Source organism: Capra hircus, chromosome 16 (assembly GCF_001704415.2).
Source record: "Capra hircus breed San Clemente chromosome 16, ASM170441v1, whole genome shotgun sequence".
Lineage (NCBI taxonomy): Eukaryota > Metazoa > Chordata > Mammalia > Artiodactyla > Bovidae > Capra > Capra hircus.
Window position 1 is genome coordinate 76364551 of NC_030823.1, and position 72089 is coordinate 76436639.

Genomic DNA, 72089 nt, shown 5'->3' on the forward strand with positions numbered 1-72089 from the left:
TGACTAAGGCACAGCTGATGGCATGATTCCAGGAGACCCTTGAAAATATTTTTTGAATCCTGAATAATTTATTTCAAAATAAATTTATATTCCCTGGAGTTTAATAACATCCTAAAAGTCATAAGATCTTACCAACTGCAGTGCATTTAAGGTACAAAACATACAAGAACGAGAGGTAACGTGTACATTGCGAGGGGAAAGAATTTGAGGGTGGGCAATGATAAATTATTTTCTGACAGGTGGAAAAGCAATAATTAAGGGAAAATATGAATAAAATACTGACCACTAAGTGTTTGCTGGTGTAGGAAAACAAACTTTTACATTGTAGCAGACATTTAAAAAGCTGTTAGCTAATTTAAATCCCTGTTTGAGAGTAGCACATCCGGTTTGTTTTTAAGGTTTCCTGTCTTTCAATGGTACGTGAAGACTCTTATTAAAAACATTCACTCTCCTTAGTCATTCTTTCCAGTGACAAAGATGATTTGGTCTATTGCCAATGAGTAAATCCAAACTCGGAGAAGGCAATGGCACCCCACTCCAGGACTCTTGCTGGGAAAACCCCATGGATGGAGGAGCGAATCCCAGGGACGGCAGAGCCTGGTGGGCTGCTGCCTGTGGGGCTGCACAGAGTCGGACACGACTGAAGCAACTTAGCAGCAGCAGCAGCGGCAAACCCAACTTCATACCACTCCTTTATTTCTTTATATTTATAGCCTTTGCCATTTCCAATAAAAAGTTACCAAGCCAGACTGAGAAACTCCATCTGAGGCTGAACCCATCTCCAGGGCAGGGGCTGTCCCTGGTCCTGGCTCACCTGATAACTCGGGAGAAATGCAGGTTCTCAGACCCTGCTGACGAACCAGAAACCAGACATAAAGCACAGCAATTTTTATTTCAACAAGCCTTTCAACTCATTTGATGCAATGAAATTCTGAGAAACTTTGACCTAAGACGTCTGTGGTAATCAAAATATTTCTTCAGTCACTAAACAGCAAGCAACAGTGACATGGTATATAAGTAAAAGAAATGGCCATTTCTTTTAAATTGCAACATATTTGCTCTAAAAGTGTTTTGTTACTTATCAGAATTCCCTTGTGTTGATAATTATCTCATATCCACACACCCCACAGCTTGTTTGCAAGTTATTTATCACCAGGGAGCACCTTCATTGTCATTAAAAACATTCACACACAGAAATAAACATTGTCACTGAGCTCTTAGATTCCTTTTTAAAAAAAATTTTTTTTGAGATTCCAAGATTTTGGGTGCTGCAGAAACACTCACATTACAGAGCTATTCTTCACTCGACACATACCAGTTCTGTATGCAGAGCTTCTACGGCAGTATCGTGAAGAGCCAACCTAACTCATTTTGCAGCGAGATGGGAGAAGAAATGAAACATGTTTAGACAAGTGGTTCTCTGCCAGGGACCATGTCTACAGATGCCCATGTGGCGGGGAGGGAGCTACCCCATCTGGTGAATAGAGGCCAAGGATGCTGACAAAAACCCTGCAATGCATAGGAAATCTCCCACACCCATAATTATCTGGTTCAAAGTATCAATAGCACTTCTGTTGAGAAGTTTTGGCCTAAGGAAAAATAAAGTCATATTTCATCACACTAAATTAGTGACAGTCACTATAATTTTGAATTGTGGTGCTTGAGAAGACTCTTAAGAGTCCCTTGGACTGCAAGGAGATCAAACCAGTGACTTCTAAAAGAAATCAACCCTGGATACTCATTGGAAGGACTGATGCTGAAGCTGAAGCTCTAATACTTTGGCCACTTGATGCAAAGAGCTGACTCATCAGCAAAGACCCTAATGCTGGGAAATATTGAAAGCAGAAGAGGGCAGCAGAGGATGCGATGGCTGGATGGCATCATCGACTCAATGGACATGAGTTTGAGTGAACTCTGGGAGACAGTGAAGGACAGGGAAGCCTGGCGTGCTACAGTCCATGGGGTAGCAAAGGGTTGGACACGATTTAGCGACTGAACAACCACTGTAATTTCCATGTTACCCGCTTGGGAAGCCAGAGTCTTTCACCACAGCCGGACAACCCTGGAACCCTTTCTTATCCTCAAAATCTCCAATTCCACACCAACCCTCAGGCCCTGAGGAGAGCTTTCCTTCTCAGCAGAGAAAGTACAGCTAATTATTACAGACCAGCATTGAATCCCCTTTTAGGAGCTCACATTTTTTTGCACTGGCATTTTGAATTCCTGGCATGTTGCCTTGTGTGAATGTTCAGCTCTGTTAGTCAACTTCTTCTTTCCAAAAACATGTTATTCACTTGAAAGAAGACTTCATCTTGAAAAAAAAAAAACCCACCATTTACTTCACTATCTATAAGTTTATTGCTCTTAACAAGGTTCTTTTTACATTTCATCTTTTTCTCAATTTTCCTTTTGATTGAACTCTATCAGTCAGGTTGAGAAAATATTAAAGCATAGCCCAGTTACTAAAAAAAACATATTTTCCATTAGCAAACATCTTTCAATGGTCCTTTCAGCAATTCCTGCAACAGTTCTGAAAATGTTTTCCAAAGGCATGTGATGTCTATTTCCTTTGTTAGCCAAAGGATGTTTCTAGGCTTCTTGGCTAAAGATCCCATTCAAAATTTAGTAGAATTGTGCGACACGAAATTTAACCGTGGACAGATGTTACTATGTGTATATAATTTATCTGCAAGTACAAAGCACGGACTAGGAGCACGGTCTTTCTGTGTAATCTGATTAGAATTTTCATGGGGCTACATCCTTGGACACTGTCTCTTGAAAGCAGGCAGGTGACTCACAGCTGCACCCCACCATTCCCGAGGATGGTAGGAGAGGCAATTCGAGGTAAAGCCTAATTAACTCTGTGATGTTTGATCCTGGATATCTTTAAGAAAAGCACAGTTCCCACCCACCTGCAAACTCTGATGTCAGCCATGAACTTCCTCATAGCATTAAGAAAGGAAATTCTAAACCCCATTGCTACAGAATGGTACACAGAATGGTACGCAGGAAAGGTAACCGTGCACCCCCTTGTGTGTGCTGATTCCTCTCACTCTTTTCCTTAGATCCACATTCTGTTACACCTCCCTGCTCTCTATTATATAAATTACCAGGCTTCCTGGGTGTCACTAGAGGTAAAGAACCTGCCTGCCAATGCACGTTAGATGTGGGAGATGCGGGGTTCGATCTCTGGGTCAGGAAGATACCCTGGAGGAGGAAAATGGCATTCCGTTCCTATACTCCAGTATTCTTGCTTGAAAAATCCCATGGACAGTGGAGTCTGGCAGACTGCCATCCATAGGGTCACGCAGAGTCAGACACGACTGAAGCAACTTACCACACAGGCTTGTAAATTATGGCAGTAATAGAGACAACTCAGATCTTTATGCTGTTTCACTGAATTTGGAGTCCCTGAAACACATATCAAGATTTAACATGAAATCAATCCCCAAACTGCTGTTTAAAAGTAAAAAATTTTATTTCACTTAGATATGTCAACAGAGTTTGGAGACTGAAATTTATGCCCTGAATAAGCAGCCAGAGTTTATTATAGAAACTGATAACCTCCTGAATTTTACTATTTCATCAATACGCCCACGTTTAATGGAGGAGGTAGCTGTCTTCTAAATATTTTCATCAAAATGTACTTTAAACTGAAAAGTTAAGCAGCTTCTATCTATTTGTAAGACTTGCATGTTTAACCTTAAGACAGTGGGTCAGGCTTTTTGAAGGTCAGGTCTTCTACTTGTTTAATTTATAAAAATACTAATTTGCAGTAACATCGATAAACACATTTCCATGTGACATTTTCAGACATTAATCTGAGTAACTATTTCTTTTCTGAGTTGTCTGATATCCTAGACAAATGAGAAAGCCAGTTTAGGAGTATAATTAAAAATGTAAAAGCTTTGTTTCTCAAACATATTTTGGGGTGTGCATAATATTTTTTTAAACAAGAAGTCTACTATGTTTTCAAGAGAAAACACTATTTTCTCTAGAATACCACCTACTGCCTTGAATAATGGGATCTCGCTGTTTATCTGCAGTAGATCCCTTTCCCTCTCCCTCTTCTGCCAGTTCTTGTGAGAATACTCAGAAGTGGAAGGTAGGGATTTTTCTTATTCTTTTTTTAGGAGCATAAGGTTAGTGATGGAAAAGAACTTCTGTATTCCCAGCATCCTTGGAACAACTTACCTTCTTTTCTTCTGGGAGATCCTTTTTGTTCTGATCACAACTATGGGACTACGAGTAACACGCAATTGGGATACACAAAAGTCAAAAAGGGTATTGTACTTATACACAAAATGAATATTCATTCATATGCGTAATTTGTACATGGTTTACATACTTTATACAATGATTAAAGGACATTTTATTCTGTGATTGACACCCCCAGGCAACTTCAATATATATTATCGCCTACTGAATGATAGTGATATTTTATTGCAGATATATTTTCACGATGGTATGTCTTCTCAAACATTTTTAAACCAGTCTTTGGAAAAATATTTTTCTTTTTCAAAAAATATGCAGAACTACAGTTAAACCAATGGCGCTTATATATGAGCAGAATGACTTTCTGGGCTTCATTTTCTTGGTTTCAATCTGAGAGATGTGTTACAAAATTGCTATGATTTCTACCAACTCTATGGCTCTATTAATTCCAATGAAAATATAAAAAAGTCAGATCATGAACTGAAACACCCAGGATCACAGTGACTGTTGCATAACCTAGACAGAAGCCTATATCTCACCATTTTATCAGTGATCCTGTTACTATTATAATTTATTCTTCAGGTCATACCATCTACAAGTCAGATTGCCTGACATCCATACGTGCTTATGTGTTCTTGAAAACCATTCCGGGGGAGGGATTCTTTCTGAAAATCTACGGCCACAGCATATTCAAAAATGAACAAGGTCAAGTGAGGACGCCTCTGAGATGCAGTGTCTTCTTTTTTTTTTTTAAAGTCTGTTCTTTGTTGCCCGGGAGGCCCCAGCATGGAGCAGTGGTCAGAGGCCAAGCAACTAGTGTCTTTAAAAAGGGTAAAAAGGGTAAAAACTGTGAGGAAGGAAAATAATACATGGAATTGTCAAAGACAGGGAGGGATCTAAGGGAATGGGGAACGGGAAGCAGAGACGGACAGGGACCTAGCAAGCAATCCCGACCCGGCGGAGCGTCTACACCGCTGAGTCAGGAGTGTGCCGTCAAGTCCTTCCCAGACTCTGCGCCAAGTGACTGCCTCTTTAAACTGCCTCATCCAACAGCCGATTCAGTTGCCACCACAGAAATAGAAATTACAGCTTTCAACCCTTCATTTTATCCCTCTTACCTATAATCCTCTAGTTCCAGTCTGTCTGACCACTTGACAACGTTGTTGGATTTTTTTCTTTTTTAAATTAGCACGGCTTTGGGGGACCGCTTAAACATGCTTTACTCACAGACAACAGTAGATATCCCTCGAAACTCTTGATGAGGAAAAAAAAAATCCTGCTGAGAACATAAAATGGCACAGAGAACACACAGAACGGATTCTCATAATTGAGACTGTCGTGTGTCTTATTAAAAGCCATCAATTTACCTGGAGGTCTTTCTTTAAAACCTGTTAAGATTCTTCACAGATTTTACATAAAGATTTTTTTTTCTTTGTAACGCTCACTGATCTCTTTTCACATGTGTGTTGTTTGCTGGGTCCTTCAAAGGGCCTCAAGCTTTACTTTCATATTTAAAAAGAGTCACGATGAAGGCCAGTCTTTGAATACAGTGCCTTCAGAGGGACCAAGATGCTTATTATAACTGCCCTGATGAGACTGTCATAGCCTCTTGTGACTCCCAGGCTCCTCTAATGTGTATTTAGGTGTCCTGCTGGATGGCTTGCCTAAGTGATGTGGCTCAGATTTGATGAAAGGATAGCAAATAACATCAATTATAAAGGACATATGTTAATGAGAAGAAGAAAAGAGAGAGGGAGTCTAGGGTTGGGGGAAGAAGAAATTATCCACAGTAGAAAGAACAAAGCATTTCAACCGAACAAAAAGAAATGCCGTACCTGAATCTTGTCCTAATTTTAGGGCATGACTGTGTTCTTTAGAGGCATATGTCTTTGGAGACGTAACGTATTTCTTCAACCTTTGTGGGACTGTCATTGAAGGCGTAGATCAAACTGCCTTCAGTTTCCTTTATGGACTTGTTGGTAATTTTGCCATGATCCCTGTACAGAACAAAGATACTATGTAAAGCTCAGGTCATGGAAAGCCAAATAGCTAAAATTGATTTTTATCTTTTTACAGAAATGTTCTCCAATCTGGCAATCCATAGAGATCTGCCAACTTTTCATATCCTAATTTTTCCCATTCTTAGGGTTACCAATTTGACCCAGAAAACATTGCATGCCACTCCTCCCCCATAAAATAACAAGCAGAGACCCCTGAAAAGATAAAACAGATAGTTTTGCCAACCTCCACTAAGCTAATTAATTATAAGGATTAGTTTTCCTTTAGATGTATTTCCCATGTGTAAAAAAGATTTAAAAATATTAAAAACTATTAGCTCAGTTGATAAATAAGTCTAGATTTCATCCCCAAGCCCATTAAATATATCTGCTTTATTTTTATCACCTAATTTCTCTAAAGAGACTAATTTATCTATCTAAATAATACTGAGCTATATCTCTATCATTCTTCTAGTCTACGATAATGGTTGAATTTTCAAAAATGGAAATATTGAATGTGATTAAGCAGTGTGGTTTCTTCCTTTCAATTAAACTAAATGAAGACAAACCAATGTGCTTCCCCCTTCCCCTTTTGAGGATGGAACCAGAGAACCCTGGTATCTTGTTTTTAAAAAATACTGTAGAAGACAGTGTTGCGGGTTTATGAGTTTGTTGGTCTTCTTCAGTTAGACAATGCATTCCCTCTTTGATAATGTATCTCTGTTACTTTTATTTTAAAAGACTATCCATGTTCTCTGTCCCTGTAACAATGTGTTTCCTTCCCACACTTCTCTTCTGTGCTCCTAGGCACCTGGGGTGAGGCTCTCGAGACAGTTGAGGGGCTCAGGCGAAGGATGAAGCAACAAGAAGGGGTGATGGACACCCCCGAGTCTCCCCCTGCCACCACGGGGGGCCTCCCCAGCAGAGGCTGTGGGTGTGGCACTGGGGGGAGGCGCTTAGCACAGCTCCTGTTTTCAGCCAGGGAGCCGGAAGGGGCCGGGCTGGGACCACTCTGATTCATGGGGCTCACTCAGCTGCTCTGTGCACATCCACTTACAGGAGGCAAACCACTAACAAGTGGAGAAACAGTTCATTTAACGAGATATGTCCGATATGCTTTAAGAAATTCAAAATCAGTGTCGGCTTTAACATCACAGAAGGTTGAAACTGTCTGAAAAGACCACACACACACCCATCGGCTGCTCTGAGGTATGGTGATGGCCGAGAGTTTTGAATTTATTTTACTAAATGTACAAGGAACTTCCTGTCTCTGTCCATGACACCAAACTGTTCTTCATGTGAAATTTAAAGTTTTTAGACAGGACTGGAATTTAATGTGTCCCCTGCCCCTAAGCACACACAGAGTCTGCACTTTGGAGCCCACGTGGCATTTGTAGGTTTACCCTCAAACAATTTTCTATGATTGGCAGAATTCCTCCTATAATAAACTGGGAAACTGGGGCTCAGAGACTCACTAAAATTACAGAGTGACTGAATATGCATAAAACGTTATGTGCCCAAAGGTGTGGAGAAAAGGGAAACTTCCTACACTGCTGGGGATGTACGTGGGTGCAGCCACCCTGGAGAACAGTATGGAGGTTCCTTGAAAAGCTAAAAATAGAGCTGCCATGTAATCCAACAATCCTGTTCCTAGGCATCTACCTGTAGAAAGATACATGTACCCCTATCTTCACTGAAGCACTGTTCACAATAGCCAAGACATGGAAACAGTGTAAATGTCTAAGGACAGATGAACGGGTACGAAGATATGATACACGTATACAATGGAATAGTACTCAGCCACAAAAAAGAATGAAATCGTGCCATTTGGGGGAGCATGGATGGCCCTAGAGATTTTCATGCAAAGTGAATTAGTCAGAAAGAAAAACTCAAATACCATATGCTATCATTCGTATGTGCAATCGGAAATATATCACAGATGGACCTGTCTATGAAGCAGACAGAGACTCACAGGCCCAGAGAATAGGTCTGTGGTTGCCAAGGAGGGAGGTTTAGGGGAGGGTGGAGTGGAAGGTTGGGATTAGAAGGTGTAAACTGTTATATATATAGGGTGGGTAAACAACAAGGTCCTACCATACAGCCCTGGGAACTATATTCAGTATCTTATGATAAACCATAATGGGGAACAATGTAATGAAAGGGTGTATATATGTGTATAACTGGGTCACTTTGCTGTAGAGTGGAAATTAACACAACCTTTTAAATCAACTATACTTCAATTAAAAAAAAATTAAGTTATGCTCCCAAACTCCCAAACAAGCACTCCATCCACCTTATTCCCTTTTCATGGCAAATAAGTGGGTGCTGGGGGCAGTTAGATCATTGTTAATGCCACAAAGAAAACCTCGATGTTATGAACTCATGTTATAAATTTCCTGTATTTTGATTTGATTGGAGAGGGAAGCTAGAAAGTATCCTGACTTGACTTTTTAAAAATTTACAATAAAGGGTTTGTGTGAAGCATGCCAATGGTCATAGAACTTTTCGAACACTCTCATTTTCCTCTCCGTCACCCCTTATTACACTACGCAGTTAATTTTTAGTTGCCTTTCCTCTCCACTATTCCTATTAATTAAAGAAGTATAAGAATACCAAGAACTTGAAAGGAGTGATAGAGGACAATAGGTGTTCTCGTTTTTTTTTTAAAAATTATTGCGAAATATTAAAATTAAGACTGACAACTGCTATTAATTACATTTTAAGCTATTAATGGTCTGACACTTTCCAGTATATTTTAAGCCCATCCCAAGTATTCCGCAAGGATTGAACCCATTTATGAAGAACAGAAAACTATTGAATGGGTCGGGCTGGGGATGAAAATAGACTTAATTTGGGAGAGAAATGTTTACTAAAGGTTTCAGTGGAGCACTTGGTCAAAGCCCATGATATTTAAGGAAAACAAAATTCTACCAACTGGTTCATTTAAATCTTCTTATAGAGTTCTCTCCTGTCTAAAGGTGGTCCCGTGGTCAGTTTCCATATATGACTGCATGTGTTTGCATGGTGTATGAAAAGAAAGAAACACACAGATGCACCAATGCTGACCCTCTAAGAAGGCAGGTGGGGAAGCCCTCTCCCTTACTTTCAAGGATTGTGATGAACGTTGAACTTTCTCTCTTTCTCTCTCCCTCTTTCTTGCCTTCTATAGGGACTTACAACAGATTTAGAGTATCACTTGAAGATATGTTCTAAATCAATTCCCTAATTCATGTTGTGATTTCTCTTTTTTTCCCCCTCTCACATTTCTCTTTTCAGCTCTGAAAGAATTCAGGGAGAAAGAAAAGCGTGAGCTTCCACAGCAGTTGAGGATGCTCTTTCTTTGTTTGCTGGCCCTAGCCTCTGCACCTACACATGGCGGGCGCAGGGCGCGGCCAGGCAGACGGCACTCACTGTGAGATGCCGAGGGACTGTGGGAGCCAGGGGCTCACAGGCTACAACTTGCATGCTTGGCAAGGCTCAGATGCCATGGTTTGAATCTCTAATAAACCACTTGCTGCCTCTCCAGTAATGATACCCTGGGGCTGCTGGGAGGGGATTCTTTTTATAGAAAACATACTCATAAGGATTTAATATTATCTCTCTGAACCCTTTGATTTAATAGAGTATTTTTTTTTCTTATTTTTTTAAACTTTCCCCTTTATTCTGTAGACCCTGTGAACTGAACCAGGGTTAATTCTTGATGGAGCAGTAGGAGGAAATCAACGTCTCTCTACTGAGCTCAAGATTCTTTTTCCTTTTGCACCATGTGCTTAAAAAGAAAAAAAATAAAGTATCTTGCCACTGAATGTCTTTTTACAGACTGAAAAGACTTTTTAGGTTAAACAACATTTGTTAGGTTTTTGATGCAATCAAATGCAATTTCAATCTTCTTGAAAGATCCAGCCCTGCCTCTCGAAAATTGCACATATGTGTCAGCTTTCCATTTTTCTCACTAGTGTTTTACACATGAAGTCTATTTTCACTGAGAAAATGGAATCTTTGTGTCTTTGTCTCCGCACTCCCTGCTCTCAGGCATGTTCTGGCAGCGGCTTTGACTGTCTAAGCTCGGGGGGAGGGGCCTGGCCGTCATTTGTCAGCTTCCCTTTGCATCTGTAATTTCTGGCCACTCAGCAGTATTAGGGAGTCTCAGAAAGGGGGCGAGGAGCATGGGGGGAGAGTTTGTCTCTGATGAAAGCCAAATTCTGCCCAAGTGCCTGAATGAACGACCAAAGAGAGAGAGGAGAGTCTGAAGAACTTTTATTGTGCTTTAATGCGAAAGGTTTTTTTTGGAAATGGCTAATTTACAAAATTGCACATGGTAACATTTTCAGATCTCAGTTGAGAAAGCCCCTGTCCGTATTCCGTTACAGTTTTCACTGCTTTTAGCTTGGCATTGGCTCATGAAACGATTTTAATTTTCCACCAGTGGCTTCTGGTTATTTCTGCCCTTCTTTCCTCCTAACGTAACTGACAGGTCAATTAAACATCTGCATTTTTTTAATCTGGATTTCCCCCCATAACTATTTTGCTTTTCTTCTAAAACTTCCAGATGTTTTGGCTCCTTTAGGATTTGAACGCATGCAAGTATATTTGCTCCTATTTCAAAGGCAGAGAGCTAGATGGACCGACCAGATGTTTCTCTAGGAAAAGCTTGGTAATACACCAGAAATCAGGTCAGTATTTTTGTTTCTTTATAGATAACTTTACACTGGAACCTCTCTTCCTGTCTTTGAGCACTTTACAATTTGAGTTGATCTTGGAAACATTTTTGTCAGCGTTTAGAGTTCAGACTTCATGCTGTGATCCGTTAATTAATCGTCATAAAGAACGTATCCAATTCTGTTATCTCAGTGTCTGGAGATGGGAACAGAAACTGCTGTGATTTGCTTTTTATTATTATTATTATTTCTGTCTTTACCCCACCCCTCTGTAAGAGATAAGAGGTTGTAAGCTATACAAGGCAACAATGTATTTTAACTCCATTTCCGGCTTTGTACAAACATTAAAGGAATCAGCAATGTCTTGCCTTGTCTGGAGGAGACTTGAAAGAGCCTCTAATGTACTTCAAGAAAACCTGCTTCCCATAATTAATAACAGGAAGCCGGGTAAACAGACATTTGCTGACACATGAAACTGAAGCAGTAACATATACACAGAAACCTGGGAAATGATGGTTATACAGAGGGCGGCTCAGTTGTGGCAGATGTTTTCAAGTCCAGGGTAAGTGATCCTTCACTTTACACTGCAAGGTGATCCCTGACCATTTAAACGCGTGCTCACAGAATAGTCACTTTCTGGAAGTGCTCCTCATTCTCTTTTTAAGATTTAGGCAGAAAAACATTCTTTCCTGGAACACAGATTTCCCAGAAGTAAATAGGAGGAAAGACAAACTCTTCTTGTTTTTCAACATGATTATGAAATTTTTGAGCCCATTTCACTTCTGGAAATGAAAACACTTAGTGGGAAAATCTTGGTGTATGTAAGATCGCTTTATTGGAGAGGGGTGTATATTTGCGAGGTCTCAGGCAAACTAAATGCAGCAGTAATTAGACAGAAATAAAGATCCCTGGGCCACCTGGCCCACTTGTCATTACGGCTCCAGACCAGCTTCCTAGGGAAGTAATGTGTCTTTATTGTCCAGCTGTATCGCAGAGTGGGGGCTGTCTGAGCTGAGGACTGACCTTGAACGCAGCAAACTGATGTGACGTGTGGTTCCCCTGCTTCTTAGAAAACGCTGGGCTTGATTTGAATTTGGGGATTTTTGTACAGAGTCAGCCGCTCAGTGTGCAGTTAATTTTGAGGTACAAGTGACTTGGTCCTTGTAAGTGAGATTTTTTGTTGTTGTTGTTGCTGTTAAATTTTAAAGGTGACTCTTTGAGAACGGTTCAGTGTAAAATTAAATTTCTTGGAATGTTTCTTTCTGGTTTTGTGGGATGAATAGGAGAATAAGGAATGATGGCAGAAGTGAGGAAATGCATGTGTTTTCAGATGTATTAGGGGATTTATTAAAGGATTAAGGATGCAAATTAAAGGATGCATTTTGACTAGTCTAGTGTAATAAAATCTACACTGAATCACACAGCCAGAGTGATGTACCTTCGTGGTAAGCTCCCAGTAAGTCTCATCCCAGCACTAGAAAAATGCAGCGTCTTGGGTACCAGGATTAGAGGATTTTGCATCCACCTAACCGATCTTAAAACTGAAAGCCAAATGTCTTGTTTTCTTAGCTAATCTGCAGTAGATATAAATTTAAAGCAGAGGTGTTGTACTAAGAGCCAATTAGCTCCAGTTAAAAGTAAATATAAATAGTTTCATGTTTTACATATACATGGATGGAGCAAAGTAAATAGGAAACACTTTTATCTCCAGAATCTTCTGTTTGTCATGGAAACTGGAACCCATCCAATGGATATCTTAAAGTTTAGAGGAACAACTGAGTTGGAGTGAGTGAAGCTGTGTTAATTGCGAGTGAAAACTAAGACAGTCTGTAAGCTGCAGAATGTCAGTGAGTTTGTAAAAGAGCAAGAAAGCTATGTAATGATTTAAAGGGATTAAAATGTAAAGTGTACTTATTTGGAATTTTTATTAAGTATAGGATGGACTATATACTGACTATTAGGCGTATACTAGCTATTCAGAATAGTTTTGTAAGGAAAGCACAAGTTAATGAATTTTAAATTACAAACCAAAAGTACCGTTCTCTTTGTTAAAGCCTATAGAAAGAAAAGGAAAGGCCAGGTAGTAGAATTATGCCATTTGAAATGGATGCTTTGGAAAACAAAATATTTTTCCAAAAATTTTAGCTGAGGATCTTCTTGGAAGATTTTCAAATATGAATTATAAACTCTACTGTTAACCATACATTTTAGTCGTATGGAAACAATGGTGATACATTAAAAAATAATGATTTTCACAGGCAGACTTATTACTGTACACCCTTGTCACAATATTTAAGTTGTTCTTAGAAATGTTTCATCATAAAGATCATGTTGATGATATGAGTTACATTGTTCAGTGAAGACCCCAGAGCCTCCAAGCCATGATTATGCTTATTCCTTAGGTTGGTTTGGTTGAACAGAACTAGCAAAGTCTGGTAAGAGTGATAGTTTCTCTCCTTTCCTGGACTTCATCAGAGCACAATGTCTTTACATGCACCTGAGAAAATCTGGTGTATTTATCAAAAGAACAATAAACTCACAATTGTGAGTGACAAAGTCAGTAAATCCTCTTGCTTTCGTAGGAAACTACTAACTAAAGTTTCTTAAAAATGAGATATGAAAGACAAAGAAAAATTGTAGACAGTGACCTCAGTATTATATGGGGCACAGGTCAGTATTTCAAATAAAGAGCTAAAATATATAAAGCAAACTTACAAGTTAGCCCTGCATAAATGTTCTAGGAGTAGCATCCTTTGGTTCAAGCGGCTTGTGTACGTATGTGAATTTCAGTCATCTGTTTGTTCATCATACAAATGTTTGCTTGATGAGTGCTCATCACCCTTTTCTGGCTTCTATTTGCTTTTTAGGAAACTGCCTCAGGAAAAGCTGAACGTCTATTTCCTGACTTCTGCCTTTCCCTCTTCTATTTTGATGTGTGTGTATTTATGTGTGTATTCAGCCCTTTGCAAATTTTCTCTGAAAGCTATTTCAGAGAGAGAAAATATATGGATATGAATGGAAGCTGGCAGAGTTATTTATTGATTATTGAGAGACGGCTGCCTTCTTACAGCTTTAGGCCTTACTGTAGTCCATCCGGTGCCCAGTAAGTTTCCATTACAAAGCTGGGGGATTTCTTTTGTGACTGTCGCATGTGAACTGGGCAATGTCTGTTAAGACATGGCTAGGAAAGAGTGCAGGGTACACATTTTTTGACAGAATTTGGCAGTTTTGACATGGCCTTTCCTGTTCCCTCTTATGCATCATTGCTAGGATCAAACAGAGCTCTGAGACTCTTCCACGCTTCTCAAAACAAGGCCGTGCTTTCAAAGCTCACCCAGGTTTCTGGAGAGCTTTCCGTCTTAGGTTTCTGTGTGCTTTAGTTAGCCCGTCTCGGTATATTTCCTGTCACTGTCATCTTTCTAGACATTGCAACTTGCGATGCACGTTGAACCCGTGGCTGGAAAACCTATTATTTTGTTCATAATGAGCTAGCAGCAGAAATGATTAAGATTGAAGGGGGGTTTTTAAGCACGTCCTCAAGCATGAACAAGAGACGGCTGTGATAGACCAACTCTCCAATGAGGTAACAATTAAAACTGTCTTTGTAGCATAAATATAGGTCACACCTGGACAGTTGTATCCCCTATCAATATTAGGAATGCTGATTCTTCTGTAATAACAGAAAGTGCCTGTGATATAAAGATCGACCTCTTTTTATTTTATTTTTTTTACTTTACGCTAGAGCGTTAACAGTGAACGATCACTGCCACTCAATTAATGCTCTTCTTTTTTCTTTCCTGACCTACCAGTTACATGTCTTCTTCATTCAAAGGAAACCAAATTGGCTTTGCTGGAGGGGAAATTATGTTTATAAATTTTAATTTTAGAAAGTAAGAGCATAAAGTGTGTTTTGGCGGTTTAGCAGGTCGAGTCTATTTCATCCATTTGGAAACTGATTTAGTTCTGCTTTATAAAATCTGAGGATATTTAACGGCAAATGTAATTTTGAAGTATAAGTTACATTTTCAAATGAACCTGACTGTTTAAATGAACAATGTGAATGATGGTGCTTGAAAGAATTCCTAACTTTTAAAGGAATTGTGGATTTACTTATAAGTTGTTTAGAAAATCTAAGGGTGTATCGTGCATTTTGTTGAATTTTACTGGCTTTCAGATAAAAAATGTACTGAAACTTTAAAAACATGGGTCATAAATTTTCCATGGGAGAGACCTACAGCAATGCACAAGTAACTTTTCTAAGAACTGATGCTGGTCACTTCTACCTTTCTGTTCCACATGGGGTAAAATACACCTAAAGTTTTCGGCTCCCTGGTATTGAAGTGGCATTGATAGGCAAGTCAGCAGTACAGACAGGATTGGACACAAGTAAGCCCTGCCTGTTTTTGCGGACTCTTCACTCCCTAAATAGGCGTCCATTACTGCTGTGAACGGGGTGTGCCCTTTCACTTGGCAGGCTCTGTCGCTTCACTGGGGCCCGCATTTCACAGGATGGGAATAGAATCTCAGCGACCATTTATATATCTGGGAAAAATAGACGCATTGACTAGGAAAACCATAAATTCTTCTCCTTTTTGGTATGTTTTGCACTTTCTCTTGTAAATTCAGTGGCAACAAGCCATCCTCAAGCCAAATTTGGTACACGAGTTTAATTTATAGTTTCATATAATAAAAATTCTTGCTTTAATAATGTTTACTAAGCAAACATTCAACACTGATTTTTTTTGGCATAAAGCACAATTAATTGCACATAATACAGCAATAATTTTTTAAATAATTAACTGCTACAAAGTTAACATTATTCAGATTGTGAAATTTATTGTCATTATATTATACAGAGAGAACGTCCTTATTTTTTATATTATATGACTAAATTTCTCTGTGAAATTTATTGTCATTATATTATACAGAACTTCCTTATTTTTTATATTGTATGATTAAATGTCTCTGTGTAATTTCAAGAGGAATTGTTTGGTTATGGCCTTAAAGCTCTATGAGAAAATATGTGTAAAGTGAATTACTGGTTTCATAAACTTAGATATTTGCGATGTTTGTGGTTTTGAGTGGCAATGTACTTTTTTGTTAATGGGATTAGAAAATGTTGGACCCTGGGACCTAACAAAAGGGCCAAATAACCATTTCTTTGTGCTCTTCCTTCATGTTCAGTGTAAGCGCTGAAACAGAACAAGGAGAAACAGAAGACCCGGAGCATAATGGCCTCTGATTTCTCCTCTTACATAATCTGTTGAAAACAACTAAAATAAGCCATTAGCGTTGCATCTTGTCTGACTTTCAGATAATCCAACAGGCAAAAAGTGGGTCTGAAACTCAGTGACTCTGACAACATAGGTCACTTTATCCTGCATGCAGGGAATCTACACACCTCCTTTCTAGCATCTTCTAAGACAGGAAGCGTCCCTTTAACACCTGTGTGGGAACCTGAGAGGTTTTCGCTGGAAGGTACCCAGCTGCTCAGCCGTGTCTGATTCTCTGTGACCCTGTGGACTGAAGCCCGCCAGGCTCCTCTGTCATGGGATTCTCCAGGCAAGAGTCCTGGAGTGTGTTGCCATGCCCTTCTCCAGGGGACCTTCCCTACCCAGGGATCAAACTCGCATCTCCTGCATTGGCAGGTGGATTCTTTACCACTCTGCCACCTGGGAAGGCCCAAAGGGGCCCCAGACACCCTCTCACTGATGAGACTGTTCCTAACAAGTGTGCAGAGTCATCCTGAGCACCCTGGGTGACCGCTCTTTTTTAAATAGAGGCGCTCCTTTCTGTATCTCAATAGAAGCGTGCGCCAGTAAATATGGACTAAATGAAATTCCTGACTCACATCTGCAAATTCTCCTACTATCCAGGATGAGCAAAGTGGTGAGGAATGTGAAAAGAGATGACAGAACTCCTCTTTGATGAAACAAAAAATGGTTAAAAATTCCCTTTGACACCTGGAAAAATGCTCATTTTAGCTCAGGGAACTCTACTCGGTGCTCTGGATGACCTAAATGGGAGGAAAATCCAAGAAAGCAGGGGTATATTTATGCGTATAGCTGATTAATTATGCTGTACAGTAGAAATTAACACAACATTGTAAAGCAACTATACCACAATGCAGGAGACTCCAGTTGGCTTCCTGGGTTGGGAAGATCTGATGGAGAAGGGATAGGCTACCCACTCCAGTATACGTGGGCTTCCCTTGTGGCTCAACTGGTAAAGAATCTGCCTGCAAAGCGGGAGACCTGGGTTTGATACCTAGGTTGGGAAGATCCCCGGGAGAAGGGAAAGGCTACCCACTCCAGTATCTGGCCTGGAGAATTCCATGGATTGTATAGTCCATGGGGTTGCAAAGAGCAACTTTCGCCTCTCTACTTCACTTCGGAAATTAACACGACATTGTAAAGCAACTATACTCCAATCAAAATTAATTTTTTAAAAAGAAGAAATTGGTAGATTTCATCAAGCGTCATTATTTAGGCCCTCAGCTGAATGGCAGGTCTTTTTTCAGATCATGTCACCTGAGGGCTTATTCAGGAGTCAGGTCTTCAGAGAACAGGAGCTGTGTCCAAGTTCTCGATTATTCTTCCTACCTCTAGGCCAAAATATGAACCACAGGACCATCCACAGATGCAGAATGCATTCCATTCAATTTGAGTTTCCGGAGGACGGGATGGGGAAGGGGAAGAAATAAATTCTTGACTCAAGAGGCTGAGAGTATTTTCTGAGTCAGATGTGGGTCTAGGAGAAATATACAGGAAAAAGTCTAGTGGAGGAAAAATGACTCACAATATGTGAGGGGGAAGCCGTTTTAATGTCAATGTCCATATTTCTTGTTCAAAATGTGGGTAATTGCATCATGCATTCTAAATATAATAGCAACGAAGACTCTCTAAGAACAGTTAAATTCTTATTCGAGAACAGGAAGGAAAGAATTGGTTAGAATCCTAATGTTACCATGAAAAGCACTGCCTAGCACAATACTGTTATCAAAATAAAACCTGTTCTTGTCCTGTGCTCAGTTGCGTCCGACTCTTTGCAACCCCATGGACTGTAGCCCACCAGGCTCTTTTGTCCGAGGGATGCTCCAGGCAAGAAAATGCTGGAGTGGGTTGTCATGCCCTCCTCCAGGGGGTTTCCCGACCCAGGGGTCAAACCCACATCTCCTGCGTCTCCTGCTTTGCAGGCAGATTCTTTACCGGCTGAGCCATCAGGCCTGTGAGAGGATTGGTTAATGACTTCGAGTAAACTCATAGGTAATTGAAATTTCTTTCAGGATTGAAAAAAGACATCATTGGCTAATATTTCAGAATAAATAAATATATGTATCATCAGGAATACCAACAAACTCACATTTGTCCTCTTAGAAAGAGTTCCTTAAATGGCATTTTCAGGTAGGCTTTTAATAACATTTAAAATCGAGACACATATTTCAAAAGAAGGCTGCAGAGGAAATATCACTCACTGAGTGTGAGCACTCCCCCACGCAGTCACTTACTAGAATTGCTCAAATATAAATTATTGCATTATTGCTTGTAGCCTATAAAATAAGAGTATTGCTGAAATTCAGTACACTAGCCTTTTGAAAATAAGATGCTAGTGATTTTTTATGAAGTTAACCATTTAGTTAATATTCAGAACTTTTCCTAATGCGAAAAAAAAATACTTTACTTATGGCCTTTCTGATCAAAATTCCTCTTAGGTATGCAGAAGACCACTGGCAAAACGAGATTGAGTGGAAGGAACAGCAGCTTTGGAGCTCTGGGGTCTGGCTTGACTCCTGACACAAAGCCTGTCACCCAGGTATCTCTGAGAACAAGGGTTAGTCCTAACAGCTGAGGCCCCAGAGAGGAAGGTGGGGCATGATTGCCAGGATGCATTGTTATCACAGAGTCCCAGTAGAAAGGGAACTTTTCTTTCATCTACCTCTGGTAGAATCCTACTTAGTGACAGCTCTTGCCTGGAAAATCCCATGGATGGAGGAGCCTGGTGGGCTGCAGTCCTTGGGGTCGCTAAGAGTTGGACACGACTGAAGCGGCTTAGCAGCAGCAGCAGAAGAGTCACGTGACCTTGAAAGTGAAATTGAAAATCGCTCAGTCACGTCCGACTCTTAGGGATGCCCGTGGACAATACAGTCCATGGAATTCTCCAGGCCAGAAAACTGGAGTGGATAGCCGTTCCCTTCTCCAGGGGACCTTTCCAACCCAGGAAGTGAACCGGGATCTCCCGCATTGCGGGCAGATTCTTTACCAGCTGAGCTATAATGTGACCTTGGTTCTAACAAAATGTATCCAGCATGCAGCCACTTCTCACCACTCCGCAGCTACTGCTCTGACACCAGGACCTGTATCTCTTGCCTGGTCCTTTGCTCTACAGTAAGTGCCCTATGTAAGAACAAGTTCCATCCGGAGAGAATGTTCATAAATCCACTTTGTTTGTAAGTCCAAAGTTAGCTTAGTCACCCAGATAACACAATTGGCTATAGAGTACTATACTGTAACCAGTTTGCTTGGGCTTCCCGGGTGGCTCAGATGGTACAGAATCTGCCTGCAATGTAGGAGACTCGGGTTAGATCCCTGGGTTGGAAAGATCCCTTGGAGAAGAGAATGGCAACCCACTCCGGTATTCTTGCCTGGAGAATCCCATGGACAGAGGAGCCTGGTGGGCTACAGTCCATGGGGTCACACAGAGTCGGACAAGACTGAGTGACTTCACTTTCCCTTTTCTTTCCCTGCAACAGGTTTATAATACTTTTCACACAAATAATACCTAAAAAGCAAACAAAAAATAAAGACATTTCTAATCTGATAGTTCAGGACCTTGAATAGTACAGTATTAAGTACAGCAGCGGGCACACAGGGGCGGGCATCCAGTGAAAAGGCAAGAGGGGTTACTGACTGGAGGAAGGAGAGGAGGTGAGAGACGCTAGAGCCGGAGGGCCATCAGCGATAGGAGACGGAGGATAAGCTGCGATGTCGCTCATGTCTGACGTTGACGGAATGCAGTTTGTATCTTGGAAAGTTGGCCACCTGAAGGATCATGTGTAGGGGACTTACTGTGCTGTCCTAAACGACTCCCACACTTCATCACTACTCATCACCACCAGCCTAGCCGACCCTGATCTTCACACAGAAGCCAGAGGGACCGTTCTAAACCTAGATCCGAGTCACGTTAAGTCCACTGCCCAAGCTCTCCCACAGATGCCCATCTTGCACAGAAGAAAATCCCAAATCTTTAACTGTGTCCTGCAAGGGCCCTGCATGGTCAGCCACCCCCACCCCCGGCCCCCACCGTTCACACTGGCTCTTGCCAACCTCTGCCTGTTCCCTCTGTGTTAACTATGATGGACTCTTACTTTTCCTCAAGAACCAAGTAACCTCCGTGCCTCTGGGCACTTGTGCTCACTGTGCCCTGGTCTGGAAAGTTCCTCTTTGGATATTGCTGCTGCTCCCACCACCTTTTCATCTAAGGCTCAGTGCAAAGACCACCTGTCGTAGAGGTCTCTTTTGATAGCTTTCAATGCAAACTCACACCCTGCTTCCTGGCACCTTATTGATTTTACGTGTGTTTACTGTAAGCAGGGAATTTGTTTACCATCATCTGCTCAGCAGCAAGAAGAGTGTCAGACTTAAAATATAACTGCTCACTAAATATTTGTTGGAAAAGACGCTAATGCTGGGAGCAGAGGTTGAAGATTGAAGACAGGAGGAGAAGGGGACAACAGAGGATGAGATGGTTGGATGACCACTGACTCGATGGACACGAGTTTGAGCAAACTCTAGGAGACGGTGAAGGACAGGGAAGCCTGGCATGCTGCAGTTCATGGGGTCAAAAATTCAGCCACACTTAGCGACTGAACAACAACAAGAAGATATCTGTTGAATGAAAGAGTGGATGGAGAGCAATTCATCTCAGAGAAGTGTTGGCCGTACATCTCTTAGGGTCACATCTATTTCCTGCATCCTATGGGCTACTCCTAATCTTAAAATGGCACTTTTGTTTTATGTCATTTATTTCTCAAAGTTATTCTTTGATGAGCTCTTTATCTGTAGTTTTTAATGATTAGCACACAGGACATTCTCCCATTCAAAGATTTTTATATTCAGCTAATAAAGAGAATTGGGACTGCTTGATTGTGACAGTTTAAGACAGAGAAAATTTAGTACACTTAAAAGTGTTAGAGCTGTTTCAGTTCTCTGACCTGCTCTTGGATTTCTGTGGGGGTTTCTCTCAGTTCTTATCTACTCATTCTGTATCACAGTGATATTCACTTTGCACCTATTTAATGGCGAGTACTCTTCTGAGTGACTGAGATCCTACCTTCAGGGATTGTTCTTCTAAGAATGGAAACAATAACACAAGAAGAAAGTGCAGACTGCCCTGAAAGATAGAGTTGGACTCTTAGCGTTTAAGGGAGGGACTAAGTTCAACAGAGCTGGGAGAGGTGGGCTGGAGATGGTGCCGTTTGAGTTAGGCCGCATTTGGACATTCAGAGAAGAGCAGGGACAAGTCAGTTCAATAGGAGGAAATAGCAGAAGCAAAGCAGGGAGGCATATGGGATACAAAACAATGGGCTCACATAATAATGGGAAACCTTGGTCCATGGCTGTTTATACACTTAATTTTTTTTCTGTGCTCAAGAGCACACTAGGTCTAATATACACATGGTCTAAATTTAAATGCACTTCTGTGTGCACTTGAAAAATACCTTTTAAAAGATACAAACATTCTCGAAAGTTTCCCCTAATAGTATAACATACAACAAAAAAGAAATCCTCAATGATCAAGGTAGATGAGAATATTCAATATGTAAAAATTACTTACTATTTCAGGCAATGCACACAAATCTAACTCTGATTCCTTGCAGGAAAAAAAAATACATAAAAATTGTAACCGTTTCCTATAGTCAATGTCTTAGGAAATGTGCCACAGGCATTAGACAGCATTTTAAATGTGTGAACATTGTCAGGTCTTTGCTTGCGTGGCAAGATGCTTTGCCTGCTTCTGCGTGTTGGAATGTGTTTCATCACATTCATGCTGAAATGTGTATCCAGCGAATAAAAACACCGTGAACTTGCTAAGAAACCTGGGGGTAAAACTGTTCTTCCGTGTCTACGTTGTGAGTGAGAATCACCATTTTATTCCCCATGTGCAATTTATGACTTAACAACTTTCTTGATCCATCACATCACTGGCAGATACATGACAAAGGAAGGGAATTCTACTTTAGTTAGAATACCAGCTTTGTGCTTTTTGTTTTTTTTCTCCCCACCCCAAAGTACATTTCAGTTCACGTGGTTTCAGCATTCCTGTGCAAAGTGGATTTGGAGGCTTGCAGAGCAGTGACATCGGGCGTTGGGAACCAGGCGCTGTCAACCTCTCAGGGACCAGCGCACTCCAGAGACGAGCCACCTGAGTCGTCCCCACCGCGGGCTGCGTTTGCTGTGGAGCTTTCCAACCTCGAGACGTTACCTGGCTGGAAGCGCATCCTCCCAAGGTGTCAGTGAGGACAGAGGCAAGGACGAAAACTAACAGCTGCTGGGTTAGCGTTTTGTTAGCAGAACAAACACTTTGGAGAAAGCGCATATTCCACTTCATGCTTGGACCAGTATTTAGTTTTCGGCAATGACGTTGTTCCCTCATCTGAACTGAGGCCCGAGCTGTCCTTCCAAAGTGCCCCTCGGGTCCTGTCACCTGCCCCCTGCTTCATAATCCTCAGCGGGCTGCCAGTGTGTGTGAACGACGCTGTGTGTAGGGACGAGCTTGGTGTGATTCCCAGCTGGGTGTGCGGACTGGGCTTCACTGGAGAGCGCAGTGCGGTCTGTTCCTCTGTCCACTGGGGACATTTTGTGGGAATCCTGTGGCAGATGGCTTTGCACAGCCCCTGCAGCGCCTCTTGGGTCTCCAGCCTGCCGTCCACCCTGTGGACGGGCCCGCAGCCCCCTCACCTGCGGCAGCTGCTGCTGCCGAGTCACTTCAGTCGTGTCCGACTCTCTGCGACCCCATAGACGGCAGCCCACCAGGCTCCCCCGTCCCTGGGATTCTCCAGGCAAGAACACTGGAGTGGGTTGCCATTTCCTTCTCCAGTGCATGAAAGTGAAAAGTGAAAGGGAAGTCGCTCAGTCGTGTCCGACTCTTCGCGACCCCATGGACTGCAGCCCACCAGGCTCCTCCATCCATGGGATTTTCCAGGCAAGAGCACTGGAGTGGGCTGCCATCGCCTCAGGAGGCCTTAAACACGTCTTTCTCTCTCCTCCTCTTTCTTTTCTCCTTCCCTTTCCTTCCTTTTGTCTTTCTCTCTGCTTCTTCTCCTCCCTCTTCTTTTTTCCTTCTTCTCCTTCTCTCTCTCTCTCTCTCTCTCTCTCTCTCTCTCTCTCGACAGACCACCTACTGGCATCTCTGCGGAAGCCTCGCTGGTCCAGGAGTGGTGGCTGTCTTAAAGATGGCTCCTTGAATCCTGAGCAGCCTCTTCAGGGGTATTTGGCTGTAAGGCTCCTTGGTAAATCCCGTCTCTCTTAGAATGATGCTAGAACTAGGTCAGGAGAAATCCGTTTGCTGTGTTGGCTTCACCTGTGCACCAGAATTATCCTGCCAGGCAGGATCATCACTAGAGCATCTCTAGAAAGTCTGTGCAGGAAGGCGGGCAGTTTTGAAGGTTATTTCTGCTCTGTGCTCAGCCACCCTGCTGGAAGCTGCCCCCAAGGCGGAGGGTTGGTCTCAGGGGGAGGGCGAGGAGCAGAAGAGGGTGCAGGAGAGACAGGAGGGAGCCCCAGGCCCTGTCAGCAGTTGCAGCAAAGTTGTCTCCAGGCCCTGCAGAAATTCATGAATACTACATGCTGAAATGACTTGGCTAAAGATGTTTTCTTCTCGTGGTTATGATGAAAGACTAATATTTGGAGAAGACTTTTATCAAATACGAATATCAGGCCTCAAACTGTTCATTTGACAAATTATTGAGGGGGTTTTAGAAGGAGCCTTCTTAGTAGAAGTGTTGAACGGAATCCTTCGTTAAAAGGACGTGGTTAACGTCATGCTGAGGGCGGAGGGGCTGGCTTGGCTGGGGAGTCCGCCTTGTCCTGCCCTCTAAGGTCGGAGCCCCATCTGGAAGCCCTGGGCAGGGTGGAGGGAATTTGCCTCTGATGCAATTCCTCAAAGGTTCTCCCTGGGGATTGGTGACAGGGTCACTTCAGCCTTGGGTCCCCGCTTCCCTGTGGCAGATTCTCACCTTATTACCACGTGTGTCTGGGTATTTGTCAGTCACATTTGAATATCAGTTTAGAGAAAGATGCAAAGATGGCATGTTTTCATTCACCTTAAAGCTAACTTTCCCTATTTTACCTCTTTTATATTCTACTTTTATTTCTTTTATGTGTCTCTTGTGCTTCCCTGGTGGTTCAGTGGTAAAGAATCCACCTGCCAATGCAGCAGGTGCAGGTTAGATTCCTGAATCGGGAAGGTTCCCCTGGAGAAGAAAATAGCAAACCGCTCCAGGATTCTTGCCTGGGGAATCCCACGGACACAGGAGCCTGGTGGGCCACAGTGTGTGGGGTCACAAAGAGTTGGACACGACTTGTCAACTAAACAACAACAGCAATGAGAAAGACTCCCACGTGGAGTAATTCTAGCACCACAGTCCTCTTGGCCCTCTTCCTTCTGTTCCAGACGGGCATTTACTTGGAAAGTTTGGAAAGAAGAAGTGGGCAGGGGAGCCAGCAGATACCCATGTCTCTTTCTTGGGGGTGTGTCTGTCTGTCTCTCAATCACTCCGCTCCTCCTCCTGAAGAACTGCGCCTGCAGACTGCTCATCCCTGTAGGACCCTCTGCTTGCTTCCCAGCCCGCAAGCTCTTAGGTATGAGCCACAGTCTTCAAAATGATCAGCAGCAGCGGCGATAGAGGTGATATTCTCTCTCCATCTGTTCTACTTTTCATTGTATTTCAGAACTTGATGGGGGAAAAAGGGTGTGATTTCTTGAGAACCCAACCATCTAATGCATCGCTTGAAACAGACAAAGCCTTGTCTTCAGCATGAAAACGAAATATCATATCTTCCTTTTGTCTTTCTCTCTTCTTCGTCTCTCTCTTCTTCGAAATATGTATCTACCCATGTTTCAGGCTATTATTACCAACACCCCATTTTCTTTTTAAATGGTGACTCAGAACTGTGTGTGTAGTAGGGCCTGCTCTGACATATTCTCATTTTTTCTTTCCTTTAAACCATACATATCAATGTATTCAATTAGAAGTGCCCATACTTCATTCTCTCTGGGGGTAAAAAGGATAATCTGTGCCTAAGTTTGGATAATAAGTCAAATGATTACAGATTAAGAGTTTCGATGGCAACACCTGTTCTTCACCTTCCTTTCCTCCATGAGGAAATATACATTTGACCCAAAACGAAGCAAACAGTTTTAACGATTTTCTTTTTCTGTGTTCCAGCACAGGTTGTGCTATTTTGCAGAACTGACGTGTGCTGCCATTACAAATCCTTTCAATTCCTCATGACTTTCGGGCCCACAAGGAGCTGAGGTGGAGGCTGATGACTCCGCACTATTACTGACTTATGATTTCTTTACCCTTCCTTGAATGTTCCCATTAATTCAGAGGAGGTGTTTCCCTCCAATGAGAATAAGCACTAAGGCCAAGAGCAAAGCGACAATCTCCCTTTTCATTTCCTTTCTCGGCAACTGGAACCTCTGCACCACGCGTCTAGCATCCTAACATCCAACCCTATAAAAGCAATAGCAGTTTCGTCAGGAGTCTCGACACTGTATGGACTGGGGGCAAGGAGGTGCTTTCTTTCCACAGAGCAGCTTGTGACAGACGACGCACAGGGCGGCAGGGAGGGGGCGACTCTTGGGGGCACACCCTATTAGCTGCTCTCAGAGCTGCTGGGGATCCCACAAGGAAGAGAGCAGAGAACAGAGTGCCAAGAGCCACCTTTTGTGACCCTTGAAACCTCTGCAGAGGTGGCGCTGCATGCCTGCCTCTCTGGCTATTGAGAAACACAGCTACTGTTTCCAGAAGCCTCACCAGCTTCCTCCTGGTTCCTGGTCGGAGGCCCCAGACCCTCAGGCTTCATGCTGTGTCCCTCTGCCACCTCCTTGCAATCCTTTTTTTAATTTTTAAATTTATTTTTAATTGAAGGATAATTGCTTTTACAATGTTGGTTTGGTTTCTGCCATACATCAATCAGCCGTAGGTACACATATGTCCCCTCCCTCTTGAACCTCCCTCCCACCTCCCACCCTTTCTCATCCCCCTAGGTTGTCACAGAGCCCCACTTTGAGGTCCCTGAGTCATACTGCAAATTCCCATTGGCTATCTGTTTTACCTGTGGTTGTATGTAATACACTACGATGCTACCCTCTCCATTCATCTCACCCTCTCCTCCAACAGTTCGATCCATGTGATCTTGGAAACTCTCCTGGCTTGACATCTTTTTAGCAGTTTTCTTTGTCACCTAACCTCCCAGGACCACGCCCAGAATAAATCAAAACTCCTCATATTGATGTGGCAATTTCTAGGAAGTATTATCCTGTCTTCTGGCTCAAATATCCTGGAAGGTTAACTGTGGATGAATTAAATTGAAAACAAGTCCCTTCCCATCTGCTCTGTACCCAGAAGGGAGCAGAAAATAATGAAGGCAGTACTGATGGATGAGATGGAATTAGATGAGGCTTCAGTTGTATGATAAAGGTTCTAAGAAAGTAGACCCACATTTCAACGTGACAAGTGGCAAGGACTCACTTGGCCATTGGACCAATGACTCTCCAATCAATGTGGCATCAATTACTACTGCCACAAGACTCCAAGTCAATCCAGAAATTACAGCTTGATACGAGTATCCAGTCTCCATCTGTCTAGGCCCACAGGCATCACGACATTGTTAATTCTACCGCTTGGAAATGATTTTGAAACCAGTACTTTTTTGATTCTCAGTTCAGCTGAAAGGATTATATGGTATGAGGCATTCAGTCCACAAGAATAGCCCAGCTCTAATCTTCAGACTTTTGGGGTCAAACCAGGTGGGACTGAGGTGACCCAGAACACATAGTCAATGCTTATGCTAACTGTCCTTAGACCATGCCATCCAAACTCTCAATAATATCATTGGTTTGATGAAGGGGGGTATTGGAATGCAGAGAATGACGTGAAAGAATTCCAAGATTCCAGGTGTTATTGGAACGTATCTGAGTACTTCCAGATGCCTGTAAACTTATTGGAACAAATGTTCTACAGCAGAAGCTACTTGTTTGGTCACATACAAGATATTTCTGCGTGGTGTTTGTTTCCCTTCATGACATGGACATTCTCTAGGAACTGAGGAGAATATGATTGCAGTCCACTAATAATGACCTTTTGTACATTGTATTGCAGGCAGTAGTCAAAAACCATCCCCGAGAAGAAGCAAAAAGGCAAAATGGTTGTCTGAGGAGGCCTTACAAATAGCCGAGAAAAGAAGAAAAGTGAAACGCAAAGGAGAAAAGGAAAGATATATCCATCTGAATGCAGAGTTTCAAAGAATAGCAAGGAGAGATAAGAATTCCTCAGTGATCAATGAAAAGAAATAGAGGAAAACAACAGAATGGGAAAGACTAGAGATCTCTTCAAGAAAATTAGAGATACCAAGGGAACATTTCATGCAAAGGTGGGCACAATAAAGAACAGAAATGGTATGGACCTAACAGAAGCAGAAGATATTAAGAAGAGGTGGCAAGAATACACAGAAGAACTGTACAAAAAAGGATCATAGTGACCCAGATAACCACGATGGTGTGATCACTCACTTAGAGCCAGACATCCTGGAATGCAAAGTCAAGTGGGCCTTAGGAAGATTCACTGTGAACAAAGCTAGTGGAGGTGATGAAATTCCAGTTCAGCTATTTCACATCCTAAAAGATGATGCTGTGAAAGTGCTGCGCTCAATATGCCAGCAAATTTGGAAAACTCAGCAGTGGCTACAGAACTGGAAAAAGGCAGTTATCATTCCAATCCCAAGTAAAGACAATGCCAGAGAATGTTCAAACTACCACACAATTGCACTCATCTCCCACACTAGCAAAGTAATGCTCAAAATTCTCCAAGCTAGACTTCAATAGTATATGAACCAAGAACTTCCAGATGTTCAAGCTGGATTTAGAAAAGGCAGAGGAACCAGGAATCAAATTGCCAACATCCACTGGATCATGGAAAAAGCAAGAGTTCTAGAAAACATCTGCTTCATTGGCTATGCTAAAGTGTTTGACTGTGTTGATCACAACAAACTGGAAAATTCTTAAAAAGATGGGAATACCAGACCACCTGGCCTGCCTTCTGAGAACTCTGTATGCAGGGCAAGAAGCAACAGTTAGAACTGGACATGGAACAATGGATGGTTCCAAATTGGGAAAGGAGCACGTCAAGGCTGTACATTGTCACCCTGCTTATTTAACTCTATGCAGAGTGAAAGTGAAAGTGAAGGTCGCTCAGGATGTCTGACTCTTTGCGACCCCATGAACTATACAGTCCATGGAAATCTCCAGGCCAGAATACCGGAGTGGGTAGCTTTTCCCTTCTCCAGGGAATCTTCCAAACCCAGGGATCCAACCCAGGTCTTCCGAATTGCAGGCAGATTCTTTCCCAGCTGAGCACAAGAGTACATCGTACTAAATGCCAGACTGGATGAAGCAAAAGCTGGAATCAAAATTGCAGGGAGAAATATCAGTAACCTCCTATATGCAGATAATACCAACCTTAAGGCACAAAGCAAAGAAGAGCTAAAGAGCCTCTTGATGAAAGTGAAAGAAGAGAGTGAAAAAGCCAGCCTAAAACTCAATATTCAAAAATGAAGATCATGGCATCCAGTTCCATCACTTCATGGCAAACAGATGGGGAAACAATGGAAACATTGAAAGACCTTAGTTTCCTGGGCTCCAGAATCACTGTAGATAGTGACTGCAGCCATGAAATTAAAAAATGCCGGCTCATTGGAAGAAAAACTATGACCAACCTAGACAGCATATTAAAAAGAAGGGACATTACTTTGCTGACAAAATTTCTATATAGTTGAAACTATGGTTTTTCAGTAATCATGTATGGATATGAGAGTTGGACCATAAACAAAGCTGAGTGCCAAAAAGAATTGATGCTTTTGAACTGTGGTGTTGGAGAAGACTCTTGAGAGTCCCTTGGACTGAAAAGAAGTCAAACCAGTCAAACCTAAAAGAAATCAGAACAGAATGATCTCTGTTCGTTTCCAAGGCAAACTATTCAATATCATGGTAATCCAAGTCTATGCCCCAAGCAGTAACGCTGAAGAAGCTGAAGTTGAACAGTTCTATGATGGTCTACAAGAGCTTCTAGAACTAATATCCCCAAAAGATCTCCTTTTCATTATAGGGGACTTGAATGTAACAGCAGGAAGTCAAGAAATACCTGGAGTAACAGGCAAATTTGGCCTTGGAGTACAGAATGAAGCAGGAGAAAGGCTAATAGAGTTTTGCCAAGAGAACACACTGGTCATAGCAAACACCCTCCTCCAACAACACAAGAGAAGACTCTGCACATGGACATCACCAGAGGGTCAACACCGAAATCAGATTGATTATACTCTTTGCATCCAAAGATGGAGAAGCTGTACACAGTCAGTAAAAGCAAGACTGGGAGCTGACTGTGGCTCAGATCATGAGCACCTTATTCTGAAATTCAGACTGAAATTGAAGAAAGTAGAGAAGACCACTAGACCATTCAGGTATGACCTATATCAAATCCCTTATGATTATACAGTGGAAGTGAGAAATAGATTCAAGGGATTAGATCTGATAGACAGAGTGCCTGAAGAACTATGGAGAGAGGTTCATGACATTGTACAGAAGGCCGGGAGCAAGACCATCCCCAAGAAAAAGAAATGCAAAAAGGCAAAATGGTTGTCTGAGGAGGCCTTACAAATAGCCGAGAAAAGAAGAAAAGTGAAAGGCAAAGGAGAAAAGGAAAGATATATCCATCTGAATGCAGAGTTTCAAAGAATAGCAAAGAGAGATAAGAGAGCCTTCCTCAGTGATCAATGCAAAGAAATGGAGGAAAACAATAAAATGGGGAAGACTAGAGATCTCTTCAAGAAAATCAGAGATATCAAGGGAACATTTCATGCAAAGATGGGCACAATAAAAGACAGAAATGGTATGGACCTAACAGAAGCAGAAGATATTAAGAAGTGGCTGCTGCTGCTAAGTTGCTTCAGTCGTGTCTGACTCTGTGCGACCCCATAGACGGCAGCCCACCAGGCTCCCCTGTCCCTGGGATTCTCCAAGCAAGAACACTGGAGTGGGTTGCAATTTCCTTCTCCAATGCATGAAAGTGCAAAGTGAAAATGAAGTCGCTCAGTCGTGTCCGACCCTTAGCGACCCCGTGGACTGCAGCCTACCAGGCTCCTCTGTCCATGGGATTTTCCAGGCAAGAGTACTGGAGTGGGGTGCCATTGCCTTCTCCAAGAAGAGGTGGCAAAAATACACAAAAGATCTACACAAAAAAGATCTTCGTGATGGTGTGATCATTCACCTATAGCCAGACATCCTGGAATGCAAAGTCAAGTGGGCCTTAGGAAGCATTGCTGTGAACAAAGCTAGTAGAGGTAATGGAATTCCAGTTGAGCTATTTCAGATCCTAAAAGATGATGCTATGAAAGTGCTGCACTCATTATGCCAGCAAATTTAGAAAACTCAGCAGTGGCCACCCCAGTCCCGAAGAAAGAAAATGCCAAACAATGCTCAAATTATACTCATCTCACATGCTAATAAAGTAATGCTCAAAATTCTCCAAGCTAGGCTTTAAAGTACATGAACTGTGAACTTCCAGATGTTCAAGCTGGATTTAGAAAAGGCAGATGGACCAGAAATCAAATTGCCATCATCCGCTGGATCATCAAAAAAGCAAGAGAGTTCCAGAAAGACTTCTGCTTTATTGAGTATGCCAAAGCCTTTGATTGTGTGGATCACAATAAACTGTGGAAAATTCTTTAAGAGATTGGATTACAAGACCACCTGACCTGCCTCCTGAGAAATCTGTATGCAGGTCAGAAAGCAACAGTTAGAACTGGACATGGAACGACAGACTGGTTCCAAATACAAGGAGTACATCAAAGCTGTATATTGTCACCCTGCTCATTTAACTTATATGCAGAGTATATCATGAGAAACGCTGGGCTGGAGGAAGCACAAGCTGGAATCAAGATTGCCGGGAGGAATGTCAATAATCTCAGATATGCAGATGACACCACCCTTATGGCAGAAAGTGAAGAACTAAAGAGCCTCTTGATGAAAGTGAAAGAGGAGAGTGAAAAAGTTGGCTTAAAGCTCAACATTCAGAAAACGAAGATCATGGCATCTGGTCCCATCACTTCATGGCAAGTAGATGAGGAAACAGTGGAAACAGTGAGAGACTTTATTTTTTGGTGCTCCAAAATCACTGCAGATGGTGACTGCAGCCATGAAATTAAAAGACACTTTCTTCTTGGAAGAAAAGTTATGACCAACCTAGTCATCATATTAAAAAGCAGAGACAATACTTTACCAACAAAAGTCTGTCTAGTCAAAGCTATGGTTTTTCCTGTAGTCATGTGTGGATGTGAGAGTTGGACTGTGAAGAAAGCTGAGCGCCGAAGAATTGATGCTTTTGAACTATGGTGTGGAGAAGACTCTTGAGAGTCCCTTGGACTGCAAGGAGATCCAACCAGTCCATCCTAAAGGAAGTCAGTCCTGAACATTCATTGGAAGGACTGCTGCTAAAGCTGAAACTCCAATACTTTGGCCACCTGATGTGAAGAGCTGACTCATTGTTAAAGACACTGATGCTGGGAAAGATTGAAGACAGGAGGAGAAGGGGACAACAGAGAATGAGATGGTTGGGTGGCATCACTGACTCAATGGACATGAGTTCGAGGAAGCTCCAGGAGTTGGTGATGGACAGGGAGGCCTGGTGTGCTGCAGTCCATGGGGTTGCAAAGTGTCGGACATGACCGAGCGACTGGACTGAAGTGAATAATGACCTGACACACTCTTGATGCACTATTATAGCAGTCAGTGATTACCTGATTAAAATAGCTCCTTCAAATGACATGAAATAAGAAACCTTAATACAGATACGTCTCTTTTTTTCTGAAAATGAATTGACACATTTGATTAATTGTTGAATTCTCATTTTCAAATACTTTGGGAATCAAGGAATATACTTTATCCCCAAATTATTTTGAATGTATATAATCATTTTGAAGCTTCCCAGGTGGCACTAATGGTAAAAAAAAAAATAAATAAATAAAAGAAAGGAAAAAAACAAAACCCAGTCTGCCAATGCGCAAATCGTGAGAGAGTCTGGTTTGATCCTGTGTTGGGAAGCTCTCCTGAAGGCGAGCATGGCAACCCACTCCAATACTCTTGAATGGAGAATCCCATGGACAGAGGAGCCTGGTGGGCTGTAGTCTATGGGGTCGTAAAGAGTCAGACATGATTGAAGTGACTTAGCACACACACTGAATATAATCCAGTGTTTATTTTTATAATTCTGAGAACTTTACTCCTTTGGTCTTCACGTTGAAGCTCAGTTATCTTTGAAAGGCATTGAATAAGGACAGTTTTTGAAAATGCACTTCTTTCCTTTGTCTACTTCCTAATTAAACTGACTAAAAAATATAATTACTTGAAATATCTCCTTCTGTTGCATCCTGCATACTTACAATGTTGCTTTCCTCAATTTTAAGATTTTTATGATACAATTTCTTATCATAAAAAGTAATTTTCTATTTTTAACTTCATTTTATATTTTAAATAAAAGTTGATTACCTTGAGTACTTTTCATTTTATTCTGAATCAACTGTACTATGAACCCCTTGAGGGTGGAGAATAAGTTGTGGGGTTTTGATACAATCCTTCCTGTGTAGCCCTGTATTTAGAATAAATACAGTCAGTAAACAGGACCTGAATCAAAATAGCACAGTGACCCAGTTCCTATCTGTTCTCCTTGAGCATAATCTGCGAAATTTGCCAACATCTCTTTTGCTTTCTACTCCTCAGGATCATAGTTTAACTTTACTCCTTTGTATGTGGTAACACGCATGTTTCACTGAATGATTCAGAAATCGCTTCTGAATATGAGGTCAAAGAGCAAATGGGATCCAAATTATGGCCAAGCATTCAGATATAAAGCTTCCTGACAGGAGTATAATGAGTCTTGCAATAACTATTCGACAATATTTGAAAGACCTATTAGAGCACTTATTTTTTCAGGAATTAAATAGTAGAACTTCTTCGGGAGAGCCAACATGACTTTAGAAGACAATTTCAAATTCACTGTAGAATTTCTCAGAAATGCAGACTGTGCCGCTGATGGGAAAATACCAGAGCAGCCTCCAGCCCGTGGCTGTTACGGTGCCCTTGAGCGTCAGGAAAGGTTTCACTCTGGTAGACTCAAATTTCACAGAGACACACTAGATTCGTGTTTTAAAATAGTGAATACCTTCAAAGATATTTTGAGTGAATGACAAATACATACGGCAGGAATCCTTTCAGAGGTAGCATGCAATACGCAGTGCTCCGCTGCTGTCTGTATAATGAATGAGCGTCTGCAGGGAATTTCACTACCTGAAATGAACTCAAGAACTATTTTCTTTTCTTTTCTTTCTTTCTTTCTTTTTTTTTTTTTAGAAAGCTGAGAACTAACAAGAAAATTTTCGGGCAATGAGTTACATTTCTCCTCCAAGAGAGAAGTTGATTTGAGTCAGAGTTTCACATCTAGAAATACCCAGTTGATGAATGCTTCCTGAATCACGAGAGAGAAAGTCTTATGAGTCCAACCAAGTCTCCCATGAAACTAAATTTCAGTTGTTTACGGAAACTTTAGAAAATGCCAGACAAAATTTTAGGGGTGTGAGGTTTTAGGACTTCTAAGTACACAATTGTAATCCTTGACAGAGCCCATTCACTCTGATTCAAAATTGAGATTGTCTGCATGTATTTCTTTCTTTTAACCATGAAAACATAAGCTGCTGATGGCCAATGCCTCTCCTGGTGTCCTGGTGCTAATGCCCAATAGACATTTTAGGCTGATTATGAAACGGCTACATCATAGCAATTTGACAGCACTGTCCTTGAATATAATTTTGTCCTTTTGTGAGGATCATCAGTGGCTATGTTCATTGGGATGGAGGCCATTATAGGCTGGACTTCCAGTTCACTTCATTTACTAAAATGTTCTGTGATTAATTTATAAATTTGGAACCACTACTAATATACTTTTTTTGAGGCTTTACTTCTATTAAGATGGAATATCAGAATGTAATATGTTGATTAGGGAAAGGAGATAAAAACAGGAAACTGATGAACCATGGGGAAATATGCCTGAGAGCAAACTGATTTCATAAAACAAATATAATTGGCATGGAAATGAAGGTTGTCTTATGCACACAGGTCAAATTCCATCACAGTGATGTTCAAGAGAGTTTAGTACAGGAATTTTAGATAAATCAGTAAAATAAATGGGCTTCTCCATGGTGCTTAGGTATGTTCTATCTCAATCTTTCTTGTAATAGAACTCGTTAGAGAGGTTGGACTTGCACATTTAAAAATTGATTACCCAAGATAAGTGAGATGGGCCCAGTATCCTTTCTAGACTTAATCCCATCTTGCAAGTGTGAAATGCTTTAATACATTGATGTTTCCACACACCCGCACCCACACACCCATTGCTTCATATTTTAGGACAATAAGGGAAGAAGAGCCAGGAAGCGAAGCAGTTAGAGTCACAGGTGAACAGTCTGGCCTTTGGCTCCACAGGCATCACGGCATCTTGGAGTTATTACTTAAGTCAACCTGTTTCTAAGTGTCCTCATTTCCAAACTAAGGATAATGAAGGGGCTGACATTATAGAAACGTGGATGAGAGTTAGACGCAGGGTCTACGGCCTGATGATTTACTGGACGTGAGCACTTAATACACAGCCCTGGTATTGTCAGATGTATAGGGCTGTGCTGGTCTCTTTCCAACTGAGGAAACTGAATGGCAGAGGTGAAGGGCTTCTGTAGGAACTTTGATGTTTTTTTACCGAAACAAGTTGACCCAGCTTTACATTTAGCAGGACTTCTATCAAAACTAATGTTATGAACCAGACAGAATTGTGGTGCTTCCCATTTCCCTTTATCCACTCATTTTTACAGAGATACCTGAGAGATAGAAAGAATTCTAGCCTCTCACTCTGGGTGATTTATTCCATGATTTTGGATTTCTGTCTTCTCTTTTCAGGCCTCAGTTTCTTTGTCTCCTGGTAAGCCTCTAAGGCCCTTTTCTGAGTGAAAATAATAATTTACAAACTAGATAATCAAATTCTTGAGCTCTGATATTTAACTCTAATAAATAAATATCTTAAAAGAAAAAGTATCTACATTTTGATCATAAAAATATTGTTACATGTTAATTATGCATATTATTTAGGCCTGATATTAGGTCAGCTCTCCCTTTGGTTTAATATCCCATTTCAGAAAAAAGTTGTAATGTAAATCAGATGCATAAATTCAAGTTAATATTGACAGTAGTTATGGAAAAGTTTTCTCTACCAAGTCCAAATATGACCATGAATAGCGTGTTATGTATTAGTGTGTGTACGTGTGGTGTATTGCATCACAACTTCACATGACAGACAGTATCTCAATCTAAGTAAGTGTTTCTGAAATTCTACACGATTTTCATTAAACACCCTATTTTACACTTTCAGCTAAGAAGCTATGTTCTACATTTAATATGACCTGCTGCTACATTGTTCATTTTTCTCTTTTATTTCTTCACTTCTAAAACTTGGACTTTTATGGTTCTTTGAATACAATGTTTTTTTTTTTTTTTTTAAGAAAGATGAATGAAACAATCGACATTTCCTCAATTTCATACTATGGCTATTTGATTCTTAATTTTTGTATGCTGTGGATATCTACAAAAGTGATTTAATTTGGATCTATTCTGTGTTTATACACCATTTTAGAGGCAGAGATAATTTTGATGGACACATAGGTTTACGAAATTCATTCTTCATTGCCTGCTTTATGAGACGATTGGATTAGTTGTTGATAACAATTTCTTAAAAGAATAAATTAAGTCCCTTGTATAAACTTCAGTGGTCTTCCCTGGCAGGCTACAGTCTGTAGGGTTGCAAAGAGTCAGATGCAACTGAAATAACTGAGCGCACACACACACACACAGACCTTAGCAGAAAAGAACCCTCAGTGCTGCCATAACTCTGTACGTTTCAAGTGATTTCTTGTGATTCATCGTATATTTCTTATTTAACTCACTTGACATGGTAGTTTCCTCTGTGGACTCCCGTAAGTCATGATGAACTCTCAGTTTTTAAATTTTTATTAATATCTGTGTATCTGATATTTGAAGCTATGAGTTCACTTCCTTTATATTTTTCCCCATGGAAGTTCAGTGTATGTACACCACAGCTGTAAACTCACGTCAACATAAAGTATCGCCTGAATTAGCAAGAGGCTTTATAACTTACCTAAGTTGTTCATAAATAAATAAACCTGAGAAAATTTTCTAAAAGTCAGGGTAAAAGTGTTGGCAAGATTCCTCAACAGATTCTCTCAGTGATCAACTTTCCTATCATAAAAACAGTGGCAACAGCTAATTTGAAATACAATAACTTTTGGTAATACCTTGAGGGTGTCTATTATGTAACTCTTAGTTTTCCAAATCAGCATTTGGAAAACCCCCAAAATCATATCAGATGATTGCAGTAATAACAGTTAAGATCCATCCCATAGAGAATCCCCTATTTTGTTGTGCAACCCAATGGTTCAAGGGTTTTGTGGAGTTAGCACAAAATATCCCATTCGAAAAGGATCTTCACAAAGAAGCGATTATGCTGTTCCCTGTCCTTACTGGTCTCATCAGTAAAATGCATCATCAGAGGCATCCACCATCTCTTTAAACTACACAATTTTACATACGATTCTTCACATCAGAAATCAGCCGATTCAGATGAAGACTATCCCTCAGAAGGTATGTAAAGGAAAGAGAGTTTACACAGAAAGTAATTTTAAAAAGTGAAAATTAACACTTAAAAGGAATAGTCTTTAACAGGTATAAGTGTGTCTAGATTCTTTAAAAGATGGACCATTTTTGTCACACATGTAACACAGTGAGATAATTTTGAGAGCTCAGAATTCATCGATTTCAGAGCCTCAACTTTAGTTAATCACGTAGACATATGTCTCAGGACCTTGAAAACCTACTAGCTCTAATTCCACCAAACTACAGATAGGGAAATTGAGGACCAAAAAGAGTCAATCAGATATTTAGTAAACATCGTTTTTACTTCTTACACAGTACCTTCATTTGCTGTGTGACTATAATGAGAAAGAGACATAAGAATACTGAAAGATAATTAATGAATTGACCAGAATTTTGGAGAAATAAGAATAAAAAAGACCTCAATAAATATCACCTACTATGAAGCTATCTAGGGGGAAGGAATGTAGGTAGCTTGAAGGCTAAAGAACGTGATAGGTGGTTGAGAAGAAGAAAAGAAAGGAAAAGTCAAATAAATAGTCAATATGTTTGAAGCTCTTTCTGATGAGACTTTATAAAGATAGCATTCCATACTCTCGAATTCATTTTATACTAAAAATGTGATGTTTTTGAAAAAAGACCACGGGGTCACAAAGAATCAGACATGACTGGCAACTCAACAAGAGCAACATACAAAATTTATAAAAGAAATATATTTTCAATACCTTGTGCAGCAATATATTCTTTTAAGAAATGATGCAGTCAAAATCACTATGCCATTTTTTTTTAAGTGCCTAGCATAGAAGACTTGGAATGATCTTTATTGAGGGCTACAGTATACTCTGGTTTGAATCTGAAAAAAAAAAAAGGTGGAGTCTTGCATAACTGCGTGTCTTTACCTTCAAACTGTATTAAGCCTAAATATTATCTGGAGTAAATATTACTAGTGGTTGCCAGTTGTCCAATCTTGAAATAGTGTATAGTTCATAAATACAAGTTGAAAATAGTTTAGCAATCTCAAGTATATAACCCAGGTATGTTGGTTGCATCGTTTCCCTTTGGGAATTAAGATCTTGGATTAATTTTTAAATTGACTGTAGGTATCTCTTGATCTGAGGTGGGCATGGCAACCGACTCCAGTGTTCTTGCCTGGAGAATCCCTGCGGACAGAGGAGCCTGGTGGTTTACAGGCCATGACATCTCTTGATAGAGGCCTTCCCTGGTGGCTCAGTGGTAAAGAATCTGTCTGCCAATCCAGGAGATGCGGGCTCAACCCTTGGGTCTGGAAGATCCCCTGGGGGAGGAAATGGCCACCCCCTCCAGTACTCTTGCCTGAGAAATCCCATGCAGAGAGGAGCCTGGTGGGCTACAGTCCAAAGGGTCACAAAGAGTCAGACATGACTTAGTGACTAAACAACCACAGCAACAGCTCTTTGTGTTACCCTGAAGTTTTCTCTCTGAAGATTATGTTTAAGAGAACACAGGACCTTACAAGTTCTGATGTGGGTTTCTGCTCAGAGGCCCTCAGAGAGATGTCTAAATGTTAAGGGGTCGCCGTGGAGAGGCACTGCCCAGCAGTTCATGCAAATCCACAGTAATACTGTGTTCAAATAAAGATCTTGGTTTCCATACACCTTTTCAGAAATATGTTTGCTTCTTTATTAAAGGAGATCTGGCTCGAGAAGAAGAGTGACAAGCATCTTCTACAATCAATGTTCATTTAACTATCACATTGTCGCTATTGTCTTAGCAAATCAAAACAGAGGTAACTTTAGTGACTCCTTAGAATAACTTAAAAGAAGCACCCTAACGAGATGGTATGCGAATTAAAATGTGAAAATTAATATTCACGCATGAAGCTGCCTACAGCACGTTCTTTTTATGAAAACAGTGAAATGAGAGTAATGGGGATCATACTGAAGCGTAAAGTTATAACCAGTCACCAATACCTTATGTGAAAATGGTTAAAGGTTAACTCACTCAATTCTAAAGAATCTGAGTAACAAGGATTAGGTAGTAGGCATATTTTCTCAGTTTCTGCAATCAAGGAAGTTTTGTTGAGGCAAGGTAATGAAATCTTTCAACTTAACAAATTTAATCACCATTGCATTGTGGTTTTTAGGCTAAAAATAAATAAGTAAATACTGTTTCCAATGAATATGTGTGTTTGAAAATTTTTCAGTAATTTTAAGGTGAATTGAGTAAAAGCGAATTTAGAAACTTCATAACTGATAGCTTGTTCACTTTTTGCTTTTTCTTTTGCTACATTAGTAGGTGATTAAAGTATAAAAATGGAGATATGAAAATGACCTCGCAAAGGAAAGATACTGATTACTTCTATAACCAGAGGGGTATCAGGAAATGGAAAGGGATTTGGAGTCCTCCACTGTGTATTTGTTTTTTAATTGCTTGGAGTACATAGAGAAAAATGTTACAAGTTATAAATCTTGGTTGCGGAAAGATGATGCTGTTTATTATATTGCTTTTACTCTTCAGTATAGTCTGAAATATTTGTAAATTGAAAATGAAATTTTCTCCTATTTTTAAAATTCTAATTAAAGAAGACATGTTTATATGTGATTCGTTTAGTGAAAATTTTAAAATTTCATTTGATTTCGTTTTCTTCTGAGTTCAAAATTTATATTTAAAATAAGTAAATTTATGTAATTTATAAAACTATCTGCTAAACAAAACACTCAGCAGAAAGATAAAATCCTAAATATTTTAAATATATTCTGATACCTGAGGAGCTTTCTTTCCCCCTTTTATGTTAGTATAGTTTGTTTGGGAACATTTTATATGTTTCGATACAAGTTAACCTTTTAGAGGCATAAACATGACAATTTTATTCAAGATATCAATGAATGAAAATGTATAATTTGGTTTTGTCTTGTATTTATAAACACTATGTAAATACAGAAATACACTTCATGGAATGTGGTGGTAAGAAAAGTTTTACTATACTTCAGGCTAAAGTTCCATGGAATTTTGTGTTTCCTTTTCTTAGTTAACGCAATTTTAAAAAGTCAAACCAATCCTTTGGAAAAACACAAACAAAATCTGGAGCATAACAGCCCCTTGTATCACTAAGAGTAGACATGTGAAAAATTTAAAGCAATCATTATACATGTTTTTCTACTTTGGATTTGTTAGGCAGGAATCACTATTTTAAATATTCTTGCAAAACCTCCTCATAACAGCAAAGGGACCAAGTTGGTTTAAATGTAAGCTGCACCTGAATAGCCTTGGCTATACCTATAGTCACTGTCTTAATTATTAAAGGAATCAGATGTAAGTTTCCAGGTCTTGACTTTTTATTTTAATGTGGGCACCCTAGCCCCTGGATGGTCTGCCTGCTCAGCTTATCTGCTCATTCACAGTCTGAAGTTTGCACACAGTTTGCAGTAACAGGCAAGTCCTTCCAATGCGTTGCACCTGGACCAGGCAGACATATGGGGAGCAGAGGTCAAGGCCAGCTCTTAATAAGCACTGACTCCACAGGCTTCAGACTGTGCAAGCTCCAGACGACCCCCGCGGCGCCATCTTGCAGCTCTGATTTTCTTCCTTTCAGGATGTAGTATAATCCATAAGTACAACCAAATCACGCGCGGCTCAGTGTTTGCTTTTTATCTTCCAGTTTTGTTTTGTTTTTCCCCTCCACAGAGATTTCAGAAATTAACCCTCTTCTGTCCTCAGACTAACCAAAGAGTAGATTTCTTCATCGTCACCGTTTTCAGTTTAAATCTGTTTTTTTTTTTAACTTTCCTTTTCTTTAAATTAATTTTTATTGGAGTGTAGTTGCTTTACAGCGTTGTTAGTTTCTGCTGTATAGCAAAGTGAATCGGTGATAATGTATGTGTGTGTGCGTGATCACTCACTTCAGTCCTGTCCAACTTTTTGCGACCCCATGGACTGTAGCCTGCCAGGCTCCTCTGTCCATGGGATTCTCCAGGCTTGAACACTGGAGTGGGTTGTGATGCCCTCCTCCAGGGGATCTTCCCTGACCCAGGGATTGAACCCTGTATCTCCTACACAGGCAGGTGGGTTCTTTACCACTGTGCCACCTGGGAGGCCCTAGTCCTCTGTTTCGGATCTCCTTCCCATTTAGGTCACCACAGAGCTAGCAGCTTAAATCTTCACGTCTTTTCAGGGCAAGACGTATGTACTTTGTGAAGTGACCACAGCAACCAGAGCAGTGGCCAGGGTTGCGTTTTCCCCCAGTACAGGTTAATAATGTCTTGATAGGAGGCTAATGGTAACAAGGCAAATCAGTGAAGTCAGTCTCTTTAACGAATGTTTCTGAAGCAATAAGCTTAGATACTTAAAACCTTAAATGGCACTTTTTGTTTCACTCTGATGCCCTAGCCCTCAGAGGCTACATCTCCACACAGGCTTTTGGATAATCTGGCCATAGGATGAACATGTCTCTAGTCCCCCTTTCTGACACATTCTCCTCATTTTTGGATTATCTGGTCAGCTCACACGCTCCCATTCTGACGGACATAATCTTTCTCATACTTGGGTTCTGTTTCTCTAGTCCAGTGTTTCCTGAGGGAGAAGTTAGGTCCTTACGATTGTAATAGTAACTTCTCTGCAGGAAAGACACCCAGTCACGTGTGCATTGCCAGGATGAACAGAATCCAGCTCACACGCATCCCTCGAGAGTAGCCTTCCACTCCCACGTGGGCACAGACCACGTGCTGGAAGCAGCGGCTGGCCAATCAAATTCAGTCTTATTGGCCCACAGCCATGCAGAATTTCAGGATGCCAGAGACACCTGCCTCTGCAGGGACAGGTATTCTTCTGATGTCCAGTACATCCTGCTAGCCCCATTCTCCCTACAGTTGAAAAATATACTTTAAGCCTCTTATATATAGCGTGATGAACTATACTCAGTATTTTGCAATAATCTATAAAGGAAAAGAATCTGAAAAAGATTCTAAATATATGTAATGAATCACTGTACTGTACACCTGCAACCACTACAACATTGTCGATCAGCTATATTTCAATGCCGTATATATAAGTACGTGTGTGTGTGTGTGCACGCGCGTGTATGCTTTTTCTTGTCTGACTCTTTGTGGCCCCAAGGACTGTAGCCTGCCAGACTCCCCTGTCCACGGGATTTTTCAGGCAAGAATATATATATATATATATATATATATATATATATATATAGTTTAAAAGTTACAGCTCTGAGTGTGACCCTTAGCTGGATAGTTCAGGCTGAAGCCAGTGCTACCCAAGCAGAAATGGCTGAGAACCCAGCACAGCAGGTGGGAAACCTCAAAGGTTGGGGTGTGTGAAGTCTGGGGAAAGAGCCTTGAGAAGGAGAGTAAAAACAGATTCAAAGGGGGTTCCCAGGAGAGCCAAGAAACCCTTGTTTCTCGAGCACCTCCATCCCCAGCAGACCCTCACTGTGGTGTGGAACAGGAAGGGGGAGACATTTTGCACAGCTTGCAGCTTCAGCGTGGGTCACACGTTCTTCCAAGCTGTCCCCTAAAGCGCCAGGACACACAGGGTGAGAGGCAGAGGGACAAAGCTCCACCATGACCCCGCAGGAATACAAACACCCGCGTTCCCTTAGTATTTGCCATTACTTACGGTCCTGCAGAAGCAAGAGCACCTCTGCTTTTCAGATTAGCATGGAAGAAGGGAAGGTGGGAGGAGCTCAGAGTCCCATTTCTTCTTCTTTTCTTTTTAAAAAGGTTTACTGGAGCTGTTTTCAGCTATTGTATTGGTTTCTGCTGTACAGCAAAGTGAATCAGCTACAAGTATGCATGTACCCCCTCTTTTACGGATTTCCTTCCCATTTAGGACACCACAGAGCCCTGAGCAGAGCTCTCTATGCTGTACACTAGATTCTCATCAGTTATCTAATGTACAGAGTTCTATTTCTTATTCACACCTGTTGTGGGTGTCTTAGATTCAACCACCTGAAATTACACCACCAATATAATTTTAATCATTTTCCCCAAGATCCCATTTTCCACCACCTCCCTCACATACAGGTCTAAATTTATTGCTCATTCAAATCTATAATTTAAAAATTAAACCTAAAAGGTAAACATTATGTATCATTTAATACCTTGACTCTGAATTATACTTCAATTTTCTGCTTATATTTTAACTTCTTCTATTTCTGACTATATTTCAGAGTAGTGGAAAAAGAACGGGCTAAATCACTATCCTATATATATTTTTCTAATGAATTTTTATAATTCATAAATCAGTGGAAAAACCTTACCAGATATGAGCAAGATATAGTAATCAAAGCATATATTTAATGGCATAGTGAGAGTTCTAATATTTTGGTATCACAAGTTGATTCAGATATATATATATGTATATATGGCATATATATATATACATATGACATTCATCTCAGAAATTTAAATTATAAGGTTCAAAACAAATTGACTTTGCATGCTTAGAATATGCCTTCATAGCTGTGAATCCCATGGGTGATTCCATTTTAATTTTTGTGTAATTTGGATGCAAAGAAATTCTAATTGACCTTATCAGTCATAAGGTGCATTTTTTTTTTACACAGTTCCACTAATGTAGCTTTTGATGAGGCCTCCCATTTTTGACAAACTAGTAGACTGGCTTGAGATCAAAGTTACCTGAAGCAGACTGTGCAAAGAGTTCCAGACAGACGCAGTGCTGGTGGATGGCCAGTAGCATTTCAATGCCACTGATGGCTAATCTGGAGTGTTTCTTATCTCCAGCATACATTTTAGAAAACATATCCCTTTGGTATGTGCTCCTTTATATCTTTGTTACACCAAATAATCAGTTTCAGAAAGAAAGCTTGTTTTTGTCTAACACTTTTACTATCCTAAAATTAAACTTTTCAAAAGAGAACATCTTAGTGGTAATAAATGCTGAAGAAAACTGATTCAAGAACTTATTGGAAAGAAAAAACTGAGAATTGCATGCCCACTTTTACAGCAAATATGATCTGCTAAGCTATACGACTCTGCAGATTATATCCAATTCTTGATGGATCTTTTACTAATTCCAAGTCTAAACGAAATGTCCAGAAAAATACAGCTTTTCTTTATATAATAACTATACATATTATGAACCAAGAATTTTAGATAGTGGATATTTTCATGATAAATTTAATAATACATATATATATATATATATATATATGAGAAGGAAATGGCAACCCACTCCAGTATTCTTGCCTGGAAAATCCCATGGATGGAGGAGCCTGATGTGCTACAGTTCATGGGGTCACAAAGAGTCAGACACGACTGAGCGACTTCACTCACTCACTCATATATATATGTATGTTCCAATAATGATGCTTTATTCAAGTGACAAGGAAAATAAATTTAGCATCATCCTCTTCCATCTGAATTCAGCCAGTATGCTAAATCTTGGTGCATTTTTAACCGATAAATAGCTTTCCTGCTAGTTGAGAGACTATGGAAGTGCCTGAGAACTTAAAAAAAATGAATTATAATGAAATGGCAGAAACGGTCATCTTAAATAATTTGCACTGAGGGTTAACTCTGCAGCTATATTAATATTAGTAAAAATGAAATATCTTTGATTCGTTTAGATTGGCTGGTAAGATGCAAACACAAAGACAAAACTGAGGCAAGGAGGCTCACAATGCCTCCACTATTTCTCCACTGGCCCTTCCTCTGCACATGGTCAATTAGAATTGAAAATCCTGTGCTGATTTCATTCGCTGGAATTTTTAAACAGGTCAGGAAGAAAGATGTTATTGAAAGGAAAATCTCATCTAAATAAGAAAGGAGCGCAGGGCCATCTGGTCTTAGCCATACATATAAAAAGTTATTTCAGCTGAACTGCAGGACTGATGCTTCAAAAGGTGTGCCAAAAATCAACCCCAAATCTGTTTACTGTAAAATGTCCCCAGCGTTCCTCCTTAAGCCTCCAAATATGCGATACACAGCTCATTTCCTATCTGTGATTCATGAGCCGCTCTGACCCCAGCGCCTCCCTGAGCTTCCCAGGGTCTCAGGCAGTAGCAGGGTGCTCAATCACTCTTCAGACACATCTCCCTCGTGGGGTATCCACAGGGCCGTGGACCTCGTGAAAATGGTGAAAATGACTTTGATAGTTTTCCCTCAAACGGATTTAGAGTGCAGCCTGCATGGAGGCTTGGAAGGCTAAAACCTGAGGCTTGGAGCAACCAACCAAACCAGTTCCCCTTCTTTCCTCCTTGAGGCTGGTGGTGGGCTCCTGTGCAGTTCCTGCGCGGTGCCCGGCTGGGCATCCACTCAGAACGCTTCCAAGCCCTATGCCTGAAAGCTTAGCTTGAAAACAACAAAACAAAACCCAAATTTCTCTTTTCATGAAAAGAAATTATGAATGTGAGTCCACTTTCAGAAATCATCTTCCTAATGGTAAGAAACAGAAAAGGTTTAAAAAATATGGTTTTTGCTGTTTGCCAAGTAAGAGTCCTGTGTTTCAATATAATAAAAATATTTTTGATATGAGGCATTTGCAAGAATTATACCATCAATACCTTCATTTAACCAGTATCTGAGCACAGACTTAGTTAGCTGGCATCACCACCCAAATTTCATTGTCTTAAAATGTTAATAAACTGACTCAAGAACATCTTTAAGACTCTGTTTATAACAATACCATTTTAATAATTATTTTTTGCCATAAGACTATGGCAAAATATGCCCTTTACATCAACTATACGCGCTACATGCAGGTCCAAAAATACAGGATTATAACATCAACACACGTTACACAAGATTACAGGTTTCAACTAGTCTTTTGAGAAATAATTGAATTAGGTATATTCTATTCCAAGAAACACAAGAATCCTGATAAATCCCTGACATCAGATGTCATTGATTGTTTTTGTATATTTACTATGTTTGTTCTGCCATTTCAAATAAATCATTACTATTGTGTGAGAGGAATCAGCTGTCCTATAGTAAATTGTTCTTTCTCTGTTATGCTCTGAAAAACCATTTGTTCTTGAATTGGCGTTACGTAGTTCAACTGTTTCAATCAAGTCCATTATCTTCTTTTCTTTGCAAGATGACTTTTTAGTAACGTGTATTCCCAGCAGGCCATGCTATGTTTTGCTTTTAGAAAGTAGGTGAAATTTAAATCCAACTATTTGCTTGTTTTTTAATCTTTGATAAAAACAATTCTATAATTCATCCTCAGGCAAGAATGTTGGGAGATCCGTTTATGTAAAAATTATGGAGTCAGGTCCAAGAATTTCTCAGAAAAGTTATTTATTAGTTCACACTGGAGCTTTACCCCGCAGAATGTCACCTAACTTGTGGAGCTTGCTCGTTCTAACTACAAAATGTGTTAGTTCTTTAGGCTGTATACTTTTATCAATAATAGTAACATGAAAGCAAAAAAGAACGAGACACCTTTTCACTTGTTTCGAAAGAATCACATGTCCCAGCAACAAAATGAATCTCATTAATCTGTGCTAAATAATTACTGCCGTTCATGTACATGCAATTCGCAAATCTTTCAAAGTTAACCCTTTTTTAGTGTGCAAGAAATAAGCATTAAGAGAAAATTCCAAAATTAAGAAAATAACATGTCAAATACTCAGTATATAAGAACGGGTAATATACCCGGTCATTCTATATTAATGAAGATTAATTTAAACTGCAGACCAAAACTTGGTAATTAAGAGACGTTATGTATACAGTTGTTCTGTTTGCGTTTCAGATATGGCAATGTGCTTTGGTAAAATTATGAAACTTTGTTCTATTTGAGTTCAGTAAAATAAAATCATGTACTTAAATATACACATCATTAAAAATCTGTGAACAGTTGCTTGCTGAGTAACTGTATAGTGTAAGGCCCATAAAATAGACTTGAAAATAAATACAAATGCTGTACCAGCCCGCAAAATTCTAACCCACCTATCATCTACCACAAAGTACACAAACAGCGCGTTACTTCTAAAAAATCATTTGTATGGGTTCTTCCCTCTCGCCATAAGTAAATAGCAAAAATGATTGATTAGGTGACAAAAATTTGAGTAGCAAATAAAAATCACCAAGTCACAACAGATATCAGAACCGCAGCATTTTTATCCACATGATTTCAAAATGCTCCACGTTTCCACACCCTATTGACATCATTGAAATTCAGCCACCTCTGAAATGTTCAGCCAGCATGTTAATCAGGCTGCCCAGGGTCAGGAAACTCTGCCTGACTGCATGTATCTTGATGAATATGGCCATCCCACCCCACAGCACATCTTCAAAAGAAAGATAGTTGCAAATAAAATGGTCCTTTCCTGTGGGTGTCGGTTAACCCCACAAACAGGAGAACTTCCTATGGGCACAAACCCAGCAGACATTGGTGATTAGGTGATTGAAAATGTTGCCCACAAAGGTGAAATTTTATATGTGATGACATCACCGGCAAACCTGGGTTTCTTTGCGATAGAATGATATACGTGCCTGGCTGAGTGTGTCTCTGGGAGTGAGTGTGTGTGTGTGTGTGCGTGCATGAGAGAGAGAGAGATGCTTAAAGAACAGCATCATCAGAAACCAGTATAACCTTCTGCAAGGTTTGCAAGAAATCTTTCCACAGACCTTTGACTTTCTCCAGATTGCATACAGCTCAAGTTCATTCAGAAATGCATTTCCCCCCCGCACCAACAAACCGCGTTTTGTTTTGTGAGCACCGCTGTGAATCCTAAAATATCCCCGTGGGTCTGTGGAGATGCGATTTCTGTACCAAATGAGGCGTGGGCGTCTATGGAATAGGGTGTGGGAGTTAGGAGGGTCCCTGGGGGACGTGCATGGGCTCCGAGAAGACCTCTTGGTCTTAGAGGCAAGGAAGGGGTTAAAAAATCGAGGCCGTCTGGGGTAGGAGAAAGGGGATATTGTTGTCTTTAATCTTTCCGCAGTCTGTCTAAGACTTCCATCCCAGATCTGCAGAGCAGTGGGATAGGTCGGGCATGCACTGCACGCAGGCTCCTTGATTGTAGCGGGGGACCTGGCTGCGATCCAGACAGGCCGGGCTCTGTTGATCATTATGTCTGGCCTTCAGGTGTCTCGGCGCACAGTGGGCGGCGGTGGGGGAGGTGTGGATAACAGGAGCAGACAAAGAAAAAAAATGGTGTATTTAAAAAAGATGATGTGAAAATGTGTGTCCAAGTCCTCTTAAAAAAAAAAAAATGACTCCTACCGTCTTGGACTTTTATAATTAGAACACTCGCTGGGCTCTGGTAGATCTCTTTAAGCCATAATTAGTTATGTCTGGAGCCTTTGAATAATTCCCTTCCGTAATTGATGGAGTTAATATTCTCTTTCAAAAATCAGGAGGATGGGGCTTTCTCACAAACTCCCTTTGGGCTGGAGGTTCTGCCGGTCCGAGTCTTCATCAGCGAAAAATCACATTGATGTGATTGACCTTTTAATTTCTTGGGAGACTTAGCGTATAACTTTTTAAGGATTTGGATGCTTCTAGAAGTGCGGTCATAGTGCCTGGTTGGATTGCCCTCACTGGATGTAAAAAAGCAAGCAGGAGTGCAGGATCATTCCTCCCCATTTGTTTCTAATTAGTTTATAAATAAAAAAGGTGCTTTGTATGTGGCTTCTGCTTGAAACTCCATCAAAAAAAAAAAAATCTTACCACGAATATGACTTAGATGCTAACCGTACCCTTGCGTGCTAGTCAAAAGAAATCCCAAATTACTTTATTCTTTAAGCATTCTTCTATAAAGCAGCTTCCGCATGCTTCCTCCCCACCCCCACATCCTCCACCCTGTTAGGAATTAAAAAAAAAAAAAAATCCTTATACACGGAAGCCTGGATCCCTGGACAGAAAGCTGTCTTTCTCGTCTGTCTTCACACTGGCCACTTTCAGCAGTCTTCCCCTTGTGCCCGGACTTGATTTCACAATTTGTGGACGAAAACCCTGAGACCAGTTCAGTCTCTATCACGACGAGAACATGAAAAGTGGTGGTTAAAAAATAAATAGAAAGAAAGCCCTGGCTTGAAGCCATTGTTCAGAATTTAAGAGCTATTTGCCCCCAAGTGTCTAAGCCGTCTTTCATAGCTAATTATAATAACTGTCAGATGTCTGGAGAGTGGATGGTACCCTCATCTGCGGAGTCAGCAAAGTTTGTCTTTTATTTTTCTTGGGGACAGATCAAATCTGATTAGGCTTTAAGAGCGAAAAGAAGAGAAGTGAGTACATACGTGTGTGCCTTCATTTTTTTTTTTCTTATGAACAAAGCAGCGTGCTGGAGCGATGTTTCGAGGGGCAGTCTCCTGCAGCTACTCTTGGAATGCCTGACTTTTATTTTTCATTCTTTCCCTTTCACAGAATCCAGCATGCAACAATTGTTTCTGAAACCTTTCCCTGCCAGCTGAATAGCCTTCTAGACACACATCAAAGAGTAGCTCAGAAAAAAAAAAATCTTCACATATCGGATGCTTATGACAAAACTATTTTCGTCAACACACTGGATAGAGAGAAATGGATACTCACCATTTCCAAACGGTTATCTGTGCTGGTTCCACGTCCCTGGAGGCACGGCAGAGGCGGTGGCCAGACTGTCTGTCCTGCAGGTGCAGAGTCCTGGGGTCCAGGCAGGAGGGGGATAGCCAAGTGTTTCCAAAGTCCCTCGGAACTCAGGCACTTGTGCACAGGCATCTCTGGCGGCTCTGAAGCCTGTACTATCTGCAGTTCTGAATTGAACTAGATTACAGCCCATGTGAAAGGCAGGGGCAGCGAGTCATGTGGGGGACACACAGCTACCCTATTGGCCACCGGGAGCTAGCTTAGGCATTCTGCCTTCTCCTCCATTGGTGAATAGTTAAAAATGAAAGCATCTGAGTCGTCCTCTCCAGCTTATTTGTCCTTTATGTGTGCAGGAATGACTGTAGGGTTTCACAGTGACAGAACTCGTTAAGGAAGCCACTGAAGTCATCCTTCAGAGGCTGCTGGGAGGGGTCTGGAAGCCCAGCATTTTCACGATGTTTTTGCCCTTTATATCCCCCTGTCCTGCAGTTCTGTCTGTGATTTGCTTGTTTGCCTGTCAGGAAAACGTGTGTGTGTGTGTGTGTGTCTGTGTGTGTGTGTCTGTGTGTGTGTGTGTGTGTGTGTCTGTGTGTGTGTCTGTGTGTCTGTGTGTCTGTGTGTGTGTGTCTGTGTGTGTGTGTGTGTGTGTGTCTGTGTGTGTGTCTGTGTGTGTGTGTGTGTGTGTGTCTGTGTCTGTGTGTGCGTGTGTGTTTTCCCTGGTTAACTTTGGACATGACAGAAGGTAAATGTTCATCTCATTTCTCTGCTGAACTCAGTTGTATTTGGAAGCACAAAACCAATTTTTCTTCAATGATGAATTCTCAGAGTTGATTTTGATGTTGAAAGAAGCTTAATTGCAGTTCTCAACAGCCTAAATTGTCCATTAGTGACACTCAGGAATGGAGTAAACGTTTTTGAGTGGCTGTTACAGTCTGGAGAAGTTGTGGGGGTGGGGGATTATTAAAAGCTAACAATATCAAAGAAGCTTCAGCTAAGCAGGGAAGGAACATGATCCTTTTTCCAAAACCATTCCTTCATTTACTTTTTTGGATAATGCAAAATGAGCATCTAATGGGCAGGCAGAAGGTACTCTTCAGTTATCCCAGCATTATTTAATTCAGCGGATCCCTAAAACTCTCCAGTGCCTTTGTAAAGATTTAAGGGGGGGTTCCCTTATAGAACGTGACATCACACCCTACCGTCCCAGGGTGAGAAGGTGAGCTCTCACGGACTGCACCCCGCTACTCATTTTCCTGGATTCAGGATCCACAGACCTGTGTACAGCATGAAAGGGGACGACAGAGCGAGCAGTACCCGGGGGCTTTTCCTTGCAAACCTACGAAGAGCCGGTCACTCTTGTTTGGCTGCTACAGCAGCTCACAGGGTCAGCTTTATTACTTTCATTTCTCAGAGGCAAGAACAGACTCAGATGCTTTATAACCACGGAGTGCTTGATGAGAATCCCTGTTGGAGTGACCCCATGTCAGCTTTGTCAACGAGAGATGTTGCCCTCTTAAATATTAACAGTGGTCCTCCCTTGCAGGCACCTTCCTGTTGTGCGTGCCGGGTAACGTGCCAAGCACCTCACATCACCTTGTTCCATCCTTACAATGACCAGTGAGGTGTGATGTGTTCAGTCGCTCAGTCGTGTCTGACTCTTTGCGACCCCTAGCCCACCAGGCTCCTCTGCTCATGGAATTCTCCATGCAAGAATACTGGAGTGGGTGGCCATGCCCTCCTCTTCCAGGGCATCTTCCCCACCCAGGGATCAAACCTAGGTGTTCTGCATTGCAGGCGCCATCTTTACCACTGAGCCCCCAGGGAAGGCCAGCGAGGTAGCTCTCCTGTTGTCTCAGTATCAGACAAGCGGAGATGAGGATGATGCTGGGTTATAAAGTGGGGGATTGGTGGCACTATTCAAGCTGGCTCTCCTCCAGTTTATACACCACACGAATTCTCATCAGGGTGTTGAATACATTTTATTAATTCCCTTTCTGGTGTAGCACATTTGAGTATTTCATGTGTATGGAGAATATGCACTGTAGTCATCCAAGCGTGTTCAGTTCAGACCTACACATTACTGTTAAGTGACTGTACGCTGGCTTTAGTGGAACAGCTGAGGAGGCATGTTCGCCTTTGGGCCCCCTCGAAAGGCCTCAAATGTCCTGCAACAAAAGAAGCTCCCACGTTTATCGAAGGAACAAATTTACCCAGGATATCAGTCTGGGCCTTCATGTCCTACAACTAGTCTAGAGTTTGAAACCCATCAAATTGTAGGATAAGGCAAACCCTGGATCCTTTTCCAAGTAGGGTTGCAAGTTCCACTTCAGCCAAGGAAACACTGAGGGCCCTTGTGGAGTTTCCTGAATGTGTCCCCCGCTGCAGCCCAATCATACGAAGTAAAGGAGACTTCCATTCAGACTGCCCGGCCTTGGGGGATCTGTTTGGAGGCTGGAGGTCATCACTTAGCATGTTCACCTGTACTCTCGAATATATGGATATATGCCATCGCCCAGAGCAAAGGACTGCAGGCTAGGTTAATCATAGGTGAGTAGGTGGAATTAGGGGCTTCCCAGGTGGGCACTGGAGGTAAAGAATCCGCCTGCCAATGCAGGAGACATAAGAGACATGAGTTCAGCCCCTGGGTCAGGAAGATTCCCCTGGAGGAAGGCATGGCAACCCACTCCAGTATTCTTGCCTGGAGAATCTCAGGGGCAGAGGAGCCTGGAGGGCTGCAGTCCATGGGGTCGCAAGGAGTCAGACACAACTGGAGCGACTTAGCACACACACAGGTGGAATTAGAGGATCATTTGTGTCTTGTTTTTGAACTTTCCTTGAGTGGTATCGTTTCTCCACGTTGCCACCACCTTCTGCCATCCAGAATTCAGTTCTAAGCCTGCCTTCTCATATAGAACCTACGTGATCCTATTTTCACTAAGGAAGTTTCTCCACTTAGTTTATTTCAAGGCTGGGCAGTATCTCCCTCTTTTCTGATCCCTCATAATGCTTTTCATAGTAGAGATGAGATAAACGTGTGTTGATGTTGTTTTTTGTCTTACAGTGATCAATTCCCAAGCAGTTACCCGATCCGAAACACATCCAGCAAGATAACACTGAGGTGTTAAAAACAACATTTTAAAATAGAGCCTAACGAGTGAGGCTGACACTGGAGAATGAGGAGGAAGAAGCTTCTGAGATCACAGAGTCTTCCCAGGATCGGTGGAGATTGCTCATGGGAACGCTGACGCCCACTGAGCTGAGGCTCCCAGTGTTGGGACACATTTACTTAACTCCTCTTGACCACTATCTATCAACGTCTCCCGTCCTTCTCATTCTCTGGGACCCGGCCTCAGGTTCTCGGATTTCGTCTTCATCCCTCGCCCTGCCACCACCTTGGTTTCGCTGAGTGTTCACAGGGCGATATACGGAACCGTCCGCCACTTGGTCCACTGACCTCCTCAGTTCTGATGACACCCACCTCCGCTCCCCCTCCAGTCACCCCTGCCCATCCCGTAGAGGTTAGGACAACTTGCGTCTGAAACTGTGAAATGAGCCCGCCCGCTCTGTAACCACCACCTTCAGCCCTGCCAACCCGATCGCTGCTCCCCCCGTTCGGCCGCCTCCAGTCCCTTGGCCCCTCCGTTTTTCTCATCTGTTATCCACTTCCACGTTTCATTCCCTTTCCTCTCATGCTCCTTCCCTGTGAGAGCCCACCCTTGTGACTTTCCACAGCCCGGTCAGTGTCCTCAACTCTCTTGCCCTGTCTCCCTTCTGATGCCCCATCTGTCCACCGCCATTTTTTGGAATTATTCCAACTGGCGACCTCCTCTGGGCTGAGCTGAGATTCTAAGAGCTGCTAAAGAGAACTGGAAGGTCTGTACAGGGTGTGACTGTAAATGCATGGTGTCCTCACGTCCTGCGCGCCGACACCTGTTGGTCCACGCAGCCCCTTTCCTCATCGTCCAGGACGCTGTGCACTTTCTCTCCCTCTCCGGACACCCGTGCAGCCGCTCACTCCCTCCTGCTTCTGCTTCTTGTTTGTAGTGTGTCTGTACTTTTTCAGAAGCTCTGTTCTCTTGTCAGGAATTCTCCCCCTCCCCGCCGCCCGCCCCCCATGGCTTAGGCGATGACTCTCGCACATGTGATTTCCATCCTTCTAACTGCGGTTTGGACGGACTTCTCTCCTGAGTTGGGGACTGTCGATCTATCACATCTTTCCCCTGAACCTCCAGCAGATCATACCTCATAGCCAATACATTCACCATCTCTCCTGATCTAACTTCCATTGCTTCCCGTCTCTGTGAACAGAATCACCAGTGGCAAGGACAGGAAAGTCGGGCATACTATTTAAATCCTTCTTGTCTTTCCCCAGGCTCTATCCGGCTCATCACCATGTCCGGACGCCTCTCGAATTCGCCCCCTTGCTGCCTGTCTTTCCTGGTGACTGTGCTTCAACAGTTGTGATGTTTCAGATCAGACACTCCCTTTGCCTCTTGCCCGGCTCATCCACACTCCGTCTCCTCTCCTGTAAGAATCTTTGCTCAAACCTGCAGGCGTTTTTTTTTTTTTCAAACTTTTCTGATATGGACCATGTGTAGAGTCTTTATTGAATTTTGACAATTCTGAGTCTTTTTTTTTTTCTCTTTCTTAGTGTTCTGGCTTATAGGTTGCAAAGCGTGTGGTTCTCAGCTCCCTGACCAGGGATCAAACCTGTTCTACCTTCACTGGAAGGCGAGGTCTGAACCACTAGACCCCAGAGATGTCCCCAAACTTGCAGTCTTTTAAAGGGAATGCTCAGTGGTCTCTCCTGTCCTTAAGGCCAAACCTGAAGTCTGCAGCAGAGCTTGTTTCTTAACCTCCTATTTTATCTAGAAAAAAAAAATGCATGGGCATGTTTAATTTTACCTCACAGTTTACAAATGCTACTATAAATAACACACATTAAAATTAAAGCACATAAAATTTTAAATAAATTTAAAAATTAAATACATAAATTGTACATAATGAATACATACATTTAAAAATTAAAATCATAAATTAAACTTGGTTTCCTAACCCTTTGAAATCTCTGAGTAATACCGATGCATCAGCAAAGCACTTCATGTGTCCACTGGTTTGGCAAGCACTCCAGGGAACTCACATGCCAGTTCTAGAATATAAAGACAGAATGGCCTCAATACCTTTCTTCTGAGGGAGGCTTGAAAGCCCATTCAGACACGCAGAGGGACTGGATTTCTTTTCCCCTGGCTTAAAATCTGTTTCCCTTGAAACTCTAGAGGAGTTCTGAGAAGTCTGAAGGATTCTTACATACTTCCTTCCCTTCCAGGGGGCTGTAAAATTGAGGGCTTCCGACATTTAAAAGAACTAATTGAAATGATGAGGTTGGCCAAGTCACATGGCTTTCTCATTTTCTAGATTCCCCTTCCCCCTGCATGCCCAGGATACATGAATATTGTGGGGTTTATCTTCCGGAGAGACCTTAAATGCAGTATGCTCTCTGCACACCTTGCCCTGCTGTGAATGTCCAGACCACTGTTACCACTCACATCCATTTCTGTAACCTGCTTTATCTGGTCTCTCTGATTCTCCATGTGCACGCATTCCCATTACAAACTGTGCTCTGTGGAGAAGCTAGTGTTTAAAATGTAGAATATAGCACGGGCCTCTCCAGTGGTCCACTGATTAGGAGTGTGCCTTGCAATGCAGGGGACACCAGTTTGATCCCTGGTCTGGAAAGATCCCGCATGCCATGAGCCACAGCTACAGAAGCCCATGTCCCCTGGAGGCCACACTCCACTCCACACCTAGAGGAGCCACTGAGCGGGAAGGCCGTGCACTGCAGCTAGAGAAAGCCCGCCCGGCAAGCAGGACCCAGGCAGCCAAAAGGAAAACAAATCCACGAACTAAAAGGAAACGGTTCGGCGGGTCCTCAGAAAATAGATAAATAAAATATACCATGTCACTTTCTTGCCTAGAATTCTCCGGTTGCATCCTGTGACTTTCCTGCTGACCTCCTGATTCCCTACTGTGACCTGCAAGACGCATCTTCACCCTCCTCTCGTTCCGGCCTGACCCTGACCTCACCTGGAATCCACCTGCTCGCCCGGCGTGGCCTCGCGCCAGCCTTTCCGGCCTTTCAAGCTCTCCTCCAGCTGTGGGGCAAGCTGTCCCCTCTACCTAAGGTGTCCCCCCCTCCGTCTGCACAGGCGGCTCCTTCACGTCATCCGTGCTCTTCAAAGGCCACTGCCCACAGACCACTTCCTTCTAGACAGACGCTTATCTATTGGCTTATCTACGGTAATGTCTGGTTTTGCTTTCTGTTCATTGCATGTAATACTTTCAGAACATCTCTCATTTTACTGCCCTCTTCTATTACATGTGTCCTCCCACCAGCACACAGACTCATGCTTTTCTCCCCGCCTAGAACACTGTGTTGCATAAAGCAGGTGCTCATATATTTGCTGAATGAATGAATGAATGCATCAGTTCAGTTCAGTTCAGTCGCTCAGTCGTGTCCGACTCTTTGCGACCCCATGAATCGCAGCACGCCGGGCCTCCCTGTCCATCGCCAACTCCTGGAGTTCACTCAGACTCACGGCCATCGAGTCCGTGATGCCATCCAGCCATCTCATCCTCTGCCGTCCCCTTCTCCTCCTGCCCCCAATCCCTCCCAGCATCAGGGTCTTTTCCAATGAGTCAACTCTTCGCATGAGGTGGCCAAAGTACTGGAGTTTCAGATTTAGCATCAGTCCTTCCAAAGAAATCCCAGGGTTGATCCCCTTCAGAATGGACTGGTTGGATCTCCTTGCAGTCCAAGGGACTCTCAAAAGTCTTCTCCAACACCACAGTTCAAAAGCATAAATAAATATAAAAATAATAAACTATAAAAATAGTTTGAGGGGAATCACCTAAGTTTATCAATAAAAAAATTATTGAAGTCATTCCATAGTGAAAACAGTAGAGAAACTCTTACATAAATAAAAGCTGAAGTCACTGCACAGATTAACTAAAATATATTGCTATTGAATGTTCAGTGAACTATCCAAGATTCTAATGTGTCTGAAATTAGTAGTGATTATGGTTCCAAGTTTGAGCCCCAATGTTCTAAGTATAGTGTAAGATAACCATGAAGTATATTCATTTACACAGGAATTTGTTGAGGAAACAAAACTGAATAAAATGCTCAAATGTGACAATGATAAGCATAAAATAAAGACTAATCAATGAGCTTGTGATGATATGTTCGCTCATTCTTTCAAAGTTGTATGCGTGTGCTTTTATAATTGTTCAAGGCCAATCACGTAAAGTAACAAAAAGTATATCTATATTTTTGTCACTTAAAGGTATTTCTTTGTACATTAAAACTGTCAATTTCTATTTCAACTTACTGAAGAAAAATCTATGAGGGCATGGAAGTTATAGATGGCAGAATTGAATCTTCTGAATTGCAGTATTAAATAAGCCCAGAATACATGCTGTATTACAAATCCTAAAATGTCTTTAAGAAAACAGGCTCACCTATAACAACCTCTTCTATTTATCCAGCATCCAACACATCGCCGAGATCTTCCATACCCACTGTTATATTTGATGCTCAACAACAACACAGTCAGGAAGGCAATGCAAGTATTATTATTCCCTTAATTGCATATAGAGACGCTGAGATCTAGAAATCTTTAAGATCTGTGGTTACTGTTGGTCAGTCGCTCAGGCGTGCCTGACTCTCTGTGACCCCATGGACTGAAGCATGCTGGGTTTCCCTGTCTTTCACTACCATTCAGATTTTGCTCAAATTCTTATCCAATGAGGCAGTGATGCCATCCAACTATGTTATTCTCTGTCACCCCCTTCTCCTCTTGCCCTCAGTCTTTCCCAGCATCAGGGTCTTTTCCAATGAGTCGGCTCTTGGCATTAGGTGGCCAAAGTAGTATCGCCTCAGCATCAGTCCTTCCAATGAAAATTCGGGTATGATTTGTGGAAACTCCTGATGTAATGTAGAGACAGCACAATGTCTCTGCTCGCCAGCACTTACAACCATAATGACTGAGAATGTGAACGTTTCTGTAGCTCAGATATGCAGACAAATTGCTGGATGCTGTTAAGACTTTTAACTCAGCCTTAAACTTGTATCCTCAAGGGGAGGGTACTCAGACAGTTCTGTGCTTCACACATTTATATACAAACTGTTTTCATTATAAAATTAGCTCTTGGTATTAATTTTGTTTGTTTGTCATGGGTGGTCTGAATCTTGGGTGGGAAAATTGGGATCAGATGAAAAATGAAAGCTGTCTGAACAGGAAGTGTCTGCAGAATTCTGAATTTACAATGAGCGCACACTGGGCTGTGTGGTCAGCTCTTAAGCAGTTGGGCCAAATATACTAAAAAGGGTGTCTCTTTTTTCGTTTTTTGAACTCTGCAATGGACAAACTTTCTCATTAGCTTAGATTTTTAGCTTTCAGTGACTGAAATGCTTTTGACTTTTCTTGGTTTATTATCCTCTCTTGAGTATGAGGACCATATTTCCTACAAGGATGTAAAAATTAAACATTCAGACATAAAGGATTTCCCAAATATGCATACGATTCATGTAGAACAAAGTAAAGAAACTCACTATTATGATGTTTCAGTTTTCCTGTTATGATCAAGTAGAAAAGGAGAGAAAAATAGACTGATCTTAAATCTCCTAATTTCCAATGTCTTAGCTAATGAAAGACAAAGTGCAGCTTCTGTTTTCTTCCAATTATAGGGAAACAGCTACATAGTCAGCATACAACCTGTGAACAGAAACTCTTTTAGTCTCAAATTCAGCAAAACAAAATATTATTATTGTCTAGTCTCAGACAACAAGAACAAAATTTTATTTATTTAAAAGAACAATTACTTTATTAGTTTCAACTTTACATATCAATACATCCTTTGAATATATCTAGAAGCCAAACAGGAATGGTCTTCTGAAATTCATGTCCATGTGAAATACCTGGAACTTTGTTGAAACACAAATACTGATTCTGTAGGTTAGAGGTTAGGCCTTAGCTTCTGCAAGTCTGTTTAACAATCTCCCAGGTGACAACGGTGCTGCTGGTCTGTTGAGCACATTTGTATGAGCCAGGCTTGTATCAAATTAATACCTAAGAGAGAAGTCAGCTACCCCGTAAGCCCGGGACCATCTCCAGTGAGACCGAGTTTCTTCCATCCCCTGTCTTCCTTTTTCTCATCTTTTGTCAATTCTCACCCTCACCCTCCATGCTCTGTTCTATTTCACTGGCAATTGACAGAATATGATACCTCCAGAAGTTGCCAAAGTCCAGGCGATACTTTTAAGAAGGGTCTCAGCCATCCTCTGATCCTAAGCTGCACGCCCATAAAAGAGAATCTGTAAAAATTTACTTGCACCCCTCCATAGCAGCCTCCTCAAAATCCTGCTCCCTTATTTAGCTATTTAAGGTGTTAAGTTTATCTTTCATCCACAACGTCAACTCTGGAGTGCTCTCACTAAGCTCTTGGATTGTGGGGCTCAAAAATAGAAATCATTTTGCTCTATTTTTGTTTGCTTTTATGCTAAAATGAGTGTAAAAATAACCTACTGGCTTTCTGAAATGTTTGCTCAGTGTTCTGCTGGCTTGATTTTGTTAAAGAACATTCCTCAATAGTGTTGTTCTAGTAGAGCGTGGCTGTGTGAGTAAGTATAATCAGGGGAGACATTTATCCATTGGGTATCCAGAGGTGGACATCCTAGGCCACGGCGACTTGGAGAGGAAGTAGTATGATAAAGAGTGAGATTGTTTTATGACCTTCAGATAAGACCACTAAGTGACGACCTAGCACGTTCTACTCTTGACATTCGTGTCTCTTCTAACATCACACATATGATTAAGCTGTTCTACCTTCCTTGAATAAACTGAGTATCCATGGAATTGTGTGTGTGAAATTGTAGCACGGTGAAGTGTCAGGTTGAAGGATTTTAATCCTGTTTGAGGGGCTGTAAATATTTATAGAAGCTTCTGCTTAATGTCCTTTTAGTCTTCAGTCTTCCTGAGTCCACCTTTTACAGAGGGTTGTTTTTTTTTTTTTCTCTTATATTCTTTTTTATCTTCAAAACTCTTTCTCAGGTCATGATGCCAGACTTGACACTTTATTGAATGAAAGCAAGTGTTTTACAGGCAATTAACTTTAAGAGATTACGTTACTGAGCCTGGAAAATAAAATAGAAAAGGCTCGAGGAACCCGAGTTCACTCTACAACTTCAGCCTCTTAACCTAGGTAAGTGCATGGCTTTCACAGACACCAAATTACCCAGTAAAGGTCTTCAATTATGAAAATTGTTAGGCCTTCCAGACAGCACATTACATTTGAGTTGTATCTATATATTCAATTCCAACTCGACTCTCAACCCTTGGGTGGCCTAAAATTGAGATAATTAATTAAACCCTTTGAAAAGCATCTGCCTTCCACATTTTGTCTTGGATGAAAGAAATTATTTCATGCTTTACTTACGGAAAGTTAATACCCAAAGGCTGTATATTACCACTGTCTCAAATTAGAACCTACCAAATCTGAAAATTGGCTATTCACATGCAATCTCCTTTAATAACTTATGAAAATTTAAACTAAATTTTGGATTAATAATTCATGTGGAAAGTTCCACCAGTGAAACTCCACATTTCTAAGTTTTAGAGTAAGCGGTGAAAATGTCAGTTAGAAAAATGGCTTGTTGGATGCACTCTTTCAAAAATTGTTACAAAAGACTTGAAAAACAAGGGAAAAAAATCCTTCTTAGGAACTTGTCTTAGAGTGATATATAATGAGGGTTTCTTAGGTCGCACTAAGGAACCTGCCTTGCCTGCTAGCACAGGAGACTTAAAAGAGATGGATTTGATCCCTGGGTGGGGAAGATCCCCTGGAGAAGGAAAGGACACCCCACTCCAGTATTCTTGCCTGGGAAATTCCATGGACAGAGGAGCCTGGCAGGCTACAGTGCACGGTGTTGCAAAGAGTCCAACACAATGAAAATGACTTAGCACATACACAGATTTTATATGTATATATAGGAGAAGGAAATGAGACCCCACTCCAGTACTCTTGCCTGGAAAATCTCCATGGACTAAGGAGCCTGGAGCCTGGTAGGCTACAGTCCATGGGGTCACAAAGAGTCAGACATGACTGAGCGACTTCACTTTCACTTTCATGTATATACATAATAAGAACAGTACATTTTTTGAAAGAAACATTTTAAAAATGGTTTATTCGTTTAAAAGAATCATTCTACCTCTTTCCATGAATGGATCATTTTTTTTCATGTGTACGGGGGTGGAGTGTGAGGGGAATCTTAACATTAGTTGGCGGCTTTAACGGGCAATTGTTATGTTGGAAACTTCCAGTTTGAGCTTTTGCATTAGAGATGGGCTCAGGGAATGAAAACCAAACGACAGGACTATGCTTCTTAGTCAGTGGGGACAGAAATGACTCTTCAGTGGCTACAACCGGCAGTGAAACGTGTGAGAAGCTGAGCTGTGGGTCTGGATAGGAGAACAAGAGAGGAAAAGAGAAAGCCTGGACCTTAAGCTTGAGTACTAAGGTGATTGTGGAAGCAGTCCTTAGGTTGGCAACTCCGGGATTCCATAAAAATCCACTCACTCAGCCTAGCCAAGGGCAGCCAGAAGGCCATGAAGATATGGAAATCATACAGGAAGCTATGTCTTTTCATTCAGGGCAGACCTCCTGCCAGCAGCTGGAGGCAGGAATATGGCGGTTGCCTGGTGGATGGTTTTCCCAGATCTCTAGGAAGCTCCATTCACACAGTTGTGTCTGGAGCAGTCGTCTTCTTAGTACCCAGTTTATGACATGTGGGTCCAGGTGTGGGACCTGATCCAAGCCCAGTGAGTCACAGTCCTCAGGAATTTGAAGTTGTAACTAAGATTTCTGCCTCTGTCTGTAGACTAAGAAGGAAAGTCCATTTGTAGCAAGAATATAGCCTAGGCAACAAGGTCAATCGTGAGCAGGAATAGAGTGATACAGAGCCTGCAGTGTGGATGGCAGACTTCTGGAATTTTCTACAAAGCCATAGTCTTCTTCTGTCTGAGTACTCAGCTACAGTCTGGCCATTGGGCTTCTTGTTATTTCCCCTTCGGTCCCCAAGACCCCCATTCCTGGATTGAGATCTGACGTGGCCTGGCCATAGGAAAACACTCCCATTCTAGACAGAGCCTGTGCAACTTCAGATCATAACCATCAAATCAGTGTAAACAAGCCTCATGTCCTGCTCACTTATTTGTGTGTGTGCTCAGACACTCAGTAGTATCCAACTCTTTGCAAGCCCATCCAATTGTAGCCTGCCAGGCTCCTCTTTCCATGGAATTTTCCAGGCAAAAATACTAGAGTGGGTTGACACGCCCTTCTCAGGGAATCTTCAACCCAGGAATCAAACCCACACCTCGTCTCCTGTGTCTCTGACATCGCAGGCAGTTTCTTTACTGCTTAGCCCCTGGGGAAAGCCCTGTGACTGAGTTAACAATTTACATTTTAATAGAAAAGACACAGCCCTTTTCCTGGAGCAACTGAGGTGCGGTCCTCCTCAGCCACTGCGCAAGGCCTCCCTCTAGCCTTTGTTTATAATCTGCTCGGGAAGACTGAGCAGTCAGCTGACAGGGGTTCACTGGGAATGTACTCTTTCCCGGCACTCGCAGCCATTGGGAAAATAGAAGGGAGAATAATGCCATTTCTTACCTCACAGGAAAGAGATAACAAGGTATAAAATCACTGAAATGCATCCTTAGGCTTCTTTCTTTTAATTCATCTGTCTTGGCCTCACTGAGTGACATGTAGGAATCTTAGTTCCCCAACCAGGGACCGAACCTGCTCCCGCTGCAGCGGAAGCGTGGGTTCTTAATCACGGGACCACCAGGGAAGCCTGAGGCTTCTTTTAACATATTGAATGATATATAAGCTACATACGCAATCTAAAAATGAGAAGCAGAGAAGACAGTTTTGACACCAGAGGAGTCCAAGTCCAGTAACACTAATATTAATGTTCTCAAACCCCAGAGAGCATTGCTCTCCCGGCACTCTTAGGACGAGTCCCTTTTGATTCTTTCTCATGCCTGTAAATGGTAACATCATTCCGTTCTTTGGGGAGCTTCTCATCAATGTCCCATCGTTCATCTACATCATTTCACATTCCCCGATTCTCTCTCAGAAGTACAGGTAAATCAATTCCTACAGGAGGGAGGGAAGTTCAGATGGCTCTGATTCATTTCATCTGATTCTGAGTTTCATCCCTAAATTAAAGGTTTGCCAAAATATTCAGGGTTTTACAGATAATAAGATATCACTTTTCTTATTCGCTTATATTCACAAAAACAAAAGTGAGCTCAAACGTGTCATCCCCTCCCCAAGAATTCCAGTGACGAGGGCTTTTCTTTCTCCTTCTTCCCTTTTTCCCTAAAGTCACATCCCCTGCAGCCCTGACTCGTTCCAGATTGCTGCAAACCTTGTTCTCTTCAGAGCCTGGCTATGGAATTCATCAAGACCTCTGCCTCTCAACTTGGAAGTCCATTCACTCCTGGTCCTCCCATGCTCTGCAGTTTTAGGAAGAAGAAATTTGTTAAGACCCCTCTGTAGTCATAAGCAGAAGTTAAGCTATCATAAATCATTTCGTAAGGAGACACATCTTCCAGCTAAGAATTCTAACATGTATACTATCATGTAAGAATTGAATCGCCAGTCCATGTCTGACGCAGGGTGCAGCGTGCTTGGGGCTGGTGCATGGGGATGACCCAGAGAGATGTTGTGGGGAGGAAGGTGGGAGGGGGGTTCATGTTTGGGAACGCATGTAAGAATTAAAGATTTTAAAATTAAAAAAAAAAATAAAATAAAGTCTCCCGCTAAAAAAAATTAATAAATAAAATAAAATTCAGAACTGCAAAATATATTTGAACCTCCCTTTCATGCCATTTTCCAGAATATTAGGGCATCTAATTAAATTATGCATGCTGCCTTGACCAAATAAGGCATTTGCTTCATTTTAATGGGGAGTGACATTTATTTTCCTACCCTAAAAGAATTCCATGGAGCTTTCGTTGGAATAAAGGTTAATTTTATCTTTAATACGGTAACTATATAGACATCACCATATCATTTTTTTTTCAGATTAGCCATCTTAAAGAGGTAGATTTTCCTTACCTGCATCTTAAAGTTAACAATAGATTTGATAACTCACTTCAACTTTTCATCCTGGTTTTATGGCATATGTTCTTGCCGTATCCCCAATCTGGGAACTGAAAATGTCATTTGAATGCACAATTGAGAATCAACATAATTATTTTAAATGGGTTCTTTCTATGTTTCAGATGACTATTGAAATTTGTACAATGGGGTCAAATTGCAATTTACAAACTTTTGTGCATTTTGAAAGTGATTTCTTTGGCAGTGATATGTTTTCACCAGATGATGAGGATGACTGCAATCCTCTGCTGGTCTGAATTTAATTTCAGTCATTTTTATTCATGATATTCCAACCCACGGCATATTAAAGAATATGTAACTTCCAAAAGTGCTGAATTCTCCCCGAGATGCAGTTTATCCCACTGTTAAATACTATACATCATAAGCAAACAATTCATGTAGAAAAATGTGCCTGTTCTTTGGAGGGAAGTAAATAGATAAGCTGTCCAAGGTACAAGGAAATAGAGCATAGATAATGCAGGTCTGAGATATTCTCTTGCTTAAGTGATGCATTAAATCAATATTCTGCAAAGTCTTTTTCTTGTTATGTTATTTACTTGGATACTGTCACAATTTTCCATTAAATTGTCTCTTTCAGAAGAAATATTTTTTCTCAGTTCCCAATTACATTTGAGCATGTATTCTTTAAACTCTTTCACTATATATGCAAATGATCAACTATTTCCATTATGTCACTCTTCTGCTCAAAGGCCTTCCGTGGTTCCCTATCTCTTGTCACATCCCATGTAACCATTTTTGTCCGATTTTCAGAATCTGCAGCACCTGCATCTTCTTATAACCATGCAACACTAGTTTCTAATGTAAGCCTGCGTTTCCCTAATGTGGCCAAGGCTGCTTCCTATGATAATATACATATATCATGCTAGTCTCATGAACCATAATTTTATCCTCTTCCTCCTCCTTCTCACGTTCTCACGTAGTGTGTGTGTGTGTGTGTGTGTGTGTGTGTGTGTGTGTAATGCCTCTTCTCTTCACCCCTTTCTTTACTCTTTAGAGGCTAAGAATCTTTTTTCTAAAATCTTCTATTACTTCCTTAAAGATAACTGTCATCTTTAGAAAGTCCTGCCCATGTAGGCCCACATAGTCTCTAACCACATAATATAGGCATTATTATATTTTTTAATTCTAAGACCCATTATCATATATCAGGAGGTTTATGATTTCTAGTCACTTGGGATAAATGAAACCAGCATGGTGAATACTTGTCTACTCTTACCCATATGCCAGAATCAAGACACTGATCATATCCTAACCCCCAAAACTCACTTCTCCTTATCCTACTAAACTGCCTGTATCACATGAGTGATTTCTCTGTGGTTAAATTCCATGGAATAATTGAGAGCATCATGAAACACCACGAAACACTGGCAGGAGCAAGATAATACGAATCAGTAAGCTCATGCCTTAAGCTGCTGTGCTGGCTGAGGGTCTGTATCACTCTGAACTGACCACCTCTCTCTGTTTCCTCAAAGTTTTGTGGTTCTTTATCTTTTGAGAAGATGATAAGACACAGAGGACATACTTGGCAGTTAAAATATTTTCAGTAGGAATGTGCTAATTCAAGTTACGATTATAAAGAAGTCTGGCAAATCAATTTGATTTATGTATATTGGAACTTATGAAGAAATACGTAATTGGTGACACCTGTCATAAAATCTTCAGGTAAGAACTAAAAATGTTCCCAGCACAGATGGGTATTGAAAAATATTTCTTCATGAGTAAATAACCTAACTTTAAAGCAACAGGGTATTGTACTATACACAAGAAAGTAAAGGCAAGCCATCTGTGACAAATGTATAAACTGAAGTTCAGAAATAATGACCATAATCCATACATGTTAAAAAGACTATATTTTGTATCATTATTTCAGCCACTCCTGAGTGTTCAGTGAATGCCTCAAGATATGGGTAACTTTGCTCCTGCCCCTGATAAGTGGTCAAAACACCTAGGCTCTCTTGGAAAATATTTTTTAATATTGTATTTAGCTTTTTTCCCAAAGTAATAGGTCAAGTAGTGGGGCTGATTTTGAGTTCTAATATCTGGAACCTGCGAATACTACCTTAAATGGTAAAGTGAAGTTGCTCAGTCGTGTCTGACTCTGTGCGCCCCATGGACTGCAGCCCACCAGGCTCCCCGTCCATGGGATTTTCCAGGCAAGAATGTTGGAGTGAGTTGCCGTTTCCTTCTCCAGGGGACCTTCCTGATCCAGGGATTGATCCTGGTTCTCCTGCATTGACCCGGGACACTCTACTGGGTCAGACGCTTTACCATCTGAGCCACCAGGGAAGTTGAATGGTAAAAGACGTGATTAAATATCTTGACATAAGGAGTATCTTGAGATTACGCAGGTAGAGCCAATGTAATTATACGTGTTCTTATGAAAGAGACTGACAAGGAAATCTGACACGGGCAGAAGAGAAGACACACACACACACACACACACACATGCACGCAGAAGAGGTGATGTGAAGACGCAGAAAAGAAACGATGCAGCCACAGCCAAGGAATGCCAGCAGCCAGCAGAGGCTGGAGGAGCAGGGGCAGGATGTCACCAGGCCTCTGGAGTGGGAGTGGCCCTGGCTGACACCCTGATGTTGACCTGGGCACTGCTTTTTTGACCACTGGTCTCTAGAGTGCTAAGCGAATGCTAAGTTGCTTCAGTCGTGTCTGACTCTTTGCAACCCTATGGACTGTAAGCCATCAGGTTCCTTTGTCCATGAGGCTCTCCAGGCAAAGATACTGGAGAGGGTTGCCATTTCCTCCTCCAGGAAATTTTTCCCACCCAGGGATGGAACCCTCATCTCTAATATCGCCTGCCTTAGCTGGCAGGCTCTCTACCGCTAGCACCACCTGGGTGGAATGTGGCAGCATACCTTGTCTTAAGTGACTAAGAAACAAGTTAGATATGATAGAAGAGCTGTACTAGGTTTCATCACTTATTTAAACCATCCAATCATTCTTATGCATGGTTTTAAATTTGGTGTATATTATTTGTATTTTATGCAATATCTTGCATTTTAAGTATATAAAGCATTGATTTTAAAATTGAGAATTATTTTATCAATCATAGAGCTTAGCTAGACAAGCTTAACTGTAGAAATAAGTGAAAGTGTTAGTCGCTCAGTCGTGTCCAACTCTATGCAGTCCCATGGACTGTAGCCCACCAGGCTCCTCTGTCCATGGGATTCTCCAGGCAAGAATACTGCAGTGGGTTGCCATGCCCTCCTCCAGGGAATCTTCTTGACCCAGGGATCAAACCCAGGTCTCCCACATTGCAGGCCAATTCTTCACCATTTGAGCCACGTGCAAATCCCTAATTTTGTAGTAAGAACCCTCAAAGAAAAATCAATACCACCATAGAGGGCATTGCTATGCAAATACATGCTTTTTATAAAATCTGATGATAGGAACAAGAATTTTTTAATGAGGATAACAGGGAAGGTTTGATTACAAACCACAGATGCAGGATGTGTTTTTTAAAAAAGGAATGTTTCCAGTGGAGCGCTGGTAAATGTTTGACTCTGGAAGGTCGGTAAGGGAGAGGCAGAAAGAGTCCTGATTTGCAAAATGTGTTCATTTCCGTGATGTAAAGGTACTTAGTAAGGCTGATCTGATGTCACTGGACAAATGGATAGGAGATATGCAAATTAGCCCCTGCAAACCTGTCCAGCTGGTTTTAATGCCAACCACTGGATAATTTTCACTTTTACCCTAGATTTCAAAATGGATATTCTGGAAATGGGCTTACCGTGGTTGATTCTATTCAAAGTTTATTTTCATACATTGTGAGCTGTTTCTATGAGTAATTATCTACGTGCTATTAAAAATGTCTAGCAATGCCCATGAATAAATAAAGCTTTGCAGAGACAATGTCAAAACAACCCAGTAACTAGACTGTATATTATTATTGAATCTTTATTTTCTTCCCTGAAAAGACACCATGGAGGGAGGAGAAACCAATTGCAGGCAGTTTCAGAGAAGGCTTCATGTTAAGTTGTGTCTTTGAGTTAGGTCTTTAGAAGAAAAAAAGTCCAAGTGATAAAGAAAAAAAAAAAAAAACAAAAACCTTAACATTTGATTCAGGACATGAAGGGCAGGGAACTTTGAGTGGAAAATGAAACATTCGACTCAAATGCTCCAATTATTTCAGGGTGATAGCTCCAGCGGGGGTGTGGGGATTCAGCTGGTGTGCGGAGCAGCTTTGCATCGGGAGGGCTGGTTTTGAGGGCATTGTAGACATGGCTGTCTGGAAGACCTTAGTCCCTTTGCCGTAGTTCAGCTGCTAAGTCTTGTCTGACTCTTTCGCAGCCTCATGGACTGTAGCACACCAGGCTCCTCTGTCCATGGGATTTCCCAGGCAAGGATGCTAGAGTGAGCTGCCATCTCCTCCTCCAGGGAATCTTCCCGACCCAGGGGTTGAAGTCGTGTCTCTTGGGTCGCCTGCACTGGCCAGGAGGTTTCCTTATTGCTAGCACCACCTGGGAAACCCCATTTCTTCTTATGTGCTCTGCCTTCCTTTCTTTCTGTAGAGCCAACTTTCTGACCTGTATCATTTTCCTTCTCTCTAAAAAACAGGCAACAAATTCCCTCAGTTTTTTTTTTTGTTTGTCTGAGAAAGACTATTTATCCTTCCCTTTAAAGGAGAATTTCACAGGGTACAGAATTTTAGGTTGACGGTTTTGTTCTCTCGAAGCTTCGGATATCTCACCCACCCTTGTTTCGCTTGTGTGGTTTCTGAGGAGGCGCTAGATGTAATTTTTGTTTTTGTTCCTCCGTAGGTAAGGTGTTTTTCCTCCTCTGGCTCCTTTCAAGATTTTTTCTCTGTCTTTGGTTTTCTGTTGTTTAAAAATAATATGTTGGTGTGCAGCTGGTCTGTCCTTGTATTTATACTGCTTGGCGTTCTCTGAACTTCCTGCATCTGGGGCTTGATGTCTGACATTAAATTTGGAAAACAGTCGGTCACTGTTTCAAATACTTCTTTTTCCCTCCTTTTCTTCTCCTTTTGGTATTCCCATGATGCACGTTTGACACCTCTTATAGTTGCTCAGCGTCCTTGGACGTTCTGGGTTTTGTTTTGGTTTTTCTTTCGGGCTCTCTTTTCAGTTTGGGGATGTATATTTTAGTTCAGGGAATCTCTCCTCACCTGTGTCCAGTCTGCTACTGAGCCCTTCACGGGGTTCTTCACTTCTTTCCGTGTTCAGATCTCTAGCTTTGTGTTTTGTTCTTAGAATTTCCATCTCTCGGTTTGCACCGAGTATCTGTTCTTACCTGCTGGCTGCTTTACCCACGAGTGTCCTTGGTGTATGAATCAGAGCTGTTTTAAATCCCCAGTCTGTTCATTCCAACATTCCCACTTTGTCTGACTCTGCTGCTTGCTCTGTTTCTTTAAACAGTGGTATTTTTATATCATGGCATACATATCTTTTAAATATTTATTTTTTATTTATTTATTTTTTGTCTTTTTTTTTCTCCATTTTATTTATTTCTTTACAATATTGTATTCATTCTGCCATACATTGACATGAATCCACCATGGGTGTACATGTGTTCCCCATCCTGAACCCCCCTCCCACCTCCCTCCCCATCCCATCCCTCTTTCTTGAGAGCCACACATGATACACAGAGTAAAAGGAGCTGCTGTGAACAGGCATTAGGTGGGGTGGGATGGGGGGGGGCATATGTCAGTCCTGCAACAAGGGCCCAGTCTTTTAAAGCCGGGCCTGTGGGCTATGAGCTTCACAAGTGTGTCCGGGGCTTTGCCCTTCTTAGGTGGGATTGGATAGCTCGAGGGTCTGTGGATGGTGACTGTCTTTCCCCAGGGCAGTAAGGCTCTGATGACACCCAGCAGGGCTAAGCTCTGGGGAATTAGTTTCTCCCGAGGGCAGGGCTTGTTGAGGACAGAGCCCCACAGTGGTCCCTTCTCCCTTCTCCTTGCTGGAAGCCCAGTGGTTCCCCACTCTCTGATATGGAATCTGGTCAACCTCCTGGAGGTAAATCTCACAACACTGTGCCCCACTATCCACAACTGGGTTTTTAACTCTCAGTATTGTCTGCACTGAGCCCCCAGAATTTCATCAATTACAGACCAGGGTTTTCTACCCAAGGCTCAGGGCTCCTGAGGCCATTTCTGCTGAGGAATCACTGTGACCGTGAGCCATGACCCCCTGGATTCATCTGTCTCTCCAAACTCTGAGCCAGCAGGTTGCCCTCTGTCCTCCCTGCTCTTTTGGATTTGAGAAGAGCTGTGGATTTTTAAGTCTGTTCATTTTTTCCCGGTTGTTCCTGTGTCAGAGTATCAACAGCCAATCCTCTCACATTCAGAACCAGAAACCGGGAGTCCACACAGCGGTAGGGTGGACGCAGTGACCCAGCTTCACACAGCCTGACCCCAGCCTCTCTGCTGTGCTTCAGTTGTGAGAGGATCCACCGGTAGGGTCCTGTGTGGTGCCGCCCCACACAACAATATTCTGGGGAACACCCAGGAAGCATTTGTAGAGCAAATCCAGCACAAGAACCATCTGAAGGGGCAACACAGGGGGGACCCCAGGGACCCAATCAAGCTGATTCATAACCCAAAAGGATGAGGGGAGGGGCAGGGGGTGGATATCCTAACAAAAATAAGTGTTCAGAAGCATCTTGCTCTTAAAATATGCATTCAGAAAGTTGAAATTAACCTTCCCACCTCATCATCCCAGCTAGGAAATACCAAGAGAAAATGAAGGGAGGCAAAATCAGGATCTTCTTCCCTCTCCACTCCATCCTCAGATCTTAAATCCAGACTTTAAAAGATGATGACATGAGTGCCCCAAGGGAGGAGGGCAATGGCCCAGATTAGGGTTTTGCCCAACTGGAACCGCTTGGTGTAAAAATCATAATAATCCTCTGATCAGAAACACATTATCCTGTTCTCCAGTTATTCATGTTTAATTTTAGCCAGAACGACAGGTGTGGGGCCAGCCTGGCTGGAGACTGTCAAGGGGGATTCTGCTGAAACCCAGCAGCTGAGCAGGGGTCCTCCCTAACCCCACCCACATACAAGGTCCACTGAAGAAGATACCAGCATTTTCATACCCAGAAATCCCTCTTCAAGCAAAGGGATTCCAGTTAACCAGCAGAATCTGAACCAGGTTTCCTAGTCTGGGTCGACAGAGATGCTATCACCAAGTTCACTCGAATCTCCCAGGGTACCTAGATTTTTTGGGTGGGGTACACGATAATGATTGATTCAACTTGATTTCCACCTGTCATCAAATATCTTTGTCTTCTTGGACTGGAATTGGATGAATGTGTTAGTTGTTACCAGGTACACTAGACCCATGGTTGGTTTCCTATTTCTCTATAGAATTCTCAGTTGCCTGAGAATTTTCACTTGCTCAGTTCAGTTCAGTTGCTCAGTCGTGTCCGACTCTTTGCGATCCCATGGACTGCAGCATGCCAGGCCTCCCTGTCCATCACCAACTCCCAGAGCTTACTCAAATTCATGTGCTTTGAGTCGGTGATGCCATCCAACCATCTCATTCTCTGTCATCCCCTTCTCCTCCCACCTTCAATTTTTCTCAGCATCAGGGTCTTTTCCAATGAGTCAGTTCTTCCCATCAGATGGCCAGAGTAATGGAGATTCAGCTTCAGCATCAGTCTTTCCAATTGTTGTTTGAAACAAGTCCTTTCACTTGTTATTTAGCAATTTTCCAGTCAAACTTATACTAAGAAGATGCCCCAGTTGAGTGTTTGAGGGTATTCACTCATCACATCAAAAATATTTCTAATAGTTTGGGAGTTGGAACCTATTACTTTATTTTCTTGTAAAAAAGCTTATAATAAAACAATTTGGAGTTAAGGTTTATGATACTTGTTGGTATTATTTACTTTCGGTATTATGTAGTACTCTGATATATGAAATCAGTACTGAAAACAAAGCTGTTATTCTTTAAACAACAGTAAGTATCTACTTGTAATTATTTTATTTGTTTGAATATGAAACTTAGGAAAATATTCTGAAAGGTCAAAGATAATAAAAGGATTCTAACAGTATTTTCAAAAATGCTCAATTTACCTCTTGTTGAGATGTTTCTCAAAAAATATTTTACTTTAGAAAGGTTATATGTTAAATGGTATAGTCCATGTAGATTATCTTCCAAACTGAATTATTGATAATGCTTTGTTTTTGCTACCAAAAGTGGATACATGTTTATATCAATGTACTTGCACACACACATATCAAATATTAGTAATTTCCAGACAATATATGATTTTATATTCAGAGTCCATGAATTCAGGTTGTCTAATGATCTGCATGAGACCATGGTTTTCCTATAATAATTGTAACAGTGACTTTGATTTTTACAAACTTTTAAATATAGGTGGGTGGGATGCCAAAAAAGCATCCTTACATTATTTTCAAATAATTATGTTACCCAGT

General features: G+C 41.6%; 1 long non-coding RNA gene across 1 annotated transcript; it reads right to left on the minus strand.

Moving 5' to 3' along the window:
* On the minus strand, positions 3262-49600 carry LOC102174324. Its single transcript, XR_310619.3, has 3 exons — positions 49397-49600; positions 6051-6212; positions 3262-3411 (listed from the first exon to the last, which is right to left on the minus strand). It is a non-coding gene; the product is annotated as an uncharacterized LOC102174324 (long non-coding RNA).